Source organism: Notechis scutatus, chromosome Z, assembly GCF_049901735.1.
Source record: "Notechis scutatus isolate UNSWTSFEM ecotype Mainland chromosome Z, rNotScu1.2, whole genome shotgun sequence".
NCBI classification, from domain to species: Eukaryota; Metazoa; Chordata; class Lepidosauria; order Squamata; family Elapidae; genus Notechis; species Notechis scutatus.
This window is the reverse complement of record NC_142025.1, coordinates 131291878-131363966: the sequence shown is the minus strand read 5'-3', so window position 1 is coordinate 131363966 and position 72089 is coordinate 131291878. Positions and strand designations below refer to the sequence as shown.

The 72089-nt window shown below is 38.9% G+C and overlaps 3 protein-coding genes and 1 pseudogene across 3 annotated transcripts; all 4 read left to right on the top strand.

Annotated features, from left to right (window-relative positions):
- Positions 1 to 17919: 17919 nt before the first annotated feature.
- Positions 17920 to 21294, top strand: LOC148129294 (vomeronasal type-2 receptor 26-like). Its single transcript, XM_087947441.1, has 2 exons — positions 17920 to 18108; positions 20410 to 21294. The coding sequence occupies exons 1-2, from the start codon at positions 17920 to 17922 to the stop codon at positions 21292 to 21294; spliced, it is 1074 nt and encodes a 357-aa protein (XP_087803567.1).
- Positions 21295 to 22524: 1230 nt separating this feature from the next.
- LOC148129293 (vomeronasal type-2 receptor 26-like) lies at positions 22525 to 26186 on the top strand (annotated as a pseudogene).
- A 3047-nt stretch (positions 26187 to 29233) lies between these two features.
- Positions 29234 to 47999, top strand: LOC148129291 (vomeronasal type-2 receptor 26-like). The gene is made up of 3 exons (XM_087947440.1): positions 29234 to 29614; positions 46557 to 46683; positions 47101 to 47999. Exons 1-3 carry the CDS (start codon positions 29276 to 29278, stop codon positions 47997 to 47999), a joined length of 1365 nt encoding a protein of 454 aa, XP_087803566.1. The 5' UTR covers positions 29234 to 29275.
- LOC148129292 (vomeronasal type-2 receptor 116-like) lies at positions 31735 to 33998 on the top strand. The gene is made up of 3 exons (XM_087947274.1): positions 31735 to 31788; positions 31905 to 32762; positions 33969 to 33998. The coding sequence occupies exons 1-3, from the start codon at positions 31735 to 31737 to the stop codon at positions 33996 to 33998; spliced, it is 942 nt and encodes a 313-aa protein (XP_087803400.1).
- Positions 48000 to 72089: the final 24090 nt, after the last annotated feature.

Sequence of the window (72089 nt, the reverse complement as noted above, 5' to 3'; positions counted from 1 at the left end):
AGCCGTGGCCATGTACGGCATCCAGGCACCATATGTCAGAGGTTTCATTAACACCATCAGCACCTCCTTTTTCATGTTACCCCAAAATTTGAAAGATCTTTTCCATATGGTACTGACGGGACCGCAGTATGTTGTTTGGGAGTCAGACTTTCGCGCTGAAGCCGAGAGATTTGCCCGCGATCGTGGCGCGGCCGCGAGAGTGGATCAAATTTTCGGTACGGGCCGATTTACGGACTTAACAGCTCAGATGGCTCTCCCACAATGTACTCTTGCCCTTATCAGTAACATAGTGGTCAAAGCCCTTGACAAAGTCGATGATCCTACCTCTGGCATTGTAGGATCTTTTTCAAAAATCACTCAAGGCTCACATCAGCCTTATGCTGAGTTCATAGAGGAACTTCAGAAGGCCATTCAGAGACAAATCTCGAATGAAGAAGCCCGTAAAGAACTTCTGTTGAAACTGGCCGTTGAAAATGCAAATGAGGATTGCAAGAGGATTCTGCAGCCTCTATCTGCCCGAGCGGGGGCTTCCCTCTCGGACTATCTAAAGGCTTGCAGAATCGTGGGAACTGTCTCCTACAATATGGATCATCTGGCCATGGCCTTGCAACAAGCAAATTCTCAAAACAGGGCGGCCGGAAACTGCTTCAATTGTGGGAAGCCAGGCCACTTCAAAGCACAATGTAGGGCCAGGGACAATACACAAAACAACACCAAGCCTAAAACGATATGCCCAAGGTTCAAGAAAGGATACCACTGGGCAAACCAGTGTCTCAGCAACATTCCTCAGCCGCATGGAAACTAGAAGAGGGGCGATCAGCCAGCCCCGCTCCAAAGGCTGACTCCATATCTTTTCAACTAATTGCCTCCGAAGATATGGAAATCGACATTCCAGGCACTGTGTACTTTCTTCCCACACGCCTAAAAACGATCCCTCCTGCCACGATGCCCCTCATAATTTATCCCATCCGGGACCTCATGGCAAAGGGAATCATTGCATCTCCGTTTCTGAGAGATTCCGATGACTTTTCCTCAGTGGCCATGGCGGTAATTGGAAATACTCCCACCAAATTTAGCAAGGGAGAACTAGTAGCAACCGCTGTTCCGGTACCTGTTAAAACGGCTGATGCTTGGGCATTTACTGTCCATCAAACGGTGGAACAAGCCAGGCCTGTGTTACAATTCACAATCCGTGACAAAGTCTTTTCGGGTCTCTTAGATACTGGAGCTGACGTAAGTGTCATCCGAACGGCTGTGTGGCCGGACGATTGGCCTTTGGAAACTGCCCCAGCCGTTCGGCGAGTGTGAGGAGTTCAGCACACCCACCGTAGCAAACACTGACTACCGGTAAGTTCCTCTGATATTTCTCGCACTGCCTACCTCCAACCCTTGGTTCTTCCACTACATACTAACCTGTGGGGCCATGATCTTATGTCTCAACTTAACACAAAACTCATTATCGATTAATGGAATCTTTTGCTAGAACTCCAATGCGGCTACAATTAAAAACTGCAGAACCTGTTTGGGTAGATCAATGGCCCCTCACGATAGACAAACTAGAGGCCCTTCAATCACTTGTCCAGGACCAAATTGTCAAAGGGCACGTTGAACCATCTGTCAGCCCATATAACACCCCCATTTTTGTCATAAAGAAAAAGTCAGGAAAATGAAGGCTCTTACATGATCTAAGAGCCGTGAATGCAATAATAAAACCAATGGGGGCGCTACAATGTGGTCTTCCAAATCCCAACATCATCCCTGAAAAATTTGATCTCATGGTCATAGATTTAAAGGACTGCTTCTTTTCTATCCCCTTGCATGAACAAGATCGCGCCTTATTCGCTTTTACACTACCTCATTTAAACAACTCCTCTCCCTCCTCCCGCTTTCAGTGGAAAGTCCTACCCCAAGGTATGCTCAATAGCCCCACCATGTGTCAACACTATGTCAATAATGTCCTGCTACCCTATCGTTCTGCCTTTCCACAATTTCTGGTGTATCACTACATGGACGATATCCTTGTTGCCGCTCCTGGGCCACCGGGTACGGTGTTCACTTCATTTTCCTTCCTGAAAGCCGTTCTTGCAAAAGGAGGTTTGCATATAGCACCTGAAAAGGTACAAGTACTAACTCCATATGCATATCTGGGCTATAAAATGCTTTCAACTACTGCCTATCCTTCACTCCCCTCTCTGTCTCTACCTTCTCAACCCACCCTGGTTCAACTTCAACAATATATGGGTACCGTAAACTGGGTTCGACCTTTCCTGTCTTTAACCACTGATATTCTTTCTCCATTGTTTGAAGCCCTTACCTGGGGGGAAAAACCTGCTGACATAATATCCTTGCAGCAACCTCAGCTTCAAGCAATAACTCAAATAGAAGAGAATATCCGAAAAATATGGGTAGACAGAGCTGCTGCCAATACTCCTCTAGATATGGTCATTTTAGCCACCCCGAGGCTTATGACCGCAGCAGTAACTCAAAAGTACCAAAAACTCCACATCATAGAGTGGATCCATCTTTTCCATACGCCACGATGCTCCATCACTTCCAAATCAGCTCAATTGGCTCAATTGATCATAAAAGGCAGGAGCCCTGCAAAATTACTTATGGGAATAAATATCTCCACACTTTTTATCCTTTTTTCATTACAAATATGGGAATCTTTATTCCAAAACTCCCAGGAAATTCAGTTTGCCTTAGCCGACTGGCCTGGACTAGTTTCCTGCCACCCGCCTGCTGATCCACGTTTTCAAATCATTCGGAAAATACCCATCTCTTTCTCCTCTCCCATCAGCAAAGAACCTTTGGTCAATGCTTTGACTATATTTGCTGATGGCAGTAGGGAACGAGGGGCATGCGCTTGGCAAAGAAATGGGGTGTGGCATACTAAAACCACCCCTGTGCAAACATCACCACAAAGGGCTGAGCTTGCTGCAACCATATTAGTCCTCCAGAATTTTAACGAACCCCTCAACTTGATCTTAGACAGCCTATATGTTACCCAAATAGTCTCTACTCTTCACGATTCTTACCTCTCTCCCGCTATTGATAAAAACCTTCTCTCTTTTTTTGTTACATTGCAACACCTTGTTGCACAGCGCCAGCACCCCCTCTTTGTAGCACACATTCGCAGCCACCAACCCTTCCCCGGCATTCTCCAGGAAGGCAATGATGTGGCTGATCAAGCGGCTGCAGGTATCATGACCTCACACACATTAACTCCTTGGGGGAGCCATTCATACTTCCATCAAAACACTAAAGCTCTCATGAAACATTTCAACCTTACTATGGCCGAAGCCTCAGCCATTAGACAGCAATGCCCCACCTGCAGTCAACAAGCCCATTCCATTCCCTTAGGGGTAAATCCCCGCGGGTTGAAAGCCTGTGAAATATGGCAGATGGACGTTACTCAGTTTCCTCCGTTTGCCCCCTGGAAGTATCTGCATGTCACAATTGATACTTATTCAGGGTTTATAATGGCGACCCCGCAAAGAGGAGAAGCCTCCAAACATGTCATCAACCATTGCATTCGCACCTTTGCATCATTGGTACGCCCAAATGAAATAAAAACAGATAATGGTCCTGCATACACTAGCACAGCTATGTCAGAATTTTGCGCTAAGTGGCAAATTACCCACAAATTTGGGATCCCTTATAACAGTCAAGGACAAGCCCTGGTAGAGAGAACCAACTTAACGCTAAAAACAGCATTAGAATGACATTTGATCAAAAGGAAAAAAAACCTTAGCCTCCCGGCGATGCAAGACACCCTTAATCTTTGTCTTTATACACTCAACTTCCTCAACCTCTCCGGCACCCCTGCCATGACAGCAGCGGAGCGACATTTTTCCTCCCCCCTTCCCCTGATTCTCCCAAACCACAGGTATACTACCGCCAACTGCCAGACCCTACTTGGAAGGGCCCTGCTGGTTTCCTCACCTGGGGTCATGGCTACACAGCTATCCAGCTTCCAGATCGTGTCCTGTGGGTTCCTGGACAACACGTCAGACCATACCACCCCAAGGTAGAAAAATCACCACCTGCAGACATATCAACATGATTCGTCCCGTTGCCTTGCCGACCCTCTTCCTCCTTCTTGCCGCACATGCCTCCATTCTGTCTCAAGTGACATACTTCATGCCAGGCACCCCCTCCTGTTGACCTGCACTGCATCTGGGGACATTTCCCCCCCCTATCTGAGATGGTCGACACTCCCTCAGCCATGGCTCCATATCTCCAGCAATGCTTCTTTCCAGATCAACACCTTTGAACACCCTCCTCGGACTACACTCCTCATACTTCGTCCTACTGCCACCACCTATTATTGCTCCGGTCGACGCCTCTTTGATTCCATATGTAACATTTATGACTCCTGGACAGTCCTCAGACCCCGTTCACCTTGTCGTCATCACAGACAATTCGCGAATCAGCCTGACATTCATGTTCAGACCCCCCCTTTCTACATCAGGTTAAGAGATCGCAGAACCCCACCAGCGCGTCAGATGGCTGCGCCCCCTGCCTGATCAAAACCACACAAGCAGGCCTCACTCAACTAACTCTCATCTACCATACCCAACAACCGCAGAAGTGCCTTCCTACCAGAAAAAATTGCCAAAAAAACGGAACCATGTACCATCTATGTAAAATGAACTCAAAAACCATTTGCTACGATCCCAAGACGGCTGTACATCTCAACGTTACCTTATGGGCGGGACTTCCAACTCTGGCAGATCTGATCCTGAGGGGGAGGGAAAACTTTATTACCTAAATCACACCACCGTGCTCAACGATGGTACTAACCCAATTGTTTTAACCTTTGATGTTTGTGTTGCTTGTTCTAAACCAGGGGGATCTTCATGCGGGTCGGTTGACTGGTAAACAACGTACGCCCACAATCATAAATATTTGTGTCTTACACCCATTAACTGGGCCATAGGGAACCCCAATCAATGGATCCCTTGTGGAGGTTCCATCGAGTGCTCAGGTTGGTCTTGTGTCTGTGATTATACTGGGGGAGGGTACTCAGACTGCAATCATCTGTCACATTTCAAATGAATATCAGGGTCTACCACAGACAATAAGGTAGAAATCACCATCTCCAGACAACACCCTGCCTTGGATACTTATGGTATAGGGATTGATGGCACAGGATCGGATCCAAACACTTACATTACCATAAAAACCGAAATAATATATGAAGGTAAGGAAACATCGTTAGGCTGGTCGGTATATAATAATTTAAGGAAATTAGATAAAGCCCCTGATACCAGTGTTATTGCAAAAAACTTGTTCATGGATATGGCAGAAAAAATTGCAAAACAACTTGCAATAACCAATTGTTTCGTCTGTGGGGGAACCACCACAGGAGAACAGTGGCCGTGGTAAGCCTTAGAAGCCTCGCCATCACTGTTCAATAACATGTCTTCTATAGGAAACATAACAGCTAGAACAGTTTCCGATCCACTTATCTGGACAATTACCACCAACTTAATTGGTAGAAACTGCTTTTCCCGAAATAGGTCCACTCCAGTAGGACACCTCCTTTGCTTAGGTACATGGGATAACTCCTACCAGATTTGGACAGCACCTGACATTGCTACCACCACACCTGCTAAATTCAACACCGCCCTTCTCCCTTATCTCAATGACACAACATCTTCCCAAGACTGGACAGCCCCAAATAACATGTATTGGATTTGTGGTAACCTAGCCTATCCGTCCCTTCCAGCAGATTGGCAAGGATCATGTGTACTGGGATGGATAAGACCTTCCTTTTTTCTCCTACCGATCTCCATTAAGCAAGAACTAGGCATCCCTGTGTATGATACATTATCCCGCAAGAAAATAGACACCGATAATGCCTTTGCAGGCTTCCCCTGTCAATCAGAATATACAGGGGATACCTGGACCTCAGAAAGAATCGTCAGCACCCTAGGTATGGCCACTTGGGCCCAAGACGGGTCCTATGGGTATAGAACCCCCATATATATGATTAATAGAATTATTCTATTACAAGCTGTTTTAGATTTAGCAGGCCAACGAATAGATAAGGCTCTAAACACTCTAGCGACTGCTACAGACAAATTACGCACAGCTGTCTACCAAAATCGCTTAGCTTTAGATTACATGTGGTAGGTTCAATCTCACGAATTGTTGTCTTCAAATTGATAAAGTTGGCAAAGTAGTAGCACAATTAACAACTGAGATGCGACAATTAACCTATAATCCTAATCAAGTATGGCAAGGTATTGATCTTAAGAATATTTTTAGTTCCTGGTTCCCAAAACTACCAGGATTACAAGCCATAGTAGCTCTCATAGGTATGATTGCTGCAGGATGCGTTATTCTTCCATGTGTGTTACCAATTTTTATTCACACTATCTGCAATAGTCTATCCTTGTTAGCTGAAAAGCGCGCTATTGCACAGGTTAATGCCCTCTGGGAAAAGGAACCTCTGTACAAAGTCATACCCACAGAAGACCCTGATGTGTGCGCTCGCACAAGTTTTTGCATGGGGAGTGACGAAGATCCAGAAGAATTTCCTCCATATAAAACTAAAACAGAGGAGATGCAGTAATAAATCAGCTTCAACAGTTTCGATACATGCCAGGCCTCACGTAGGCTGAAAACATGTACCAGGAAAAAAGAACATCAATCAGCAACACGTCACCATGGGCTACTAACTGGAATGCAGGCGCTGACTGGCTACTTTGTACCTACTAAAATGACCATATAACACTGTGATTGGAAGCTACTATGTGTCCACTAATATTTCTACTCATGTAACATAATGATTGGATAGAGTTCACCACTTGTGACGTATCACTATGTGTTTTTAATAAAAGAGCTTCCCGAGCTCGTGTTCGGGGCAGCTCACCCGAGATAGAACCAGCCTGGTGTCTTTCTTGATGCATTCGACCACCCAGTGAGAAGCCTTCCTAATGCGGAGCAAAGCCGCAGGAGACAATATTCTATTGTTCCAGAAAATTCCATCTTTACAGCCACCGAATAAGCAAAATGTTTTTAATAATATTTTTTCTTTGGAATTTTTTACCGTCTAGCTCATATATAAAGCTCATATATAATTGTCAGTTATAGGCCCTTTGGTTCTGAACATTGATTTCATCATTCTATTTCTTACTCAAAGTCTCTAAGCAGCTTCACTATCAATTTCTCTTGCAATTATCAGCAGATTCTTGGTAATGCAACTTCTTCTCAGATCCTTAGGGATGTCCAAGGGGCAACCCCCCAAAGGGAGAGATGGCCAAGGAAACATTTTCTAATGATGTTGGAGCAGCATTTAAAGATTTTAGTAAAATGTACATTATTATCATGAAGAGCACTGCCAATGTCATTATCCTAAATTGTGAAAACCAAGTCGCCATCGTTTTTAGAATGTTGCCCTATTTTACAGAATTTGAAGAGATACCCATCGAGAGAAAAGATAAAGTTTGGATACTGCCAGCCCAGTTGGAGTTTACATCCCTTCCTTTTCAAAAAACTAGGGATATGGACTTTTTCCATGGTGTTATATCTTTTGAAGTTGCTTCCAAGGAGATTTCTGGATTTCATAAATTCCTTCAAATAAGAAAGCCAACTTCAGAAGTGGAAGACCATTTAATGAGAGTGTTCTGGGAACAGGCTTTTGAATGCTCTTTTCCTAAAGATAAGTTAGATGAAGACACTGGAATGCTGTGCACTGGTGGAGAGAAGTTGGAGAATCTACCTAAGTCTGTCTTTGACACCACCATGACTGGACAGAGTTACAGCATCTACAATGCAGTTTATGTTGTGGCACATGCTTTACAAGCTATATTTTCTACCAAACACAGAACAAGGGCAGAAGTTGGGAGAGGAATGTTTTTGACTCAAAAGCATGGCAAGTAATAAGGGATTGAATGAACATTTCCCATTGATCTTCTCTCTAAGGTAGTGCTGTGTCCTACTATTATGGATACACTAGAGTGTTGATTTTAAGTCTCCTGCTACTCTGTTTCCAAATCTTTTTGGGACTTAGAGAAACCTTTGTAACAGTGAATAGGTAACAAGGCTATAACAATAATACAACAATATGGAGGAAAGGATTAAGATGCAGCAAAATCTACCTGTTTGGAACAGGTTCAGAATATCTGTGGCACAGTGGTGGTATTCAAAAACTTTTACTACCAGTTCAGTGACCATGGCTTAGTGAATGCATTTGCATGTGTGCACACACTTTGCATGCATGCACACACCAAACACACACTTTGCACAGGTGGAGAGGCATTTGCTGAGACGCAGAGGCATTCCAACTCACTTCCTGCAAGCCTGCACTCTCCCAATCACTTCAGCAGCTACCGCGTGGCGCTCTTCTGTGCTGCACAAAGCAGCTGCATTTCAAAAACAAAAGATAATGGTGATTATGGGACCCCAGGCAGGTGGGTAGGCCCAACAGCAGTGTGGTGTAGAGAACCAGTTCACTCTCCACTGCTCATTACCGCTACCAGCTTGGCCGAACTGGTAGCATACCACCACTGCTGTGGCAGAGGAGAAACATGTATGAGGGGGTATAAGAACACTAATTCTATTAATGAACCCAGTTATATTAAATCAATATTCATAACTTAATACCATTGAAATTGATCTCCTTCCCTTCCTTCTTTCTCCCTCTTGTTCTCCTTCTCCCGTCCCTTCCCTTTCCCTTCCTATCCCTTCCCTTCTTTTTAATTACCAACATTTGCTTCCTTTAAGTTACATCACTATTTGAGAACCACGTCATTTAATAACACTGCAGGACAGAAAATTTCATTTAATGAAAATGGGGATTTAGACACTGGATTTGACATTATCAACTGGGTCACCTTCCCCAATGAGACATTTGTTAAATTCAAAGTTGGAAAGATCAACCCAGCAGCTTCTCCAGATAAGCTATTCACCACAAAAGACATCACCTGGCCTACCATGTTTAATCAGATATTACCTGCTCAGATGACAAACTGTGTATCCTTCCTTTCTTGTTTACAGAATTATTTATTTATTTTTATTTCATTTCTTTGTTTTGTCAAGTATGCATTTGATAATATATATAAGTGTAAACATGATAATTAATACATGAAATAGATACGAATAAAAGGGAACATTAAGACAGGGATGGTAGGTATGTTGGTGCACTTATGTACTCCCCTTCCAGACTCCTTAGGAATGGGGTGAGGTCAACAGTAGACAGTGTGAGGTTAAAGTGTTTGGGGTTAGTGGAAGAAACCACAGAGTCAGATAGAGTATTCCAGGCATTAACCACTCTGTTGCTGAAGTCGTATTTCCTGCAATTGCTGAAGTAGTCATTGACGGGTAGGACATTGTAATGGATAATTTTATGTACTACACTTAGGTCAGATAATAATCATATTATCAATAATCTTATTGATTTGAATGGATCTTACCCTTAAAATTGTCAGGCCAAAAACTGCAAAGATGAAGAAATTATGACCAGAGATTTTGAAATACAAAGACTTCAAAATAATTTACTGATATATTCTCATTAACTGTTTATGGGATTTTTTTTTATTTGATTTGTCAATTGCTTACAAGATAATAGGTATAAGTAAAAACATAGTTATGAATACATGGATACATATAATAAAAATAAAATAAACAATAGGACAGGGACAGTAGGCATGTTGGTGGTCTTATGCACACCCCCTACAGACCTCTTAGGAAAGGGGTGAGATCAATAGTAGAAAGTCTGAGGTTAAAGTATTTGTGGTTTGGGGAAGAAACCACAGAGTCAGGTAGAGTATTCAAGACATTGACCACTCTGTTGATGAAGTCATATTTCCTGCAATCAAGTTTGATGCGATTAACCTTGAGTTTGTATGTATTGTTTGCTCTTGTATTGTTATAGTTGAAGCTGAAGTATTCATTGACAGGTAAGACATTGCAACATATGATTTTATATACTATACTTAGATCGGATTGAAGACGACGTAATTCAAGGTTTTCTAGTTCTAGAATTTCAAGTCTGGTGGCATAATGTATTCTACAACAAGTAGAGGAGTGGAGAACTCTTCTTGTGAAATATTTCTGGACTTTTTCAACTGTGCGAATATCAGACATGTAATGTGGGTTCCAGACTGATGAGCTGTATTCGAGTATTGGTCTAGCAAATGTTTTGTATGCTCTAGTTAGTAATGTGATATTTCCAGAGAAAAAGCTACGTAGGATTAGGTTAACAATTCTTAATGCATTTTTGGCTATGTAGTTACAGTGGGCTCTAGCACTTAGATCATTAGAGATGAGTATTCCAAGGTCTTTTACAGAGCTTGGATCATCAACAAGGTCTTGACTATTCAGCTTGTTTTTTATTTTCTGATATATGTTTTTTGCCAATATGTAAGACAGAGCATTTATTTGTTGAGATTTGAAGTTGCCATTTGTTTGACCATTCGGATACATAGTCAAGATCTTTTTGTAGGGTAGCAGTATTGTCTGTGGTATTGAACAGCTTTACATCATCAGTGAGAGAACACAGTTGCTCTTAATATGATCACAGAGGTCATTTATATAGAGTATGAAGAGAGTTGGTCCTAGAACACTGCCTTGGGGGACACCACTATTGACAGGTACAGAATTTGATAGGACGCTCCCAATTTTGACCATTTGTTGTCTGATTGACAGGAATGCTTCTATCCAGTTATGCAGTTGTCCAGAGATACCTTAAGATTTTAATTTTAGGAGTAGTTTGTCATGTACCACTGAATCAAAGGCTTTACAGAAATCTGTGTACATTGCATCTATTGTTTTGCCCTGATCGAGTTGTGTAGTCCATATGTTTTTGCAGTGTAAGAGTTGCAGATTACAGGATAGTTTTTTTCTGAAACCAAATTTTTTATTAGAGAGTAGACTGTTTGTCTCTAAGTGGAGGATAATGTATTGGTTAATAATTGATTCCATGACTTTACAGGTTGGTCTGTAATTTTCAACTAGGCTGGGGTTTCCCTTTTTGAACATGGGAATGACCATGGCTTGTGATCATAGTTTTGGCAAGGAGCTGGTCCTTAAAGATTTTTTAAAGATTATGCTTAGAGGTTCTACTATGGCAGTGGATAGCTTTTTTAAGAAGTAGGCACATATTCCATCCGGTCCAATAGATAGAGATGGTTTTAGATTGTGTAGTACTTTTTCAACATTTTCTACTGTAAAATCGATATTTATTATATCATTGTAGTTTTCCATGATTCAGCTAGGAAATACTGGGCATGATCCATTGCTGTTTACAAATACTGAGCCAAAGAATGTGTTAAAGAGGTTGCCTTTAATGGTGTCCTTGTTGCAGTCTTTACCATTAAGTCCTATCAGGGGTGGTATGGACCTTGAGTCTTTTAGTTTGTTGTTTACAAAATTGTAAAAAGTGTGGGTGGAATTGGTGCCTAGAAGGTTTTCCTCTTGTATAATGTGATAATGAGGATCTTTATTTTTTCCAACCTGCATTCTCTGCATTGATCTTTGATCTTTCAAATACAACCTAGAAATTGAAGCATTGTCTGAGGCCTTCCCCTGATCACTTTTATGGATGCTGTTATCATTTATTCTACTAAGTCATGTTCTCTCAAAGCATCTATATAAATTTTCTTTGATTCTCAGAATGTATCTTCTCTTGCACACCAATTTACACTTGATTTCTTTCCCCTACCACATACATTTCTTGAATAATCTGAGTAATCTGAGATCTCAGTAATTTATAAAGATTGATTCAATTAAGGTTTGCTCCAGTAAATGATTATTTCCTAGAGTGCTTTAGGAAAATGATACTAATTGTTAGATAAGATATCTAAGAAACCAAAGACACAGGAAAAACTAGGCACTATAAATAAACTAGGCACTATAAAAAAATGAATGATAAACACCCCTCAAAAAAAAGATTAAGAGGATAGGACTGAAGATTATGAAACCCAAAAGGATATTTGAAACATGGCTCAATGCATCTCTCCCCGACTCCATTACCACAGTAAGAGACTATCATGTTTACCGATCAGATCGTGAAAATCGTCGAGGAGGTGGTGTTGCTATCTTCTATAAAAAATCCTTACATCTAAAAAATATCCAAGTTACCCAGGAGCTTGCTCTTCCTGAGACCATCATCTGTGAACTATCCTTAAATATCACAATTCGATTCTTACTATGTTACAGAGCACCTGATTATGACATCGAACATGTAAACAAGCTAAATACATTACTAACATGGGCTGCATCCTGCCCATACCCTTTTATCTTTCTTGGTGATTTCAATCTACCTCATATTGACTGGACCCTAAATGATTGTACAACTGAAATCATATACACAACCTTCTACAATGCTATTACAAATCTGGGACTGGAACAACTAGTAACCAACAACACTAGACTAAACAACTGCCTCGATCTCATCTTCTGCAATAGTTTGAATTTAATTTACGGAATACAAACTAAAGAACCCTTTTCCAGTAGTGACCACAATATGATTGACTTTTGTCTCAACATACGTCCACACAAAAATCACCACAATGATGTAATCCCCAATTGTAACTTCAAAAAAGGCAATTATGATCTTATACACAACGATCTCTCATCCCTTGATTGGCAATCTCTATTCACTGGATGCAATACTGTTGAAGACCATTACAACATATTTTTACTTGAAGTCAAAAGAGTCATCAAACTATATGTTCCAACAACAACTCCCAAAACAAAACAAAAAAGCAGATTACCCATATCAATAAGGAAACTTCAATCCAAAAAGAGATCACTCTGGCGGAAAAACAAATCTGGTCATGTTGCCAATTTCAAAAACTGATACAAAAATTTATGCCACCAGATAAAGACCGAATGCACCAACTATCACATTAAACAAGAGGAAAACCTTCTAAGCACCAATTCCACCCATGCTTTTTACAATTTTGTAAACAACAAACTAAAAGACTCAAAGTCCATCCCTCCCTTGATAGGACCTGATGGTAAAGACTGCAACGACGACACCATTAAAGCCAACATCTTTAACACATTCTTCGGCTCAGTATTTGTAAACAGCAATGGATCATGCCCAGTATTTCCTAGCCGTACCACAGATAACAACAATGATCTAATACATATCGATTTCACAGAAGACAATGTTGAAAAAGCACTACGCAACCTAAAACCATCTCTATCTATTGGACCGGATGGAATATGTGCCTACTTCTTAACAAAGCTATCCACTGCCATAGCCAAACCTCTAAGCATAATCTTTGAAAAATCTTTCAGGACCAGCTCCTTGCCTAACCTATGGTCACAAGCCACAGTCATCCCCATCTTCAAAAAGGGAGACCCAAGCCTAGTTGAAAATTACAGGCCAATCTCCTTATGCTGCGTCACCTGTAAAGTCATGGAATCAATTATTAACCAATCCATCATCCTCCACTTAGAGACAAATAACCTACTCTCCAATAAACAATTTGGTTTCAGAAAAAAACTATCCTGTAATCTGCAACTCTTACACTGCAAAAAGATATGGACGACACAACTCGACCAGGGCAAAGCAATAGACGCAATCTACATAGACTTCTGTAAAGCCTTTGATTCAGTGGTACACGACAAACTACTCCTAAAAATAAAATCCTATGGTATCTCTGGACAACTGAATAACTGGATAGAAGCATTCCTGTCAAACAGACAACAAATGGTCAAAATCGGGAGCGTACTATCAAATCCAGTACCTGTCAATAGTGGTGTTCCCCAAGGCAGTGTTCTAGGACCAACTCTCTTCATACTCTACATAAACGACCTCTGTGATCATATTAAGAGCAATTGCGTTCTCTTCGCTGATGATGTAAAGCTGTTCAATACCACAGACAATACTGCTACCCTACAAAAAGATCTTGACTATGTATCAGAGTGGTCAAACAAATGGCAACTTCAAATCTCAACAAATAAATGCTCTGTCTTACATATTGGCAAAAAAATCAGAAAATAAAATACAAGCTGAATAGTCAAGATCTTGTTGATGACCCAAGCTCTGTAAAGGACCTTGGAATACTCACCTCTAATGATCTAAGTGCTAGAGCCCACTGCAACTACATAGCCAAAAAGGCATTAAGAGTTGTTAACCTAATCCTACGTAGCTTTTCTCTGGTAATATCACACTACTAACCAGAGCATACAAAACATTTGCTAGACCAATACTCGAATACAGTTCATCAGTCTGGAACCCACATTACGTATCTGATATTAGCATAATTGAGAAAGTCCAGAAATATTTCACAAGAAGAGTTCTCCACTCCTCTACTCGTTGTAGAATACCTTATGCCACCAGACTTGAAATTCTAGAACTAGAAAACCTTGAATTACGCCGTCTTCGGTCTGACTTAAGCATGGTATATAAAATCATACATTGCAATGTCCTACCTGTCAATGAATACTTCAGCTTCAACCATAACAACACAAGAGCACACAATAGATACAAACTCAAAGTAAACCGCACCAAACTTGATTGCAGGAAATACGACTTCAGCAATAGAGTGGTCAATGTCTGGAATACTCTACCCGACTCTGTAGTTTCTTCCCCAAACCCCAAAAACTTTAACCTTAGACTGTCTACTATTGACCTCACCCCTTTCCTAAGAGGCCTGTAGGGGGCGTGCATAAGCGCACCAACGTGCCTACCATCCCTGTCCTATTGTTTCTCTTATTCTTTTATTTTTCTTATATGTACCCATTTCATGTATTCACAACTATGTATACATTTATACTTATTATCTTGTAAACAATTGGCAAATCAAATAAATAAATAAATAAATAAATAAATAAATAAATATTATAGTTTAGGTCTAACTGGGTACAAGTGTTTCATCAATATGCCAGTTTGAATCACAACTATAAGTAGGTTGTGGGAAAATGTACTTTTATAAAAACATAGAAAACTATGGGTGAAAAAGACCTAGTAATACATCAAGTTTATCCTTTAAGTTTATTTCTTTTTTCTTCACATATTCTTTTTTCTTGACATATTGATATTCTGAAATAATAATAGCTACCAAATGGCCAATCAAGTAATATTCCTGGAATCTCTGCAGCATCAGTTTTGTGGCCTGTCCTACTTGAAAACATTGATACATCATTTGGAAGTCAACACATTTGATTATAATATTTCTTTCCATTGTTTAAGGTTAAAACTCACAATATGTAAGAATATAATGTATAATGGGCAAAGAACACTCCCTCTCAGAGTCTGGGGAGGTGAGAAGAAAATTGATTATTGGCTGGATGGAGCCTGCTGACTGGGGAATACTGGGAGTTGAAGGCCACGCATCATAATTGCTGAAGTTGAGAAACACTGGGCTCAAAATTTTCAGAGTTGACTCCTTCATGTGAAGCCATAGTAAGCTAACCAATCTCAATCTTATTTCTTGGCCAACCTGCTTCACAAAGTAAGGCATCAAAAAAAAAATTATGAAAATGATAATGGCTAATTTATTTATACCTAAAATGGAAACTATTTGTAACTGGAGACCCCATGTCTGCCCCACCCATCCATATATTCTTAAATACTTCAGAGATAATGTTGTGGTTCTTTTGGGTCATAAGAATGAGTACAAGATATTTAATGGATAATGTCAAAGGACTATTCACTCCATCATATTATTTCCTCAATGGAGCAAAGGGATGCCTACAGGAAGCTTAAACATAGATATGATCATGCCCTTAAGAACCAACTTATTTCTTGTCCTGGAAATATGAGACCAACTTATGCCCAGTAGCCACTGATAAACTTATCTTCAGTGGTCTGCAATGATTTCTAAGGTGCTGGACAAGATCATATGGAAGCAAATTATTTAGCTGGATATGTTATTTAGCAGTACTCTGTTCCTTGGGCAGAATTCTCCTTAACAGACCTTCTTATTTCAGTTTAATCAGTGGAACGATTTCTTCCAGAAGTCACTGGTGCTTCATCACTGAAGGTCTTTAGGAATCACCATTTGTCCAGAATGATATAGTCTCCTACTTGAATACAGAGTGTACTAGAAGATCAATTCTTCCTTCTCTGCTTTTTTTTTTCTGTTATACCATAACAAGATAGAAAAAACATGTTTTCTTCATCATTTCTGATGCCACCTGATTCCCTGGAGATTACAGTATTGAGAAGCACAGCATATTTTCTACAAAATTATTCTTCTAGTTGACACTGACTTGAAGTCATACATGTAGACAGAGATATCCCCAGGGGTGCTGGGTGGGCATGGCCATGGTGGGCATGGCTTAGTTGGCCTCCTGCACCACCCTGGGAGTGAAAATGGGCTGTGGGAGGGTTCAACTTCCCCAGGCTGAAGAGGCTTTCTTCAAGCCCAGGGAAGGCAAAAATGGCCTCCCTGAGCTTTGGGGTAATGAAATATCATTACTCTCAAGGCAGAAAAAATATTTTTCCACTCTTATTGCATAAAGGTATATAACATCCATCCATCCATCCATAGATTCAGCAGACCAATGCATATGCATTTAGTGGTAGGATCCAGAATCGTAAAGACCATGGCATAATAAACAGCTGGATGATGACAATCAAAGTAGGAGTAGGAGATCTTAAATTAAAGGACAATCATTGTGACTGTTGCATGAGAGGGTCCTTCTTGTCCCTGAGAATTCTTGTGTGTTTGTTGCTGCTGCCACCAACTGATTGTATGATATCTCCTGCAGTGTGTGCCATTCCTGAGTACCTAAAAGTGCAATACCAATATTTTCAGCCAGGTGATGTGATAATTGGTGGGATAATTTCACAGCTTTTCTCACTTTCTGAAGGAACAGACTTCAGCTCACACCCTACACTCAAGTGTGATTTTGAACCTCTGTAAGAAAAACCTCACTGATTTCTGGAATACTTGGATATTTTCATTGATATGCTTTCAGCAACTTGACATAGATTCTAAAAATCAGATAATTTTACTCCTTCATCCATTCATTATGGTCTTCTGGCAATGGAATATAGGAGATTTTGAAATGATGGTCAGACCCAAAATACACAAGTGGCAGCCATGTTAGTTTTCATCCCAGCAACTGTTATCTTATTGCTCTTGGTTTTAACCCAACTATTTGGCTTAAACTTAAAGCTCCAACACTCAGCAAGCAGTTGGATATTATGATCTAAACTTCTCTTCTAGCTATGTGATTCTATGATATTCATTATATCTCCTGGTATGCTCTGAGTTTATTCTGATCTTTAACATTTTGTAGTAAGTAAGATATGCTAGATTTGATTGTGTGAAGTGGGAAAACCTGCTTTTGCTTAAATCCTTGTATACAGAGGCTTCCTACTCAAAAATGATTTGAAGGAAATATCTTCATATTTCTTTGACTTGTGAGAGGCCAGAAGCAAGTGATGGTTTAGTATGTTGGGTTACATGTAATTTGGTCTGGTCTAGAAGAAAAACAATCCATCATTGAATAGTTTCACTGCATAAGTTAATGAAGCAACATTTAGTATAATATCTTTTGCAATGTAAAACATTGCATTTGTTTCTAAGCACACATTAGGTTAGTTGAAATATTGGAGAAGGGCAGCTCCGTTACAGGCAAACAAGCTAGTTAAAAGTAACTTCATTCCAAGTATCACATTTCCCATTCTATTTTATTTATTTATTTATTTGGTTTGTCAATTGCTTACAAGATAATAGGCATAAGTAAAAACATAGTTATGAATACATGGATACATATAAGAAAAATAAAAAATAAAAGAAACAATAGGACAGGGACTGTAGGCACTTTGGTGTGTTTATGCACGCCCCCTATTCTCCAATGTTCTCTACTAGTAAATATAGGGTACCACTTGCAGGATTAGTATGCAAATGCTCACAACACTGAACTTCAGGGCTTACTCAAGATGTGTCTTTTACTTTAGTGTAATGCTGAAAAAAATATCAGCACACCCTAGCCTTGATGTTTGCTGTGAATGAAATCAATGGAAACAGCATGATCTTACCCAATAGGACACTGGGATTTCATATCTATGATAGCCACTTTGATGCCCAGCTAACTTATCAGAACACGCTGAACCTGCTTTTTAATCAGAAGCAAACTATTCTGAACTACAAGTGCAGCAAGAAGACACCAGCAGCTGTCATTGGGGTATCCTCTCTTCATCTTCTCTTCATATAGCTACTATCTTAGGGATTTACAAGATTCCTCAGGTAAAGTGGATTACACATGTATTGTTTAGGAATTTATTGTCTATTACAGTGTGTCTCAAACTTGACAATATTAAGATGGATGGATTCCCAATTGACGTGCTTAAAAAAGTTATTAAGAAATTTATTATCCACACTTATTAAGAAAATATTTGCATTTTAAAAGAAACTTATTATCTACATCTTATTGTTAAGATTTTTTCTATAATGATGTATGAAAAGAAGTTTGATCTGAGCAGAAATAATATGACTTCTAATTTTAGTGTGAGAATATGAAGTTTTAAGATCTCATTGCTAGCACCACAAAATTATGTGTAACCATTTTTTTCTCCTTGTCTTATATTAAAGTAATACTATTTCTTTCTCCTTCGCTGGTACTGTGATATTTCAGGAAGGGAGAGAGATATTGTACTTTTTTCTTCTCATTTGCTCCATGGTAAATTTGTATATACAAGTTTTAGTGAACCATTTAGAATTAGAATTCTTTATTAGCCAAGTGTGATTGGACACACAAGGAATGTGTCTTGGTGTAAATGCTCTCAGTATACATAAAAGAAAAGTTACATTCGTTAAGAATCAAGAATCATAAGGTACAACACTTAATAATACTCATACGGTACAATAAACCATCAAATCATACTAGGAGGCAGTCAGTATAGATCATAAAGGTACAAGCAACAAAGTTACAGTCATACAGTCACAAGTGGGAGGGGATGGGTGATAAGGAGTGATGAGAAGATTAATAATAATGCAAACTTTTTAAATAGTTGGATAGTGTTGAGGGAATTATTTGTTTAGCAGAGTGATGGCATTCAAGAACAAAATGGTCTTATGTCTAGTGTTCTGAGTGCAGTGCTCTATAGCATCGTTTTGAGGGAAGGCAGTGAAACAGTTTATGTCCAGGATGTGAGGGGTCTATAAATATTTTCACAGCCCTCTTTTTGACTCATGCAGTGTACAGGTCTTCGATTGAAGGCAGGTTGGTACTAATTGTTTTTCTGCAGTCCTAATTATCTTCTGAAGTCTGCGTTTGTCCTGAATAAAAGGGGTTCCTCGTTGGAAGGACAAAAATTTGTCCTCAACCGGATTCATGTTTTATATTCTCACAATGCTCACTGGTGTTTATCTTTAATATGGTGATTATCTTCTTTCTCTTTTCTCTATTTATCCTGGCCTTAACTGTTCCCCCTATTATTTTTTCTCTTAGTTCCTTTTCTGTACTTTATTAATTATTATTGCATTAGAGAAGGAGATCAAAAGTAATCTGATACATGAATAACCACTGATGCATGAATAACAACTTTAAAAAAAACCTTTTAAACTTACAAAAAAAGATAAACATGATAAAAGGAATATTTCATATTAAGTGATATGTTCGGTGATAGCATTTAGTTGGCACTGTCTGAACTTAGGCTGTAACCAGGGAAATAAAAGGAATAATAATGAATCAAAAATAAATAGTGAAAAATTAGAGCAAGGAAAGGGACATTTGTACTCCCTGTGTTGTTAACTAGAGATGGGAAATGGATGACAAAAGAAATAATATGTCTAAATGCACATAAAAGAAGTCATGATGATATGGAATCACTTATGCAGAACAAATGGTGTATTTTATTATTTATTGATTCATTTATTTATTTGGTTTGGTTTAAGACATGTTAAGGTGGGGGAAAATTATTATGCTACATTGAGTCTGTTTGTGATTGGAGCAGCCTGTGGGTAGTGGAAACTAATTAAATATGGTTCTTGTTTTTTAAGAAAGTAAGAACTACTGTGTTCTTCTCCATACCTTGCTATGGAAGTGAGAATTGGGTATCTCAGGAGAAACGTAAAATTAGTTGAATGCAGTGAAAATTGAATACTTCAGAAGTATGTGCTTAATAACATGAGATATAAGGTCAAGAATGGATAGGTGAGAAATGAATTGGAAAAAACACAAAAGTGAATAGAAAATAGTGCAAGCTGATGAGTTTCTATTGTACATAGAAGGCATGAGAACAATAGGTTGTAAATAAAGGAAGCAAGATTTGAATCAATCATGAATTATATTGACTGAGCTTCAGCATGGGTGGATTGCAAGACTTTTTATAACACTACAGCTTTCTGAAGTTAAAATGGTGAGGATAAGAGGATTTAAGGTTACAATGTGAGGGGGACAAAACCCTAGTATTATAGAAAAGTACTTGACCCTGTGGATATTTTTATATTTCCCTAATATGAATGTAATTGTGTTGGCCTTTAGGTCTCCTATTGTTTATATACTCCACCAGTGAACGATATAAGCCACCCGTCTTTTTTATACCACATGGTACCTAATGAAGCACATCAATATACTGGGATTATCGAGCTATTGCTGTATTTTCATTGGAAGTGGATTGGGATAATGGCCATGGATGATGATAAAGGAGAAATATTTGTGCAGACCTTGGAGAAAAGCTTTTCTGATAATGGGATCTGTATTGCCTTCTCTAAACGAATGCCCCTCCAAAGCAACATTTTAGACATGGTTCTTAATTTCGATGAAATCTTAAAAGGGATGTCCCTGTTGCTTAGTAAACCGAGCATCAATGTCTGTGTTGTAAGTGCTGATGCTCACATGATGTTAGATTTGCAGATGGTGCTCAGTTGTGCTGAATCAGATATGATGCTGCCTGTGCAGAAGGTATGGGTGATGACAGCCCATTGGGATTTTTCAGTGGAACCATTTTTAAATAATTTAAATATGCAAATCTTTCACGGCGCCCTGTCCTTTGCAAGTCACACCTCGAAGATGTCAATGTTTCAGAACTTCCTTCTCTTCCAAGACCTCCATTCTCTTACTGATCATTTTATCAGAGTCTTCTGGGAACAAGCATTTAAATGTTCATTTCCAGCTTCTGCAACAGACAAGGAGAACCATGGAGGCTGTACTGGCAATGAGAAACTAGAAAGCCTTCTACAGCCTTTTTTTGAAATGAGAATGACCAGTCAAAGCTACAGTGTTTATAATGCTGTCTATGCTGTGGCACATGCTTTGCATGCCTTTTATTCATGCAGAAGGAAATATGGAGCTGTGTTGGATAGAGATAACTCAGGGACTTCAAAATTACAGTATTTTCAGGTAATATGTCACCTAGGAGGCAGATAATTTTTGATGCATCAATGTTATTGTTAACATTAGTGTCTTCATTTATATAAGAATTCTCGTTCTATATATAATGCCTTACTGAGCATTCCTAGAGGAGGTACAAAGAAGGCAAGTATATGAGTATATGAGTAGTCCTTGACTTATGTCCACAAGCAGGACCAACATTTCTATTTCTATGCAAATCAGTTGTTTAATGAGACCTGCCCATTTTTTGTCATGGTTATTAAGTAAGTCATTTTAGTTGTTGAGCAAATTACACAATAATTGTGTGAATCCAGCTTCTCCCATTGACTTTGCTATCAAAAGCTAGATGGGAAGATCACAAATGGTGATCACAAGACCCCAGGACACTGCAACTATTGTAACTACATACCAGTTGCCAAGTGCTCAAATTTGATCACAGGACTGTAAGGATGCAGCAATAGTTATAAGTATAAGGTCTAATTGTAACTTATTTTTTCAGTGCCATTGTAACTTTTAATGATCACTGAATGAACGGTTATAAGTCTAGGACTACCTGCAAACAATGGAGATAAATACATGTAATAGCAATAGCATTTAGACTTATATACCACTTCACCCCTCTCTAAGTGGTTTACAGAGTCAGCCTATTGCCCCCAAGAATCTCAGTCCTCATTTTGCTGACCTTAGAAGGATGGAAGGCTGAGTCAATCTTGAGCCTGGTGAGATTTGAACTGCCAAATTGCAGGCAGCCGACAGTCAGCAGAAGTAGCCTGCAATACTGCTGTCAGGTGAGGCTCCATTCAAAATCCAAGAAAGAAAACCTTAGACTCCATTGTTTTAGAGAAAAGGACTTTTACTGAAAATTGATATGATAGCATCAGAGAAATACAAATCAGAGGTAATAGGTGTGAAAATCACATATAGAAAGTTATGCCAATGTTCCCACCCCCAATAGTTCAAATTGCCCATCCACTCTGAGATGTGCATAAGGTCATGTGGGGCATCTTCATGTGGTGTTTCAGACATCTGGCTCACCATGGCAGTTGATCTTGGCCTGCATAGATAAGGAGCTGTGCAGTAAGCAAGTAAGCATAGTCAAGAAAGTTTTCCCAAGTTTTACAGTCACCCTCTCAAGCCTCCAGCACTCTTCCCCCACACACCTAGCCCAATTAATCTTCCCTCCACCCCATTTCTATGGCAGCCAGAAGGACAAGCAGAAGAAGGATTCTTAAAGGCTGACAACTGCACTTTAACCATTGCGCCACCATGGCAAATAGACTCCATAATAGCAATAAAAGAATGAAAGTTTTTTCTGAGACTATCATTTTTGTAAGTTTTGAAAGAAATGAGAGATGTATTCTTGCAGATGCAGGATGCTACCAAATCCAGTATTTAGGATTTTATCCATCTTTTTGCAAAATATTCTAATTTAAGTAAATAATAAAAATTGCACAGTAAGTTAAAGCAGAAAAAATATATAACTGCGTAATAACCACTTGGAAACTGCCCAGAGATACTGGAAAGTAGACAATATATAAATTTAATTTGGTAGTAGTAGTAATAGTAGTGGTAGTAGAGTAGTAGTAGTAGTAGTAGCAGTAGTAGTAGTATTCCCTTGGCAGGTAGTAAGTCTTAACTTGGAAATACTTGGATTCCCAATAGTGACATAGGTATACCAAGATATTTCTATGCCAAAAGAAATTTTAGTCTATTTGTTTGAAATACATTATCTGCTATTTCTTAATATCCTTTTAAAACTGAGCTGAATAGAAATATCTTATTGGGGAAGGAAAGAATGGGACTAAGAATAACTGAGTGATAAAATAATTAAGTAACTGAGTACAGCAAAATTCTATTCCAAGCCAAACAATTGTCACTGTTTTCACCACTTTGGTAATAATACTTGCCAAAACTTCATTTCTTCCAGCTTTACCATTTCCCAAGTCAAGACTCCTTTAACAACTGTGCCGGAGACAAAGTGTCTTTTGACAAGAAGGGTGAATTGCTAGATGGATTTGACATTAGCAACTGGGTTACTTTCCCTAATAAATCCTTCATGAAAGTAAAAGTGGGACAAACAGATCCTCAAGCACCATCAGGCAGAAGGTTCTCCATCAATGAAAGAAAAATCACATGGCCAGCCCATTTTAACCAGGTAGGACCAAAATGAAGTTTCAAGTTTGAAAATCAAAATAGATGGCCTTCTTTTCAGCAATTAATGATTGCCAGTATTGTTATAATAAGTGTCTGGAAGACGACAAACTTGACATTTTTGATCCAGTGTGTGGAATTTTAACAAAGCTAGTTTGCAAAGGGAAGAGGACTGAAAGAAATTGATGGCTTCCATTCTCTTTTTCCTCAAGGAAATGGAAAACTTTCAAATGACAAAATGCTCAGGTGCCTGAAGGATCTACTCAGTATCTTTAATACCTCTGATTGAGGAGATCCATTTTTATTATTGAGTTTTGTCTGTCTAGCCTTTAGGCCATCCTTACCACCTAACCCATGGTAAATTTTCAAGTTATATTAGCCCCAGTCTACAGAGTGATAGTTGTTTTTTTCCTTTATATAATTAGTTTTGGGAGATTATTTTAGATTTCCTACAAGAGCAGCATGATGGCCTTGTGGTGAAGACTGCAACCTCCTACTTGAAAGGTTGAGAGTTCAATCCTAAATAGCACTAGATATCTTTCTTTCAGGGCACAAAGAAAACATATATATCTGCTGTGAACACCATGTTGCATCAGGAAGGGCAGCTGGACAGTAAACACTCATTCTTGTAGAGGAATTTAGATTCCACATAGGTCCCCATAATTGAAATGGGGTAATAATAATAATATAATAGTAATAATATAATGTATGTATTGACTTCTGATGCTACTTGATGCTCAACATTGAGCAGCTCTGACGTCAAATACAAGCAACTCAGAATGATCACAAGAGATGAATCACATATAGTAGATTATTTCAACATATTAGTGATGAAAAAAGTCTATTCCGAAAAAGAATAAGGTTCATCAATAATACATACTATTTTGGATCAGTTCTTTCTTATTTGTGTACATATCTGCACAAACACACATACACTCACACACAAAACTAATGAATATTTCTCCAAAGTTAATGACACATGTACTGATTTCTGAAAATTGAAATTGAAAAATGAAAAGATTCAAGGGACTCCCCCCTCTCTCTCCCTCCCTCCCTCTCTCTCTCTTTCTCTTCCTTTAATGAATAGACTATACCTCTTGCTCTGTGCAATGATCATTGCCCACCAAGCTCCAGAATGAAAAGGAAGGAAGAGGAGCCATTTTGTTGCTATGATTGTAATACTTGTCCATCAGGAAAATTTTCAAATGAAAGAGGTGGGAAATGTTGTATTTTATTATTATGTATGTGCAAATGTGTGTCTCCATAAAGACACACAGAGATATCATACAAAGATATCACACACATAGCAATAGCATTTAGACTTATATACTGCTTCACAGTGCTTTACAGTTCTCTCTAAGCAGTTTACAGGGTCAGCATCTTGCCTCCAACAATCTGGATCCTCATTTTATTGACCTCGGTAGGATGGAAGGCTGAGTCAACCTTGAGCCGAGTCAACCTTGAGACTGCTTGCCAAATTGCAAGCAGTCAGCAGAAGTAGACTGCAGTATGGCACTCAAACTACTGCCCCACCATGACTCTTCAGGTCATCCTCATTATTCATGAGAGTTCTATTCTAGTTGAGGTATATATATATATCTCCAAATATATCTTTTAACAAAGAGATATGATCAGATGTTAGTGTTGCTGGACTATATCTGCCAGCATGTCTGACTTGGAGGATTGAAAGCAATGAATGATGAGAATTGTTGCACATTTCAGTTTCAAAATCCATAGTTGTCCACTGAAGTTTGATGACATAGGATGTTTTCAATTAGTAAATACTTCTCAGTAAACAAGAGTATGCAAAATTTGAAATACTGCTATGAATTCTGAAATACTGTACATATTTTCACAGATATGGATGATTGCTTAGTCTGTCCAGAAGAACAGTATCCAAACAAGGAAAAAAACTTGTGCATTCCAAAGGATCTAAATTTCTTGCCTTATAATGAAACTTTGGGCATCACTTTGGCTGTTCTGGCTTTATCATTTTCTATGACCACAATGGTGGTACTTGGAATTTTCATAAAACATTGGAATACTCCCATTGTCAAAGCTAACAACCAGAACCTCACTTATCCTCTCCTTGCCTCCCTTTTCCTCTGCTTCTCCTGTTCCTTGCTATTCATTGGTCAGCCCCAATTGTCTTCTTCATCAAATTGCTTTTGGGATCATCTTCTCAGTTGCTGTCTCTTCAGTTTTGGCCAAAACCATCACAGTGGCTCTAGCTTTTATGGCTACTAAGCTAGGATCAAAAATGAGAAAAGGGGTGCGGAATAGATTTTCAAATTCTCTTATTCTTTGTTGTTCTTGCATTCAAGCAAGTATTTGCATATTGTGGCTATGCATTGGCCCTCGTTCTCAAATCTGGACATGCATTCTCTTCCAGAAGAAATTTGGACATTCATTATCTTCCAGAAGAGATTGTAGTTGAATGCAATGAAGGATCAGGCAACATGTTCTATTATATTTTAGGATATATGGGATTTCTTGCTCTCATCAGCTACATTTTGACTTTCTTTGCTCGAAAACTGCCAGACTCTTTTAATGAAGCCAAATTTATTGCTTTTAGCATGCTGGTGTTTTGAAGTGTATGGGTGACTTTTGTCCCAAGTTATCTGAGCACTAAAGGAAAATACATGGTAGCTGGGGAGATCTTCTCCATCTTGGCTTCCAATATAGGAATATTGGGATCTATCTTTCCCCCTAAATGCTACATAATTTTACTGAGACCAGAACTCAACACAAAGGAGCACCTAAAAATGAAAAATTAACAATTACTAACAATTACTATCCATTGATTTGAAGAAGTTAGTACTGGCTTTGAGAAGAAAGTTGGAGAGATAAAATGTTGCTCAGTTGTGAGAAGAAAGAAAGTGTATGAAAAGAATATAGCTCCAACTTGATCACACTGCTCTTAAAATGGGGAAAGCGGATCTTTTGGAGTAGTTATCAAATGTCTGTAAATATAACATATAACAATAAAGTAATATTCTTGTAATCCCTGCAGCATCAGTTTTGCGGCCTGGACTACTTGAAAATATTGATATGTCACTTGGTAGTAAACATATTTGATTATAATATTACTTTTTCAGCTCTTAAAGCAATGCATCTTGTGAGCTGAACAAGGGCAAGATATTGTATTTATCTCACTGTACATAATTGTACTGAGAATCCTTGCACCACCAGATTTGTGACCTATCCTACTTGAAAAGGTTGATGCAATTACATAAAGTTTCAGTTATATAAAAGGCATACTACTAGGATACTATTAGATACCAATAAACAGTACCTAGAGCATGTTACTCCTGGTGGAACTGGCAGAGACAATTGGAGAAAGTTGGTCCCACAAATATTCTGCTCTTATATAATGTAGTACTTTGTAGATTGCATGAGTTACATCAGCAAGCTATTAACATTTATCAATAAATACATTAAGCAGCCAGAGGCATGTTACTATTTACTACATTTTGAACTGTTCTCAGAATGTCCAATAAATTCTAAGATATGTTTTACTTTTGTCATATCAATATACCTTGGTGCATTCAGCAGCCAAGTTTCAATGTCATATTCAAGCACAACATATACTAACATGATTTAGTTATCATGCAATTTCTCTAAATCAAATATTGCACTATTTTGTTGGATTGATGTTTCTAGAAATTATTCTTAGTTTAATTATTTAATAAAATATAACAGTTGCTACAAAATCAATCATATCATTTACTCACATTTGCAGCAAATATATTTTTACATATTTACAAGGTTTTCATGTATGGAAGAGGAAAATATGTGGAAAACATTTAAAGTATAAAACATAAAATGTAGAGGAAGGAAAGCAAATTCTTGGTTTCAAATCTCTGCAGGAATTTGGAAACGTGTCTTTTATCAGATATACTTTCCACCACAAAAGGCAAGATACTGTATTTATCTCAAGCATAGCATATTTCCTGCAAAATTATCCTTCTCATTGACACTAAGTTGAACACACACACAAACAAATTGTGTGTGTGTGTGTGTGTGTGTGTATTCCTAATAAATCCACTCTAAAAAAATCTAATAAAAAATAGATGAAACAAAAATTTATTAGATTATATCCCTAATAAATCTATTCCCAGTAAATCAAATCTAACAATTAGATCTAGGGATAATTTATGACATGTATATTCCTAAAAATATTTCCAATAATTATAATTAATACATTTAATATATACCTATTTATTATATTCCTAAAAAATATAATCTGTAGCTCTCCTCTTATTCAGCAGCTCCAGTACTTTATAATCTACAAAAGAATCATCATAAGGCTCAAACCAACAATGGAGACAGAGGAGGAAGAGAAGGAGGAGGGGTAAATGTGACTGCATACCTTATGATTATCTAAGATTGTAATTATGAAATCATCATTACTCTAAGGCAGAAAAAAAAATTCCATTCTAATCGCATATTGGTATATAACTCCTGAACTGATGAAAGGGAAAGTTGGCGTATGTATGTATGAATGTATGTATGTATGTATGTATGTATGTATGTATGTATGTATGTATCCATCCATCCATCCATCCATCCATCCATCCATCCATCCATCCATCCATCTATAGATTCAGCAGACCAATGCATATTCACTTAGTGGTAGGATCCAGAATCGTAAAGACCATGGCATACTAAACAGCTGCATGATGACAATTAAAATAGGAGTAAGAGATCTTAAATTAAGGGACAATCATTGTGCCTGTTGCATGAGAGAGTCCTTCATGTCCCTGACACTTCTTGTGTGTTTGCTGCTGCTTCCACCAACTCATTGTGTGATATCTCCTGCAGTGTGTGCCATTCCTGAGTCTCTGAAAGTGCAATACCAATATTTTCAGCCAGGTGATGTGATAATTGGTGGGATCATTTCACAGCTTTTCTCCGTTTCTGAAGGGATAGACTTCAGCTCACACCCTACACCCAAGTGTGATGTTGAACCTGTGTAAGAAAATCCTCACTGATTTCTGTAATACTTGGCTATTTTATGGCAGTGCCATTGATATGCTTTCAGCAACTTGACGTAGATTCTAGAAATCAGATAATTTTTATTCCTTCATCCATTTATTCTGACCTTCTGGTAATAGAAAATAGAGATTTTGAAATGGTGTTCAGACCCAAAACACTCATGTGGCAGCCATGTTAGTTTTCATCCCAGCAACTGTTATCTTATTGCTCCTGGTTTTAACCCAACTATTTGGCTTAAACTTAAAGCTCCAGCACTCAGCAAGTAGTTTGGATATTTTGATCTAAACTTCTCTTCTAGCTCTGTGATTCTATGATATTTGCCACATCTCCTGGTATGCTCTGAGTACATTCTTTAACATTTGATAGGATCAAATCAGTCAGTAAGACATGTTAGATTTGATTGTGTGAAGTGGGAAAACCTGCCTTAGTTTTGGATCAATCTTTTTTTGCTTAAATCCTTGGTATTATATACATAGCACTATTTGTATCCAGAGATGTTCTACTCAAAAATCATTGGAGTGAAATATCTTCATATTTCTCTGACCTTATGAGAGGCGAGAAGCAAGTGATGGTTTAGCATGTTGGGTTACATGTAATTTGGTCTGGTCTAGAAGAAAAACTATCCATCATTGAATAGTTTCACTGCATAAGTTAATGAAGGAACATTTAACATTTTTTCAATAAAAACATGCATTTGTTTCTAAGCACACATTAGGATGGTTGAAATATTGGAGAAAAGCAGCTCCATTACAAGCAAACAAACTAGTCTTCTAGTTAAAGGTAATTTCATTCCAAGTGTCAGGTTTCTCATTTTCCAATGTTCTCCAATAATAAATATAGGGTACCTATTGCAGGAGTAGCATTGAAAATGACAACACTGAACATCAGGGCTTACCCAAGTTGTGTCTTTTACTTTAGTATAATGCTGAAAAAATATCAGCACACCCTAGCCTTGGTGTTTGCGGTGAATGAAATAAATGGAAACAGCATGATCTTACCCAATAGGACGCTGGGATTTCATATCTATGATAGCCACTTTGATGCCCAGCTAACTTACCAGAACACGCTGAACCTACTTTTTAATCAGAAGCCAACTATTCTGAACTACAAGTGCAGCAAGAAGATACCAGCAGCTGTCATTGGGGGTACTGACTCAGAAACCTCTGTTCACATAGCTACTATCTTAGGGATTTACAAGATTCCTCAGGTAAGGTGGATTACACATGTATTGTTTAGGAATTTATTATCTATTACAGTATTTCTCAATCTTGACAATATTAAGATTGGTGGACTTCAACTCCCAATGATGTACTTAAAAGGTTATTAAAAATTTTATTATCCACACTTATTAAGAAAGTATTTGCATTTGTTAAGAAACTTATTATGTACAGAATATTGTTTAGATTTTCTCTATAGTGATGTACCAAAAGCAGGTTGATCTGAGCAGAAATAAGCTTCTTCTAAGTTTAGTGTGAGAATACAAAGACTTTTTAGATCTCATTGCCAGCACCACAAAATCATTTTCCTCCTTAATGTGATGCAATTTCCTTCTCCTTTGCTGGTAATGTGATATTTCAGGAAGGGAGAGATGTTGCATTTTTTCCCCTCTCATTTTGCTCTGCGGTAAATTTGTTTATAAAAGTGTTAGTGAAATTTAAAACTTGATTTAATTATACAAGTTATGAATGAATAGTATGCATAAAAGGGCTTTCTTGTTGGAAGGACATTCTCACAATGCTCACTGGTGTTTATCTTTAATACGTGATTATCTTCTTTCCGTTTTCATTCTTTACCCTGGTCTTATCTATTCCCTCTATATTTCTTTCTCTTAGTTCCTTTTGCACTCTTTATTCCTTATCATTGCATTAGAGAAGGAGATCCAAAGTAATCTGATACATGAATAACCACTGACATTTTAAAAACTCTTTTAAACTTATATAAAAGATAAACATGATAAAAGGAATGTTTCATATTAATTGTTAATTTAGGTGCAGTGGTGGGATTCATATAATTTAATACCAGAGGTGCTATTCCACTGATTCAGCCCAGTTCTGGCATACTGGTAGTGCTGAAGATCAGCAGAGACCAAACTGGTTCCCTGTGACAAGGTGCTATTGGGCCCATCCACCCAACTGGGTTCCCATACTGATCTTTATTCCCTGCTTTTGAAGTGCAGCTGCTTTGCGCAGCATAGCAGAATGCTGCATGTCAGCTGCTGAAGCTACAGGGAGAGTGCAAAATTGCAGGAAGTGAGTACAAAAGCCTCTGTATGTGTGCAAAGGCTGATGGCGGGAAAGAGAGATCTTCGAAACCTGCAATGCTTGGCTGAACAGGGTGACATGGCGAGGCTTGTCTGCCTTTCAGGCACAGTTCTCAGCTTCTGCAGGGCTTCCATGGGTCTGCAGCCCACTAACCCTCCCTTCTGCCACCAGCCCTGCATCCAGTCTGCAACAGGGGGATACACTGCTACTGGGGGTAGGCAAGTGGGGGGGAAAGCAGCCCTCGTGGGAGAATGCCATGCTGGGACCAGGTCATCTACCTGCCTACCAGGAGTGCCGCTGCCAGGCATTGGCCCCATTGGGATCTGAAGGACAGGACACTCAGGCTGGCAGAGGTGTGTGAAAACTCTGGAGCCCCTTAAGGCCTATGGGATGGATCAGGTCATCCAAGACTTCCTGGAAAGGGCTTTGTCATAGAGGGCTGTGTTCCGGGACCAGGTGCTTTCTCTTAAGCCTTTCATCTGGAGGCACTGCAGAAGCTGAGAGCCTGGCCCAAAAGATGGACGAGCTTCATCATGTTCCCCCCAGGCACCCCTTCAGCCAAGCACAGAAAGCCAAGAGTTAGTCTCCTTCCTCTGCCATTGGCCTCACCCTCTCACCCAGGCAGCCAGTAGGCCAGGCAAGGTGTAGCTGGGAGGGGATGGTTGAGTGGCTGGGCATGGCGATCAGTAGTGGGATTCAGCAGTTCACCGAACTGCAAAAAAAATAGCTACTGGTTCAACTGAACTGGTGTGAACCAGCTGAATCCCACCTCTGGTTAGGTGGTAGCATTTAGTTGGCACTGACTTCTCTTAGATTGTAAACAGGGAAATAAAAGGAATAATAATGAATCAAAAATAAATAATGAAAAATTAGGACACATAGAGGAACATTTCATGCATTATTCATACTTCATGAATTATTAACTAGAGATGGGAAATGGATGACAAAAGAAATAATATGTCTAAATGCACATAAAAGAAGTCATGATGATATGGAATTTGTTATGCAGAACAAATAGTGTGTTTTATTATTTATTTATTTTGGTTTGGTTTAGCTCGTGTTAAGGATGGAGAAAACTAAATATTACATAGAGTCAGTTTGTGATTGGAGCAGCCTTTGGGTATGCTGTACACTAATTAAATGTTGTTTTAAAAAAGAAAGTGAAAACTACTGTGTTTTTGTGCTTGACCCTTTTTATATTTCCCTATTATATAATGTAATTATGTTGGCCTTTAGGTCTCCTATTGTTTATATTCTCCACCAGTGAATGATATAAGCCATCCATCTTTCTTATACCGTATGGTACCTAATGAAGCACATCAGTACACAGGAATAGTCAACCTATTGCTGCATTTTCAATGGAAGTGGATTGGGATCATGGCTATGGATGATGATAAAGGAGAAATATTTGTGCAGACCTTGGAGAAAAGCTTTTCTGATAATGGAATCTGCACTGCCTTCTCTAAACGAATGCCCCTCCAAAGCAATATTTTAGACATGGTTGTTAATTTCAGTGATATGTTTAGGGAAATGGCCCTGTTGCTGAGTAAAGCAAATGTCAATGTCTGTGTTATCAGTGCTGATGCTCACATGATGTTAGATTTGCAGATGGTGCTCAGTTGTGCTGAATCAGATATGATGCTGCCTGTGCAGAAGGTATGGGTGATGACAGCCCATTGGGATTTTTCAGTGGAGCCCTTTTTAAATAGTTTTAATATGCAGATCTTCCACGGTGCCCTGTCCTTTGCAAGTCACACCTCAGAGATGTCAACATTTCAGAATTTCCTTCTCTTCCAGGACCCCCATTCTCTTACCAATCATTTTATCAGAGTCTTCTGGGAACAAGCATTTAAATGTTCATTTCCAGCTTCTGCAACAGACAAGGAGAACCTTGGAAGCTGTACTGGCAATGAGAGACTAGAAAGCCTTCCGCAGTCTTTTTTTGAAATGAGAATGACCAGTCAAAGCTACAGTGTTTACAATGCTGTCTATGCTGTGGTGCATGCTTTGCATGCCTTTTATTCATGCAGAAGGAAATACAGAGCAGTGCTGGTTAGAGATCACCCAAGAACTTCAAAATTACAGTATTTTCAGGTAATATCTCACCTGGGAGGCAGATTATTTTTGATGCATCAATGATGTTGATAATATTAGTGTCTTCATTTATATAAGGATTCTCATTCTGAATATAATGCATTACTGAGCATTCCCAGAGGAGATACAAAGAAGGCAAGACAGTGACTTTATGACCACAAGCGGGACCAACATTTCCATTTCTATGCAAGTCAGTTGTTAAGTGAAACCTGTCCATTTTTTTGTCATGATTGGTAAGTAAGTTGTTATAGTTGTTGAGTGAATTATATGATCATTAAGTGAATCCAGCTTCTCCCATTGACTTTGCTGTGAAAAACTGGATGGGAAGATTACAAATGGTGAACAAAAGACTCCAGGACACAGCAACTATTGTAACTACATACCAGTTGCCAAGTGCTCAAATTTGATCACATGACTGTAAAGATGCATCAGTAGTTATAAGAACAAGGTGTGGTTGTAAGTTATTCTTTCAGGGCCATTATAACTTTTAATGATCACTAAATGAATGGTTGTAAGTCTAGGACGACCTGCAAACAATGGAGATAAATACATGTAAATAACAATAGCATTTAGACTTATACACCACTTCACAGTGCTTTAGAGCCATCTCTAAGTGGTTTACAGAGTCAGCCTATTACCCCCAACAATCTTGGTCCTCATTTTGCTGACCTTGGAAGGATGGAAGGCTGAGTCAACCTTGTGCCAGGTGAGATTTGAACTGCCAAATTGCAGGCAGCCAGCAGTCAGCAGAGGTAGACTGCAGTACTGCACTCTAACCACTGTGCCACCATGGCAAATAGACTCCATAATGGCAATAAAAGGACGAAAGTTTTTCTGAGACTATCATTTTTGTATGTTTTGAAAGAAATGAGAGATGTATTCTTGCAGATGAAGGATGCTACCAAATCCAGAATTTAGGATTTTATCCATCCTTTTGCAAAATATTCTAATTTAAGTAAATAATAAAAATTGCACAATAAGTTGTAGCAGAAAAAAATACATAACTGCTAAATAAAGACTTATAAACTGCCCAGAAGGTAGACAACATATCAATTTAATTTAGTAGAAGTGCCATATTTCCCCGGAAATAAGACCTGGTCGTGTGTGTGTGTGTGTGTGTGTGTGTGTGTGTGTGTGTGTGTGTGTGTGGTATTTAGGTTTCTTCAGGTATTTTCCCACGTCTTAATATTTGTGCTTTTATTATAGCGATGTTTCAGCAGTCTTTGTCCATTTTGAAGGCAGTCTTGATGTGATGCCTGCGTAGTATCTTGCTGATTTTGTCTGTTGTTCCTCTTATGTAGGGCAGGTGTTTGGTTCTGGTAATTAGTGTTTTGGCTACGGATTTTATTTATGCTGGATGGTGGTGGGATTGAGCATTTAGGTAGTGGTTGGTTTGTATTTTCTTCTAGTATATGGTGTGTCCTAGTGTGCCATCTGTTTTTTTGTAGATTAGTACATCTAGGAATGGTAGTTGTTTGTTTCCGTTTCCATGGTGAATTTGATTTTGGGGTGTGTATTGTTTAGTTGTGTTAGGAAATTGTTTAGGTTTTCTTCTCCATGGGGCCAAATCACAAATGTATCATCGATGTATCTTAGCCATAGTTTGGGTTTGTGGGTGGCATTTGCCAGGGCTCTAGATTCAAATTCTTCCATGAACAGATTTGCAATAACGGGTGACCCTGGTGATCCCATGGGGGCTCCTTTGATCTGCTTGTATCTTTGTCCTTTGTATATGAAATATGTGTTGGTTAAGCAGTGTTCCATAAGGTGCTTGGGTGGTTTGGATTTGTTTTTGATGATTTGTAGGATTTCTTTCACTGGGACTTGGGTGAATAGTGAAACCACATCGAAACTTATTCATATATGTATTGCCACAAAAAAATCACCAGATCTTCCATTGACTCACCTCACTTGCATGTGTTGCTCATGGCCTCCTTTTCACTATCAGAGGCCTTCAGGAACTTCCTTTGAGGCCAGCAAGGGTTTCCTGAAGGCCTCTGTAGCTGATAACAGAGCTCCAAAGCTCTGCCTTTGCCTTCAGCAAAATCTTGCTGGCCTTGTCAGGTGCAGAAGAAGTGGCCTGGCAAGGCTAGAAAGGAATTGACCTTTGTGATCACCTTATTAGCAACTGCGTCCTCTTCGCTGAAGATGTTAAACTATTCAACACCACAGTCAATGCCACCATCCTTCACAAAGACCTTGATTATGTGTCTGAATGGTCTAACAGTTGGCAACTCCAAATCTTGACCAAAAAATGCTCTGTCCTACACACTGGCAATATAAATATATAAGTATGGTATTCAGCTTTGTTCGGGTATTTTCCCACATCATTATAGTTGTGCTTTTAAAGTTGTAGCAACGTTTCAGCAGAATTTCATCTGCCATCATCAAGCTTCTGTATAGTGTTTGTCTGTGAGTCAGACTTTCACAGACGTTTCTGTTTTAAATTCACAATGAAGGCATACCTCTCAGATCAATAGTCAGCTCCAGAGGAGCACCACTACAAAACCTAGCCAAATACCTAGCAAAGCAGCTACAGCCCCATGCTGAAGAAGCAGCTTCACATGCACAAAACTCATTCCACCTCTTGGAAATGATCAAAGATCTACACTTGGAACAAAAAGATCTGCTTGTAAGTTCCGACGTGGTTTCACTATTCACTCAAGTCCCGATAAAAGAAACCCTAGAAATCATCAAAAATAAATACCAACCAGCTAAACACCTCATGGAACTAACAGAACAGGGCTAAACCAACACATATTTCATATACAAAAGACAAAGATACAAGCAAATTGAAAGAGCCCCATGGGATCACCACTGTCACCCGTCATTGCAAACCTGTTCATTGAAGAATTCGAATCCAGAGCCCTGGCTAATGCCACCCACAAACCCAAACTATGGTTAAGATACATCGATGACACATTTGTGATTTGGCCCCATGGAAAAGAAAACCTAAACAATTTCCTAACACATCTAAACAGCATACACCCCAAAATCAAATTCACCATGGAAACAGAAACAAACAAACAACTACCATTCCTAGATATATTAATCTACAAAACAACAGATGGCACACTAGGAGAAGAAATATACCAGAAGAAAACATACACCAACCTCTACCTCAATGCCCAATCCCACCACTACCCAGCACAGATAAACTCCGTGGCCAAAACACTAATCGCCAGAACCAAACACCTGGCAGACAAGACACACATAAAGACTGAACTATGTACCCTGACTAAAGTACTGGCAGCCAACAGCTTCCACAAAAGCAAGATCACTGGCTTGATCCACAAAAACACACTGAGACATAATGGAGACCTAGAAGATGAACAGACCTATGGAACAGCTGTTCTGCCCTACATAAGAGGTACTACAGACAAAATCAGTCCCTCACTCTGTCAAGGACCTTGGAGTTCTCATATTGAATGACCTAAGCACCAAAGCTCACTACAACAGTATTGCCAAAAAGGTTTTAAGAGTTGTAAATTTAATTTTATGAAGCTTCTCCTCTGGTAATACTGTTTTGCTAACTAGGGCATTCAAAACCTTTGCTAGACCAATACTTGAGTTCAGCTCTGCTGTCTGGAATCCACACTATATATCAGACATAAATACAATTGAGCAAGAAGTATTTTACCAGAAGAGTACTACATTCCTCTGTTCGCAACAGAATAGACTACTCCAACCAGACTTCAGGTTCTAGGCTTAGACAACCTTGAACTACACTGGCTAAGATTGGACTTAAGCATAGTACATAAAATCATATGTTACAATGTCTTGCCAGTTAATATTTCAGCTTTAACCGCAACAACACAAGAGCACACAACCGATATAAACTTAATGTAAACCACTCCAAAGTTATAGCAGAAAAAATATATAACTGCTTAATAATAACTTGGAAATTGCCCAGAGATACTGGAAGGTAGACAATACATAAATTTAATTTAGTAGAAGCAGTAATAGTAGTGGTAGTAGAGGTAGCAGTATAGTAGCAGCAGCAGCAGCAGCAGTAGTAGTAGTATTCCCTTGGCAGGTAGTAAACCTTATCTTTGAAATACCTGTGACATAAGTATACCAAAATATTTCTATGCCAAAGGAAAATTTAGTCTGTTTGTTTGAAATACATTATCTGCTAGTTCTTAGTATCCTTTTAAAACTGAGCTGACTGAAATATTTGATTGGGGAAGGAAATAATGGGACGACCATTAATGAGTGATAAAATAATTAAATAGCTTCTGAGTATAGCAAAACTCTATTCCCAGCCAAACAATTTTCACTGTTTCGGCCACTTTGGTAATAATCCTTGCCAAAACTTCATTTCCTCCAGCTTTACCATTTCCTAAGTCAAGTCTCCTTTAACAACTGTGTCGGAGACATGGTATCTTTTGACAAGAAGGGTGAATTGCTAGCTGGATTTGACATTATCAACTGGGTAACTTTCCCTAACAAATCCTTCACGAAAGTAAAATTGGGACAAATGGATCCTGAAGCACTATCAGACAGAAGGTTCTCCATAAATGAAAGAAAAATCACATGGCCAGCCCATTTTAACCAGGTAGGACCAAAATAAAGTTTCCAGTTTGAAAATCAAAATAAATAGCTCTTTTTTCAGCAATTAACATTTGCCAGTATTGTTATAATAAGTGTCTGGAAGAGGACAAACTTGACATTTTTGATGCAGTGTGTGAAATTTTAGCAAAGCTAATTTGCAAAGGGAATAGAATAGAATAGAATTCTTTATTGGCCAAGTGTGATTGGACACACCAGAAATTTGTCTTGGTGCATATACTCTCACATAAAAGAAAAAATTACATTCATCAAGAATCATAAGGTACGACACTTAATAATAGTCATAGGGTACAATAAGCAATCAAATCATACTAGGAAACAGTCATAAGTAAACAGTCATAAGGATATAAGCAACAAAGTTACAGTCATACAGTCATAAGTGGGAGAAGATTGGTGAAAGTAGGGATGGGAAGATTAATCGTAATAGTAATACAGACTTAGTGCATAGTTTGACAGTGTTGAGGGAATTATTTCTTTAGCAGAGTGATAGTGTTTGGGATAAACTATCCTTGTGTCTATTTGTTTTGATGTGCAGTGCTCTATAGCATCATTTTGAGGGTAGGAGTTGGAACAGCTTATGACCAGGATCTGAGGGTTCTGTAAATATTTTCACAGCCCTCTTTTTGACTCGTGCAGTACACAGGTCCTCGATGGAAGGCAGGTTGGTAATAATTGTTTTTTCTACAGTCCTAATTATTTTTGTGAAGTCTGTGTCTGTCTTGTTTCGTTACAGAACCAAACCAGACAGTTATAGAGATGCAGATGACAGACTCAATAATTCCTCTGTAGGACTGTATCAGCAGCTCCTTGGGCAGTTTGAGCTTTCTGAGTTGGCACAAAAAGAACATTCTTTGTTGTGCTTTTTGATGATGTTTTTCATGTTGTGTCCATTTTAGGGTTGTTTTTTTTAATAAAAGTTTTTATTGATTTTAACAACAAACAAAAACACAAAAAACATAAAACATAACATAAAAAACATCATCATTCTTCATAAATTTACAGACAGTGTATCGGTTGGTTTACCACTCCTTTTTGTGCATCCATTGCATAGTCATCATAATAATTATGTTACATAATAACTCATATTATCGATCAACAATTATAAATCCTAATATCATTATTAAACAATCATTTGACTATAATTTTACTAATTCATACTTAAGCGAGATAACTGTAATTTAGTTACTTTATTTTATAACAAATCATAAAATCATACCAAATCTATCTTAATAAAATATTCTAGAAGTGTTATCAAGACCAAGAAAAAATGTATATTCGTTATTTCCTAAATTTCTAACTATTCTATTATTATATTGTATTATCTAACCATTGATAAAAAAGATCCCAAACTTCATAAAATTGTTTATCTTCTTGTTCTCTAATTTCAAATGTCAATCTACTCATTTCAGCACATTCCAATATTTTCTTAATAATTTCTTCCTCTAATGGTATTTTCTCACTCTTCCAATTTTTAGCAAATACAATCCTAGCCGCTGTTAATACATTTACAATAAAATACTTTAAGTTTTTATTATATGTATCAGGTAAGATTCCCAATAAAAAAAAATCTCTGGCTTCAAATCTATATGTTTCTTTGTCATTTTTTCCAACCATATGCGAATTCTAGTCCAGTATTTCCTGGCCTCCTCACAAGTCCACCACATATGGTAATATGAACCAGGAATCTGATGACATTTCCAGCACTTTTCAGATTTGTTCTTGAACATTCTTGCTATTCTTGTCGGGGGAAAATGCCACCTGTAAAACATCTTATACAAATTTTCTTTATATGCTGTTGACATTGTCATTTTATAATTTTGAGACCACAACTTTTGCCATTTCTCTAAGTCAATCCCATATCCAAAATTCTTCCCCCAAGCAATCATTGTTTCTTTAACTTGTTCATCCTCCAATTTAATTTCCAACAAATAATTATATAATTTTTAATCACTTTTTCATCAGTACCTGTCAAAATCCTATCTAAATCAGTCATTTTGTCATAAAATCCTTCCATTTTGGAATCTTTAAGATACCTTGAATGTATTTGCGCATATGAAAACCAATTCATTTTTATACCTTATTTTTCTAAATTTTGCATCGTTTTAAGTTCACCCTTTTCATCTAGTAATTCCCCATATCTAACTGTTTGTTCCTTCTTATAAATTATAGGATAAGAAAAGGCTTCAATAGTTGATAACCAAACTGGAATTTTCAAATAACATTGTTTCTTAATTTTCTCCCAATTCAACCATAACGATTCCCGCATATAATGCCTTCTAAAATAACCCTGTGATTTAGTTCCCTTATACCATAAAAAAGCATGCCAACCCAATAGTAAATCATGTCCTTCTAATGCCAACAATCTAGTCTTTCTTAACATTATCCATTCTTTAGCCCACATTAAATTTGCAGCTTGATAATACAACTCCCAATTAGGAAGGCCAAATCCTCCTCTAATTCTAGCATCCTGTAAAAGTTTTAATTTTATTCTCGCTTTCTTACCTTGCCATATATACTTCAACACAATTTTATTTAATTCTTCAAAATAGTCTTTACCTAACCTAATTGGTATTGTTTGAAGCAAATATAACATTCTAGGTAAAATATTCATCTTAATTGTTGAAATTCTACCTCTCAGTGACAATTGTAAGTTTTCCCATTTTTTCAGATCAGATGCTATCTGCTGCTTAAGTTTAATATAGTTATTCTCTTTCAGTGTAGTACATCTTGACGTCAAATATATCCCCAAATATTTAACTTTATTCGTAACTTGAATTTTCAATAGGTCTGTCATCTCTTCTCTTTGTCTTAATAACATGTTCTTTGTCAAAATCTTTGTTTTGTCTTTATTTATTTTCAAGCCAGCCATCTCACCATACATCTCTATCTTTTCGAATAGTTTTAAAGCTTTCTCAAGAGGATCTTCCAAAATAAAGACCAAGTCGTCTGCAAAGGCTTGCAATTTGAATTCCTCCTTTTTAACTTTCATTCCTTTTATATTTGTATCCTCTCTAATATTTCTATTTAACACTTCCAAAGTCAATACAAATAACAAAGGAGATAATGGACATCCTTGTCTTGTACCTTTTTTAATATTAATAGAGTCTGTAAGTTCTCCATCTATCATTACTTTTGCCATTTGCTTATAATATATGGCTTCTATTGCTTGAATAAATTTTCTAGCAAAGCCCATCTGTTCCAATAATAATAGCATAAATCTCCAATTCACGTTATCAAATGCCTTTTGGGCATCTAAGAATATCAAAGCCATTTGTTTTTCAGGATGCGCCTCGTAATATTCCAATGTATCCAGGATTATCCTCATGTTGTCTTTAATTTGTCTCTTTGGTAAAAATCCATTCTGATCAGGGTGAATAAAATTATTTAAATATTTTTTAAGCCTCTCTGCCAAGATTGAAGCAAAGATTTTGTAGTCTGCATTCAATAAGGAAATAGGTCTATAGTTCTTAATTTGTAATGGGTCAACCCCTTCTTTTGGGATAAGTGTAATATAAGCTTCTGACCATGTTTTAGGTATTTTCTTATTTACCATAACTTCATTCATGACTTCTAATAGTGGAATGCTCAGTGATTCTTGTAGTGTTCTATAAAATTCTGCCTGGAGACCATCTGGTCCTGGTGCTTTTCCATTGTTCTGTCTCTTGAGTGCTTCAGTTAATTCCATCATTGTTATAGCACTTTCTAACATTTCCCCAGTTTCATCAGGTATCTTAGGTAGGTTAGCATTTTGTAAATACTGTTTGATTTTTTCCTCATCAAGATCCTCCTGTTTATATAATTGTCCATAAAAATCTCGAATGATTGCTTTTTTCTCTTTATTACCATAGCATACTTGGCCTTAATTGTCTATTAACTGTAATATTTTCCTTGATTCTTTCTCTTTTCTCAATTTATATGCTAACCATCTACCTGGCCTATTTGCATCTTCAAAATAATTCTGTTTAGCACTTCTAATTTTTGTGCCAGTTCTTCTTTCTCTGCTTGATCCATTTTATGTTTAATTATGTCCATTTTAAGTCTAACATCTTTTTTTTGTGGCGCTTTTTGTAATTCTTTTTCCATTTTTTTATGGTCATCTTCTAGAGCAGGGGTCCCCAACCGCCGGTCCGCGGACCGGTACGGGCTCGCGAACAACCCTTACCGGGCCGCTGGTTGCTGGGCGCCGCCATCTTTTTGGTAAAAAGCGCTTCTGGTGAGCTTTTCCGGTAGAAAGCTCACCGGGCGCTGTTTCGTCATAAAAGATGGCGGTGCCAGCGCTTCGGTGAGCTTTTCCGGGTACAAAGCCATTTCTACCCGAAAAAGCTCACCAGAAGCGCTGGCGCCGCCATCTTTTATGGCGAACAGCTGCGCTTCGATGACGTCACCGGAAGCGCCTTTTCGTCATAAAAGATGGCGGCGCCCAGTTGACGCGCCGGTACCGGGCGCGGCGCCCAGCTGATGTCGGAACCGGGCGCGGCGTCGAAAGGTTGGGGATCCCTGTTCTAGAGCTTTAATCATTTGCCTCTTCCTAATGTTCTTTTTCTTTGAATAGTCTATTATTAATCCTCTTGCATATGCCTTCAGTGTATCCCAAACATTCTGTATTGAAGTGTCCTCTTTTTTGTTTACATTGAAGAAGAAGGCCAATTCTTTTTCCATCCATTGTGTAAAAATTTTTCCCTTTAAAATAGTATTGTTTAATGTCCATCTAGATCTTCTTTTTTGTCCTTTCCATTTAATTGTCATTGGATTATGGTCTGCCCATGTACTTGTTTCAATATTTATTTCTTGAATATTAGATAATAATTCTGTTGATGTCCAAATCATATCTATTCTGGACCATGATAAATGTCTATTGGAATAAAAAGTGTATTGCTGAGTTTTAGCATTTCTTTCTCTCCATATGTCTTTAAGATTTAATTCATCTGTCATTTTAAAAAAAGATTTAGGGAGAGTCTTCCTATTTTGTCGTGTTGCTTTTGCTGTATAATCCAATTTATTGTCTACAATTCCATTGAAATCTCCCATCATAAGTATATTAGCATAGTCCAGTTCAATTATTTTCATGTGTAATTTTTTATAAAATTCTTCTTGTTTATCATTCGGGGCATAAATTGCAACCAAGTGTTTTTGTATTATTGTCCACTATTTCAACCATTAATACTCTTCCGTCTTCATCAGTAAAAGTCAGTTTTGCTGGAATAGTTTCCTTAATATACAAAACCACTCCTCTTTTCTTACAGTAAGTCAGAGAAGTAAATATTTTCCCTAATTTTGATCGTGCCAGTAGTTGTTCGTGTTGTTTTTTAATGTGTACTTCTTATAGGCAAATTATATCAAATTTTAGCTTCTCTAATTTGTGAAAGGGTTTTCTTCTTTTAATAGCTGAATTCAGTCCATTTGTATTGATAGAAATCAATTTTTTTCCCTCCATGATTATATTTTGTATTTAGGTCTAACAGCTCTCGTAGATCTTACTTCACGTTGCTCTTTGGTCTCCACTTGTCCACCTATTGCACCTTCCTCTTTTCTCATTTCCATTTGATCCTCTTCAGATTCAGTTGAAATGTTCTCTTTTTCTATCTCCATTTCTCTTCTTTCAAAGAATTCCTTGTAGAATGTTTCTGCTTTCAATTCTGTATCTCTGTTCTTGCCATGTAACCATTAATCCTTCTGGAATCAGCCATCTATAGTTCACCTCTTTTTCCAATAGCCTTTTAGTCAAAAATCGATATTCTCTTCTAATCTCTCTCACTTTTCTAGGTACTTGTTTTAAGACCACAATCTCTTTGTCTTTATACTTCAACACCCTCTCTCTTGCCACTTGTAATATTTGGGTTTTAATAGTTTTTTTGGTGAATCTAACATGAACCTCTCTTGGTAATTGATTCCTCGTCGCATATCTTGTGAAAACTCGATATATCTCATCTACTCCATCCATCATCTTTTCTTCTGTTATTTCCAAGGCTCCAGCCAAGATTTCAATCATTACTGCAGCCAAATTTTGTCCTTTTTCTTCCTCAATATTTTGAAATCTAAGATAAAATTCTGACCTGTCCATCTCCCACTTCAACATCCCACTTTTTTCTTGTTCAACCGTTGTTAATCTGCTATCGATATTTCCAATTATGTCATCTCTTTGCTTGTCTTTCTCTTCTATTTTTTGGATTCTCTCATCATGATTCACCATCATTTGTTGAAAATTTTCAAATTTTTCATCAATCTTCCCAATTCTTTTATCAATACTCTCCATTCTTTGTTCCATGCTCATTTTAAGATCTTGTATTCCTTGCATAACCGTCGTTAAATCCATTTGTGCTTTATCTTGCTTTGCCATTATTGAAAGTCGTCCTCCATATAATGGGGAAACAGGAGCAGAAGTTGAAATGCCCGAAGGTAAAATTCTCTTACTCATTCCATGATTCAGAGTCTTCCGGTTCTTTTAATCCAGTTAATAAGGTGACCAGTTATAATCCAATTAGAAAAAGGGAAAGCACCCAAAAAAAAAGGCCAATAAGAAGTAAAAAGCCCAAAATTAAAAAAGAAAAATTCTTCAGGTTCTTCAAGACCTTAATCCAATTGTGAAATGCTCAATTATAATTCAAAAGTAAAAATTAAAAATGAAGAGAAAAAAGAGACAAAATAAAGCCAACAATGTAAAATAATAATAATAATAATAATAATAATAATAATAATAATAATAATAATAATAATAATAATAATAATAATAATAATAATAATAATAATAATAATAATAATAATAATAATAATAATAATAATAATAATAATAATAATAATAAGCAAAAAGAAGAAGTTCTTCAGGTTCTTCCCACCTTAATCCAATTGAGAGATCTCAAAAATAAAAAATAACCATAAAAATAAGTCAGAAGTAGAGATAAAAAGGCAAAAATCCCAATAAAAAAAGAATAAAAAGGAAAAAATAAATATTCTGAGGCTTCCCCTTTAAAAATAAAATAAAAATGAGGTAAAATAAAAAATAAAAATAAGTATACCAATATTACAAAATGCTGTGGGGTTGGGGGAGGGATAGAACAGTTAATAAAGAATAAAAAGCACCCACTGCCTTTTATTTATCCAAGGCTCTTATTTGGCTTCTCCACACATTTCAAAGCCAAGCTTCAAATATTCAATTAATAATAGAAGTCCCGAAGTGCACCTGTATAAACATCCTCCAGTGCTCTTCCCTCTATCTTATCACTTCCAGTGGTCTTGAGAAAAAAGTTTTTTCCCAGCTCTCAACTTCAAATAAGATATTTTCAAGCCTCTAGTTGGCAGTGTTGCAAAATTTCTTAAAACCACTCCCCCTTCTTCCCCCCTAAAAAAAGCCTAAAAAGAACGAAAATATATGTATATATCTTTAATTTAGAGGAAAAAAAAATACTAAAGGGGGCCTCTATTTTATAAAATATAAACAGTCAAAAAGGAGAAAAAAGAACTAGTAAATATAAAAGAAAAAACCAGTCTGCTTAACTAGATCACCATAGAAGTTCAATGAAAGGGGGAAAAAAGGGTAAAAGTAAAAAGCCAAGCCTCACTTTGACATTTCTCTTTAAAAATCGCCGCTAAGTCATTTTTTGTCAAGAATCTTACAGATTTCTTCTCATTCTTAGAGTGTCCTTTAGTCCCAAATATTAATATTAGAAAAAAAAAAGTCCTCACCAAGCCGATACACTTTCTCTTGCGATCTCTTCCTTCCGGAGCTGTCCCAGCTTCAGCAGCTTAATGGCTGCCTCCCCGCCGATGGTAAAAGGGCTTCTTCTGGATCAACCAGGGACTTGCGATGTCCCTGGGATCTACAGAACGCGCCCCTTACTATCACCATCTCTACGGGACGGTTTAGGTCCGTTGGGACCGACCAGGAGTGGGGATATCAGCTGCGATCTCAGAGCCCCGAGATTGCAGCTGTATCGCAGCGACGAGGCTCCGCCTTCTCCCCTTGTCCATTTTAGGTTTTGAGATATGATAGTGTATAGTAATCCTAGTGTTAATACACATGTTTGTATTAAGATGGTTATTCAATGTTTCAATTTTCCATTCTAATGCCAATCACAAGAATAAATCAAAAACAGAGAAAAATAAAGTGGATAACAATGAAATAAATGCAGTAGTGTAAGGCATGTGACAAGGCAATCAGCACCCCTTGTCCTTTAGAAGGACATCATTTTCACAAATGATTTATTTATTTTGTTAGACATTTATTCTGTCTTTATTACTTTATAGAGAATTCAAGATGGAGAACTTATCTAATATTACTTCCTCCTCTTGATTTCCCCACAACCACAATCTAAGAAGTGGTTTGGGCTGGGAGAGAGTGTCTTGGTCACTCAGCCATTTTTTCAAGCCGAAAATGGGACTAAAACTCAGAGTCTCTTGGTTTCTAGGCCAGCACCTGAACTACTACTTTGTTTAAAAAGGAGGAAGAAATGTCAAAATAACTTGCAAGAATTGCATGCAAAAACAGGATTGAAGGAAACAAATTTGTAAAGTTGCAAACACCACAGATAACATTTCAGAATAATCTCCCATAGAATGATGCAAAAGACAAGAGAGGTTATAGCAAATTGCAATCTGAGCTGGACCTGTTAGTAGGAAAAGAGACTAGAATGAGCAGCAATACTTTGCAAGATGCATCAAACCTGCAGTCAAGATGTTTGTTATTTATTTGCAAAAGGCGAGTATTCTTTTTATTTGAAAACTACTTGCTCCGAGAGGTGAGCAGATGGATGTGACAAGGAGTGGCTGGCGGGGTGGTGGTGGCAAGGCAGAGCCAGACATGGCAAGGAGAGGATGGGCAAGATGAGGTGCCCTTTGACGTGAATTACATTGAGTTGGCCATGCCCATTCAGCCATGCCTACCCAGCCAGTCATTAGGGCAGAGAATCAGTTGTTAAATTATTTGAATCCCACCACCAACATTGAACAGGCCTGAAGTCAAATACTAGCAGAACGTATCACAAAACACTGATCACATAGGTTATTTTCAGATATTAGTGATGAAAAAGGCCTACTCAGAGTGATGGTAAGTTTCATCAACAATACATGCTATTTTTGACCATTTGTTATATGTGTACATATCTCCACAAACACATGAAACTACTGAATATTTCTCAGAAGTTTATGATGCATGTACTGATTTCTGAAAATGGTTGGATTCAAGGGAATAAAATATGTTTTTTTTTCTCTCACTCTCTTTAATGATAGACCATACCTCTTGCTCTGTGCAATGATCATTGCCCACCAGGCTCCAGAAAGAAAATGAAGGAAAGTGAGCCTTTTTGTTGCTATGATTGTAATATTTGTCCATCAAGAAAATTTTCAAATATAAGAGGTAGGAAATATTGAATTGTTATATTTATCCATGTGCATAAATAAATTATGCATCCATAAAGACAGCCACAGAGATTTCACACAGAGATATCACACACTTAGAGGTCATCTCTCATTATTTGTGAGAATCCCATTCTAGATGAGCTCTCCAAAAGAAAGTTTTAACAAATATCTATTTAACAGAGATGTGAATAGTTGTTAATGTTGCTGAAGTACATCTGCCAGCACTTCTGGCTTGGAGGATTGAAAGCAATGAATGATGAGAATTGTTGCACATTTCAGTTTCAAAATCCATAGTTGTCCACTGAAGTTTAATGACATAGGATGTTTTCAATTAGTAAATATTTCTCAATAAGCAAAAGTATGCAAAATTTGAAATACTGCTATGAATTCTGAAATACTACACATATTTTCACAGACATGGATGACTGCTTAGACTGTCCAGAAGAACAGTATCCAAACAAGGAAAAAAACTTGTGCATTCCAAAGGATCTAAATTTCTTGTCTTACAATGAAACTTTGGGCATCACTTTGGCTGTTCTGGCTTTATCATTTTCTGTGACCACAATGGTGGTACTTGGAATTTTCATAAAACATCGGAATACTCCCATTGTCAAAGCTAACAACCAGAATCTCACTTATCTTCTCCTTGTCTCCCTCTTCCTCTGCTTCCTCTGTTCCTTGCTATTCATTGGTCAGCCCCAATTGCTGACCTGTCTTCTTCGTCAAATTGCTTTTGGGATCATCTTCTCAGTTGCTGTCTCTTCAGTTTTGGCCAAAACCCTCACAGTGGTTCTAGCTTTTATGGCTACTAAGCCAGGATCAAAAATGAGAAAATGGGTGGGGAAAAGATTTTCAAATTCTCTGATTCTCTGTTGTTTCTGCATTCAAGCAAGTATTTGCATATTGTGGTTGTGCACTGGCCCCCCATTCCCAAATTTGGACATGCATTCTCTTCCAGAAGAGATTGTAGTTGAATGCAATGAAGGATCAGGCAACATGTTCTATTATATTTTAGGATATATGGGATTTCTTGCTCTCATCAGCTATATTGTGGCTTTCTTTGCTCGAAAACTGCCAGACTCTTTTAATGAAGCCAAATTTATTGCTTTTAGCATGCTGGTGTTTTGTAGTGTGTGGGTGACTTTTGTGCCAACTTATCTGAGCACGAAAGGAAAATACATGGTAGCTGTGGAGATCTTCTCCATCTTGGCTTCGAGTATAGGAATATTGGGATCTATCTTTTTCCCTAAATGTTACATAATCATACTGAGACCAGAACTCAACACAAAGGAGCACCTAAAAATGAAAAATTAACAATTACTGCTATCCATTGATTTGAAGAAGTTAGCACTGGCTTTAAGAAGAAAGTTTGGGGGATAGAATGTTGCTCAGATAGAATGTAAGAAAAAAATAGAGCTCCAACTTGATCTCACTGTCCTTAAAATGGAGAAAGGGGATCCTTTGAAGTAGCTATCAAAAGTCTGTAAATATAACATATAACAATAAAGTAATATTCCTGTAATCCCTGCAGCATCAGTTTTGTAGCCTGGCCTACTTGAAAATATTGACATGTTATTTGGAAGTAAACATATTTGATTATAATATTTCTTTTTCAGCCCTTAGAGCAATGCATCTTGTCAGCTAAACAAAGGCAATATACTATATTTATCTCACTGTATAAACTGTATATTTAGGTTCACTTTTATCCTCCATTTCATATTTATTTCATATTACATATCCTCTCATTAAAATATTTTAATTATGACTGCTCTATGACAAGTACAGTGAAAGGCAGATTGCTAACCATTGTTAAAGATAAAACCCACAATAGATGAAAATATAATGTACAATGGGCAAAGAACATGCCTTCTCAGAGTCTGTGGAGGTGAGAAAAAAAGGATTGGCTGGTTAGATCATAGAGGATGGGGAATTCTGAGTGTTGAAGGCCACACATCATAAAATTGCTGAGGTTGAGAAACACTGAGCTCAAAATTTTCAGTGTCAACTCCTTTATTTGAAGCCACAGTAAGCTAACCCATCTCAACCGGTCTGATTTCTTGGCCAACCTGCTTCACAAAGTGAGGCATAAAAAAGTATGAAGGTGATAATGGCTAATTTATTTATACCTAAAAAGGGAAACTATTTGTAACTGGGGACCCCATTTATGCTCTCCCATCCATGTACAGTGAAACCTTGGGTCGGAAATGTTTCTATTCATGACCAAATCAGGTGACGACCAGAATTTTCAGCAAATATTTGTTTCTAGTCAGAAACACATCTTCACGTGGAGACGAGACACAGCTGCAGCAAATTTTCCCTGCTGTGATGATTTTCCTTTCGGTGCCATTTTTTTATCTGCGCATGCACAGACAGTCATGCTTTTGGTCACAACCAAATTGGGTTGTGACTGTAGTCCTGGAATGAATTATGGTCACAACCCAAGGTTCCACTGTATTCTTAGATACTTCAGAGATAATTGTATGGTACTTTTGGTCATAAGAATGCAGTACAAGATATTTAATGGATAAAGTCAATGGACTATTCACTCCATCATATTATTTCCTCAATGGAGCAAAGGGATGCCTACAGGAAGCTTAAACATGGATACGATCATGCCCTTAAGAACCAACTTATTTCTTGTCCTGGAAGTATGAGACCAATTTATGCCTCGTAGCCAGTGATAAATTTATCTTCAGTGGTCTATAATGCTTTCTAAGATACTGGACATCACAAGATCATATGGAAGCAAATTATTTAGCTGGATATGTTATTTAGCAGTACTCTGTTGCTTGGGCAGAATTCTCCTTAACAGACCTTCTTACTTCAGTTTGTTTAAATGTTGGTTCAAAAGACCTTTGTTGGCCATGTAAACATATATTTACTGTGAATTATGTATCCTCTTAGCATATTGGAAAAGAATTATTGATAGCAATCTTCCAATATCAAGGAGACTGTCACAAACAAAATGGGGTCAACCTATTCTCCAAAGGCCCTAAGAACAGGACAAGAAGTCATGGATAGAAACTAATCACAGAGAGAATGAGCCTAGAACTAAGAGAAAAAAAATCCTAAAAGAACAATTAATCAGTGGAAAGGTTTATTCCAGAAGTCACAGGTACTCCATCACTGAAGATTTTTAAGAACAGCCATTTGGGAAGTGGAGCCAGATGCTAGAGAGAGTGGAAGTGTGAATGGAGATCTTTGCTTCATCAGTCCACTTTTTCCCTGTGTTCATGGGACTTGTTGGAGTCAAGGAGATCCTGGAGTGATAGCCGGAAGAGTGGGCATCTTGTGGAATATTGATATGTCACTTGGTAGTAAACATATTTGATTATAATATTACTTTTTCAGCTCTTAAAGCAATGTATCTTTTGAGCTGAACGAGGGAAAGATATTGTATTTATCTCACTGTACATAATTGTACTGAGAATCCTTGCACCACCAGATTTTTGACCTATCCCACTTGAAAAGGTTTATGCAATTACATAAAGGTTCAGTTATATAAAGGCATACTACTAGGATCCTATTAGATACCAGTAAACAGTACCTAGAGCATGTTACTCCTGGTGGAACTGGCAGAGACAATTGGAGAAAGTTGGTCCCACAAATATTCTGCTCTTATATAATGTAGAACTTTGTAGATTGCATGAGTTACATCAGCAAGCTATTAACATTTATCAATAAATACATTAAGCAGCCAGAGGCCTGTTACTATTTACTACATTTTGAACTGTTCTCAGAATGTCCAATAAACTCTAAGATATGTTTTACTTTTGTCATATCGATATACCTTGGTGCATTCAGCAGCCAAGTTTCAATGTCATATTCAAGCACAACATATACTAACATGATTTAGTTATCATGCAATTTCTCTAAATCAAATATGGTACTGAAGCAGTTGAAAAATAACACATACAGCACTTTTCATATTTAGAACAAGTCAGCAAGTCATATTTAGCAAAAGTCCCCAATTTCCCCGAAGCTTTGCTTAACATAACATTGTGAATAAGTTATCTCGTGAGGCTGCCCAAAAGGTACTCACTTCTAAGTAACAATGCTTTGCCATTCGGGCGCCAGCCGATCACCATTGACCTCACTACTCCAAGGAGAACATGATCCAAATTGAGGCACTTGAGGCACACCTAGAGGGAGATTGGTGGGTCCTACCAGATGACCGAGTTTTTATACCAGCACATATGGCTTGGGATATCGTGCAGCAACTGCACCAACAGCTGCACCTAGGGAAAATGGCTTTAACTAACTAAGGCTCTGAAAAGGGAACTTTATATTAACAAAATATGTAGTATAGCGGCTAATGTTTGTGCAAGGTGTGAGGTCTGTGCAGCTAATAATCCCAGACAGGGGCCACAACCACCCCCAGGTCATCAACCCAAAGGCTGTTACCCATTTGATTCCTTAATGATCGATTTCACCGACATGCCCCGCTGTGGCCCCTACAATGAACTATTGGTCATTGTATGCACATATACTGGATGGCCCGAGTGCATTCCAACCCGCACTAAGAAGGCCACCGAAGTCGCTAGGGCACTACTCCACATTATAATCTCCAGGTACGGGCTGCCCTCTAGAATCTCATCAGACAATGGGCCCGAGTTTATTCACAAGGCTACTCGGCAGTTAGCCAAAGTATTAGGTATCACTTGGAAACTCCACTGTAGTTTTCATGCTCCTTCTGGAGGCAGGGTAGAGAGAGTTAATAGAACCGTTAAGGAGAAACTTTCCAAAATATGCCAGGAAACCCATATTAAATGGACAGATGCCCTGAGTTTGGCTCTGGTTGCTGTTAGGTGTGCCCCCCAAAAAGAGATCTCGCTTTCTCCATTTGAATTGTTATATGGTCGAGTCCCCAACCTGGTTCGCTTAGATATTCAAAATACTATGCAAATCTCTGATACTATAAGATTGCAACAACTCCAAACCCTTAACAGGATAGTCCATAAATTACAGCGATATGTATTAACTTGTAAACCTCATGTCTTGGTGACCTCTCCACATAACATACACCGGGACAAGAGGTCTGGGTTAAAGATTGGAAACAGGAAACATTGAGTCCGAAGTGGAAAGGGCCCTACACTGTTATTATGTGTTCTCCCCTTGCTGTTAAGGTGGCTGAGATAAAACCGTGGATTCACTGGTCCCGAGTTAAATTAGCTGCACCTACACACTGGAGAATAGAATCCCGCTTGCATTACCCATTAAAAGTAACTCTGCGGAAGGTCTCGAGGAAAATCTCCCCTTGTGGTGACACACTGGAAGCTGTCCCTCTACCAATGGGAGATGAAGAGGAAACTATCTCCCCTTGTGGTGACGCCCCGGAAGCTGTCCCTCTACCAATGGGAGACGAGGAGCAAAAGACCCCTGCAGGCGTTACTCCGGAAGCTAAGTTACTCCATTACTCCACACGGGTTTCCCCTGGAAACTTAGGTCGCGAGTCAGGAAAACCTAGGACCTAAGAGTCTTTGGAAAGGGGGGAATTGGTGATAGTAGGAGGTGTATCCAGTTACAATATGGAGGCTAATCAGAGGCTGAGGGAAACTGCGTGCATTCGCAGAGGTGTTATGCCTTCCATCTGGATTGTAACCATCTTGCTAGTAGTTAGTGTTGCCCTTAACTCTCTGTACCTATACGAACTACTAGTGGATAAGGATAGTGACACAAATAAGGAAATACCCCTTGATGAGGATGCAGTTGATGAATGGTACTCACCAGACCCGTCTGAGGATACGGAACCCCCACCTATAGATGATGGGACAGAGATTAGGCCATGTGACATGTGTTTTACAGTACTGCCTACAGGAAGACATTTTACTTATAGTGTAACCAGGTTTCCTAATTGTTCTACTACTAATCCCCCTCAGTGTGAACATGAAGGGACTAGATATTGGCAATGTGTGCATAACAATACCATAAAATGCCATCTCCTGCGTACCCCCTGGGTACCGATTAGACATCTTCACATACCTCGCAATACAAAAGTAGGGGAAGGGGGGCAAAAGGCAATCAATGCTATCAATGCATAGATAGTGGGGGATCATTTTATGCTAGAATTGGAAAGCCACCCTCATGTAAGAAATTTGACTTACCAACATGTCAACACAGCAAAAGCACATATACGGGATCTTCCACGCTAGATTGTGTAGGTAAAAGAAGACTCTCTACATATAAAAGGTGCAATGGGACGGTGGGTGTATTATGCTATAAGGAAAAGCAGTTTCTGCCTACCCCCTCCACAAGACAAAGTTCAATTCCGCCTAACCTCTGCCCTAAAATACAGTCTGGGAGATCAAATGGTCTGGTTACTAACACAAAAATAAGAATGCAACCAGGGAAATCAAATGTCCCAGTTGTCAAGGATCCCTCATGTCCAAACAATTGTACGGTATGTCTTAAAACTGTGTTAAAAGGGAGGACGATAAGTACAACTTTGGTGTATCATACCCAGTATAGCTGTCTGAAAAAGGCAACTTCTTGTAGCTATAAAGGAATCTGGTATTCTATCTGTCCCCAAAAGAATGGATGTTATGATCCCAGGGTTAATCCAGCCCAAACATGGTTAATTGCCAGAAGTGAAGGCACTTCTAATGGACCTGTCATCTCTCAGACACAAATATTGTCACCCTCAAGTCCAGGGACCATCTCATTTGACATATGCAAACTGGCCCAGCAGTCAGGTTCTTCTTGTGGTAATTCCTTGTCCTGGCATAGGATATATGCACAGAGTAACATCTATATCTGCCCCTACTTTCACCCCGGAGATAACTTCTTGACTGCCTCTTGCCAGAGCCCCAATGGTAGTCCTTTCTGCTACTACTGGAGTTGTGAGAAGTGGGCCACCTTCCACAAGGATAAAGGAAAAGGGAAAGATCTCCAGATAATAAGAGTGCTTAAAACAAAGCAGTGTAATGTACCCTATGAGTGTAATTGGGTCAACATTACTATACCAAACCCCCAGAGTTGGATTAACAAGTATGGCTCGACAATGGGTATTAGGATAAACGCAAAAGGTATTGATCCCGGGGGTATCATCCACTTGTCTATTGAAACTAGGAAACACCCCATTAAAACCAATTACAGATATTACTCTGAATTTTGGCAGGAAGTAGATATCGAGTTTCAACCATCACAGGAGGTACAAAATCTTTTCTTAGAGTTGGCATCTACCATAGCCCATACGCTTAATGTTAGCAACTGTTACATCTGCGGGGGTACTAAAATAGGGGATCAATGGCCATGGGCGGCACAGGAATGGAATTATTCAGTCACTTACAACCTATCAGCAATGCCAAAACACCAGCTGTTCTCTAGGTGGGAGTTGACTAACCCCATTGTGGCTCAGTGGTGTTTAGCTAACACACAGGGAACAGGGCCTTCTGTAGGGGAAACAGAGTGCCTGGAAGTTCACAAATGGAACCAGTCTACCAAAGCTTGGAAATACTGGCCCAATAATACAAACAAATTCTGGGCCGACTATTCTCTGGAAAACATTACTGATGCCCCTCCTGGGGTGCACTGGATTTGTGGTGATGTAGCTTATAGTGCCCTCCCTCCAAACTGGAGAGGAGCATGTACCTTGGGAATTATAAACCCCTCCTTCTTCATGTTACCCTTAAATATACCCCAGGTGGCGAGTGTAGATCAATGGCACAGCAGAAAATTAAAAGCAGACTATAAAATAGGGGATTGGAAGGATGATGAGTGGCTCTCAAAATGTATTATTCATTACTGTGGCCTGGCTACTTGGGCGGCTGATGGCACCTGGGGGTACCATACCCCAATTTACATGCTGAATCGTACTATCAGACTCCAAGCCGTTGTGGAACTAATTGCCAATGAAACGGGTCAATCTCTGCGTACCCTGGCAGCCCAACAGAAGAAGTTTAGGAATGCAATCTATCAAAACCGTCTAGCCTTAGACTACCGCTTGGCAGCTGAGGGAGGTGTATGTGGTAAGTTTAATTTCACCAATTGTTGCTTGGAATTTGATGATGTGGGTGAAATCATCGAGCAGCGTGCCAGACGCATAGAAAATCTCGCACATGTCCAGAAGTGGAATGGGTTTGACCTTGGAGATATTTTTGGGACCTGGTTTCCTAAATTACCTGGCTTGCAGGCTATAGTTGCACTTGTTGGTATGATTGCTGCAGGATGTGTAATCTTACCATGTATCCTCCCTTTCTTTGTTAAGACAATCTCAAATAGTCTTTCTATGTTAGTAGAGAAGAGCCCCACTGATAAGGCTATGGCCTTATGGGTAAATGATCAAGTCAATACCTATGAAGAACTTGTCCCCTTGTGTGAAACTGCAAGGTAATCAATTGCTTTGGGTGTAGTTTCAAAGGGGGGGAATGAAGCATTTGAAAAATAACACATACAGCACTTTTCATATTTAGAACAAGTCAGCAAGTCATATTTAGCAAAAGTCCCCAATTTCCCCGAAGCTTTGCTTAGCATAACATTGTGAAAGCCCATAAGGCTGCTGAACTCAGGAACTGGAAGTAACCACGTTACTGTAAACAAGGGTGGACATGGAAAATAACTGATGGTGTAAGGTAACTGAGTAATCAAAAATGTACTTTTTATTTCCTTTTATACTTCCTTAATAGAAATGTATACAATTTTGTCCTTTTTTGGTAAAATGTAACAGAAGGAATGCCCCGGCCTAGTCTGAGGTCATGAGATGTATAAAAGTGATGTCTCAGGAAGAGCTGGGGGTTCAGAATTTGCCATATTAATACTCTGAACACTTTGCGCAAATAAAAACCTGTATTCTCCAACCTTTCGTGGTCTTCTGTCCTGATTTGGAAACAAGAATTGCTGCCACAATACTATTTTGTTGGATTGATGTTTCTAGAAATTATTCTTAGTTTAATTATTTAATAAAATATAACAGTTGCTACAAAATCAGTCATATCATTTACTCACATTTGCAGCAAATATATTTTTATACATTTACAAGGTTTTCATGTAAGGAAGAGGAAAATATGTGGAAAACACTTAAAGTATAAAACATAAATGTAGAGGAAGGAAAGTAAATTCTTGGTTTCAAATCTCTGTAGGAATTTGGAAATGTGTCTTTTATCAGATATACTTTCCACCACAAATGGCAAGATACTGTATTTATCTCAAGCATAGCATATTTCCTGCAAAATTATCCTTCTCATTGACACTAAGTTGAACACACACACACAAATTATATATGTGTGTGTGTGTGTGTGTGTGTGTGTGTGTGTGTATTCCTAATAAATCCAATCTAAGAAATCTAATAAAAAAATACATAAAACAAAAATTTATTAGATTATATCCCTAATAAATCTATTCCCAGTAAATCAAATCTAACAATTAGATCTAGGGATAATTTATGACGTGTATTCCTAAAAATATTCCCAATAATTATAATTAATACATTTAATATATACCTATTTATTATATTCCTAAAAAATATAATCTGTAGCTCTCCTTTTATTCAGCAGCTCCAGTACTTTATAATCTACGAAAGAATCATCATAAGGCTCAAACCAACAATGGAGACAGAGGAGGAAAAGAAGGAGGAGGAGTAAATGTGACTGCATACCTTATGATTATCTAAGGTTGTAATTATGAAATCATCGTTACTCTAAGGCTGAAAAAAATTCTAATCGCATATTGGTATATAACTCCTGAACTGATGAAAGGGAAAGTTGGCGTATGTATGTATGTATGAATGTATGTATGTATCCATCCATCCATCAATCCATCCATCCATCCATCTATAGATTCAGCAGACCAATGCATATGCATTTAGTGGTAGGATCCAGAATCGTAAAGACCATGGCATACTAAACAGCTGCATGATGACAATTAAAATAGGAGTAAGAGATCTTAAATTAAGGGACAATCATTGTGCCTGTTGCATGAGAGAGTCCTTCATGTCCCTGACACTTCTTGTGTGTTTGCTGCTGCCTCCACCAACTCATTGTGTGATATCTCCTGCAGCGTGTGCCATTCCTGAGTCTCTGAAAGTGCAATACTAATATTTTCAGCCAGGTAATGTGATAATTGGTGGGATCATTTCGCAGCATTTCTCCTTTTCTGAAGGGATAGATTTCAGCTCACACCCTACACCCAAGTGTGATGTTGAACCTGTGTAAGAAAATCCTCACTGATTTCTGTAATACTTGGCTATTTTATGGCAGTGCCATTGATATGCTTTCAGTAACTTGACGTAGATTCTAGAAATCAGATAATTTTTATTCCTTTATCCATTTATTCTGACCTTCTGGAAATAGAAAATAGGAGATTTTGAAATGGTGGTCAGATTCAAAACACTCATGTGGCAGCCATGTTAGTTTTCATCCCAGCAACTGTTATCTGATTGCTCTTGGTTTTAACCCAACTATTTGGCTTAAACTTAAAGCTCCAGCACTCAGCAAGTAGTTGGATATTATGATCTAAACTTCTCTTCTAGCTCTGTGATTCTATGATATTTGCCACATCTCCTGGTATGTTCTGAGTTCATTCTTTAACATTTGATAGGATCAAAGCAGTCAGTAAGACATGTTAGATTTGATTGTGTGAAATGGGAAAACCTGCCTTAGTTTTGGATCAATCTTTTTTTGCTTAAATCCTTGGTATTATATACATAGCACTATTTGTATCCCGAGATGTTCTACTCAAAAATCATTGGAGTGAAATACCTTCATATTTCTCTGACCTTATGAGAGGCGAGAAGCAAGTGATGGTTTAGCATGTTGGGTTACATGTAATTTTGTCTGGTCACTGCATAAGTTAATGAAGCAACATTTGTTTCTAAGCACACATTAGGAGGGTTGAAATATTGGAGAAAAGCAGCTCCATTACAAGCAAACAAACTAGTCTTCTAGTTAAAGGCAATTTCATTCCAAGTGTCAGGTTTCTCATTTTCCAATGTTCTCCAATAATAAATATAGGGTACCTATTGCAGGAGTAGCATTGAAAATGACAACACTGAACATCAGGGCTTACCCAAGTTGTGTCTTTTATTTTAGTATAATGCTGAAAAAATATCAGCACACCTTAGCCTTGGTGTTTGCGGTGAATGAAATAAATGGAAACAGCATGATCTTACCCAATAGGACGCTGGGATTTCATATCTATGATAGCCACTTTGATGCCCAGCTAACTTACCAGACCACGCTGAACCTACTTTTTAATCAGAAGCCAACTATTCTGAACTACAAGTGCAGCAAGAAGATACCAGCAGCTGTCATTGGGGGTACTGACTCAGAAACCTCTGTTCACATAGCTACTATCTTAGGGATTTACAAGATTCCTCGGGTAAGGTGGATTACACATGTATTGTTTAGGAATTTATTATCTATTACAATATTTCTCAATCTTGACAATATTAAGATTGGTAAACTTCACCTCCCAATGATGTACTTAAAAGGTTATTAAGAAATTTATTATCCACACTTATTAAGAAAGCATTTGCATTTGTTAAGAAACTTATTATGTACAGAATACTGTTTAGATTTTCTCTATAAATTTGATCACATGATGTACCAAAAGCAGGTTGATCTGAGCAGAAATAAGCTTCTTCTAAGTTTAGTGTGAGAATACAAAGACTTTTTAGATCTCATTGCCAGCACCACAAAATCATTTTCCTCCTTAATGTGATGCAATTTCCTTCTCCTTTGCTGGTAATGTGATATTTCAGGAAGGGAGAGATGTTGCATTTTTTCCCTCTCATTTGCTCTGCGGTAAATTTGTTTATAAAAGTGTTAGTGAAATTTAAAACTTGATTTAATTATACAAGTTATGAATGGATAATATGCATAAAAGGGCTTCCTTGTTGGAAAGACATTCTCACAATGCTCACTGGTGTTTATCTTTAATATGTGATTATCTTCTTTCCGTTTCCATTCTTTACCCTGGTCTTAACTATTCCCTCTATTTTTCTTTCTCTTAGTTCCTTTTGCGCTCTTTATTCCTTATCATTAAATTAGAGAAGGAGATCCAAAGTAATCTGATACATGAATAACCACTGACGTTTTAAAAACTCTTTTAAACTTATATAAAAGATAAACATGATAAAAGGAATGTTTCATATTAATTGTTAATTTAGGTGCAGTGGTGGGATTCATATAATTTAATACCAGTGGTTCTATTCTACTGATTCAGCCCAGTTCTAGCATACTGGTAGTGCTGAAGATCAGCAGAGACCAAACTGGTTCCCTGTGACAAGGTGCTATTGGGCCCATCCACCCATCTGGGTTTGCATACTGATCTTTATTCCCTGCTTTTGAAGTGCAGCTGCTTTGCGCAGCATAGCAGAATGCTGCATGTCAGCTGCTGAAGCTACAGGGAGAGTGCAAAATTCCAGGAAGTGAGTACAAAAGCCTCTGTATGTGTGCAAAGGCTGATGGCGGGAAAGAGAGATCTTCGAAACCTGCAATGCTTGGCTGAACAGCGTGACATGGTGAGGCTTGTCTGCCTTTCAGGCACAGTTCTCAGCTTCTGCAGGACCTCCATGGGACTGCCGCCCACTAACCCTCCCTTCTGCCACCAGCCCTGAATCCAGTCTGCAACAGGGGGATACACTGCTACTGGGGGTAGGCAAGTGGGGGGAAAAGCAGCCCTCGTGGGAGAATGCCATGCTGGGACCAGGTCATCTACCTGCCTAGCAGGAGTGCCGCTGCCAGGCATTGGCCCCATTGGGATCTGAAGGACAGGACACTCAGGCTGGCAGAGGTGTGTGAAAACTCTGGAGCCCCTTAAGGCCTATGGGATGGATCAGGTCATCCAAGACTTCCTGGAAAGGGCTTTGTTATAGAGGGCTGTGTTCCGGGACCAGGTGCTTTCTCTTAAGCCTTTCATCTGGAGGCACTGCAGAAGCTGAGAGGCTGGCCCAAAAGATGGATGAGCTTCATCGTGTTCCCCCCAGGCACCCCTTCAGCCAAGCACAGCAGGCCTAGAGTTAGTCTCCTTCCTCTGCCATTGGCCTCATCCTCTCACCCAGGCAGCCAGTAGGCCAGGCAAGGTGTAGCTGGGAGGGGATGGTTGAGTGGCTGGGCATGGCGATCAGTAGTGGGATTCAGCAGTTCACTGAAGTGCAAAAAAAAAAAAAAAAAAAGCTACTGGTTCAACTGAACTGGTGTAAACCAGCTGAATCCCACCTCTGGTTAGGTGGTAGCATTTAGTTGCTACTGACTTCTCTTAGATTGTAAACAGGGAAATAAAAGGAATAATAATGAATCAAAAATAAATAATGAAAAATTAGGACACATAGAGGAACATTTCATGCATTATTCATACTTCGTGAATTATTAACTAGAGATGGGAAATGGATGACAAGAGAAATAATCTGTCTAAATGCACATAAAAGAAGTCATGATGATATGGAATTTGTTATGCAGAACAAATAGTGTGTTTTATTATTTATTTATTTTGGTTTGGTTTAGCTCATGTTAAGGATGGAGATAACTAAATGTTACATAGAGTCAAGTTTGTGATTAGAGCAGCCTTTGGGTATGCTGTACACTAATTAAATGTTGTTTTAAAAAAGAAAGTGAAAACTACTGTGTTTTTGTGCTTGACCCTTTTTATATTTCCCTATAATATAATGTAATTATGTTGGCCTTTAGGTCTCCTATTGTTTATATTCTCCACCAGTGAATGATATAAGACATCCATCTTTCTTATAACGTATGGTACCTAATGAAGCACATCAGTACACAGGAATAGTCAACCTATTGCTGCATTTTCAATGGAAGTGGATTGGGATCATGGCTATGGATGATGATAAAGGAGAAATATTTGTGCAGACCTTGAAGAAAAGCTTTTCTGACAATGGAATATGCATTGCCTTCTCTAAACGAATGCCCCTCCAAAGCAATATTTTAGACATGGTTGTTAATTTGAATGATATGTTTAGGGAAATGGCCCTGTTGCTGAGTAAAGCAAATGTCAATGTCTGTGTTATCAGTGCTGATGCTCATATGATGTTAAAATTGCAGATGGCGCTCAGTTGTGCTGAATCAGATATGATGCTGCCTGTGCAGAAGGTATGGGTGATGACAGCCCATTGGGATTTTTCACTGGAGCCCTTTTTAAATAGTTTAAATATGCAGATCTTCCACGGTACCCTGTCCTTTGCAAGTCACACCTCAGAGATGTCAACATTTCAGAATTTCCTTCTCTTCCAGGACCCCCATTCTCTTACCAATCATTTTATCAGAGTGTTCTGGGAACAAGCATTTAAATGTTCATTTCCAGCTTCTGCAACAGACAAGGAGAACCTTGGAAGCTGTACTGGCAATGAGAGACTAGAAAGCCTTCCGCAGCCTTTTTTTGAAATGAGAATGACCAGTCAAAGCTACAGTGTTTACAATGCTGTCTATGCTTTGGTGCATGCTTTGCATGCCTTTTATTCATGCAGAAGGAAATATGGAGCTGTGTTGGATAGAGATAACACAGGGACTTCAAAATTGCAGGATTTTCAGGTAATATGTCACCTAGGAGGCAGATTATTTTTGATGCATCAATGTTATTGTTAACATTAGTGTCTTCATTTATATAAGAAGAATTCTCATTCTATATATAATGCCTTACTGAGCATTCCTAGAGGAGGTACAAAGAAGGCAAGTATAGGAGTATATGAGTAGTCCTTGACTTATGTCCACAAGCAGGACCAACATTTCTATTTCTATGCAAGTCAGTTGTTTAATGAGACCTGCCCATTTTTTTGTCATGGTTGTTAAGTAAGTCATTGTAGTTGTTGAGCAAATTAAACAATAATTGTGTGAATCCAGCTTCTCCCATTGACTTTGCTATCAAAAGCTAGATGGGAAGATCACAAATGGTGATCACAAGACCTCAAGACACTGCAACTATTGTAACTACATACCAGTTGCCAAGTGCTCAAATTTGATCACATGACTGTAAAGATGCACCAGTAGTTATAAGTGCAAGGTGTAGTTGTAAGTTATTCTTTCAGGGCCATTATAACTTTTAATGATCACTAAATGAATGGTTGTAAGTCTAGGATGACCTGCAAACAATGGAGATAAATACATGTAAATAACAATAGCATTTAGACTTATACACCACTTCACAGTGCTTTAGAGCCATCTCTAAGTGGTTTACAGAGTCAGCCTATTACCCCCAACAATCTTGGTCCTCATTTTGCTGACCTTGGAAGGATGGAAGGCTGAGTCGACCTTGAGCCAGGTGAGATTTGAACTGACAAATTGCAAGCAGCCAGCAGTCAGCAGAAGTAGCCTGCAGTACTGCACTCTAATCACTGCGCCACCATGGCAAATAGACTCCATAATGGCAATAAAAGGACAAAAGTTTTTCTGAGACTATCATTTTTGTATGTTTTGAAAGAAATGACAGATGCAGGATGCTACAAAATCCAGAATTTAGGATTTTATCCATCCTTTTGCAAAATATTCCAATTTAAGTAAATAATAAAAAATGCACAATAAGTTGTAGCAGAAAAAAATACATAACTGCTAAATAAAGACTTGAAAACTGCCCAGAAGGTAGACAACATATAAATTTAATTTAGTAGAAGTGCCATATTTCCCCGGAAATAAGACCCGGTCGTGTGTGTGTGTGTGTGTGTGTGTGTGTGTGTGTGGTATTTAGGTTTCTTCAGGTATTTTCCCACGTCTTAATATTTGTGCTTTTATTATAGCGATGTTATAGCGATGTTTCGGCAGTCTTTGTCCATTTTGAAGGCAGTCTTGATGTGATGCCTGCGTAGTATCTTGCTGATTTTGTCTGTTGTTCCTCTTATGTAGGGCAGGTGTTTGGTTCTGGTAATTAGTGTTTTGAGTATGGATTTTATTTATGCTGGGTGGTGTTGGGATTGAGCATTTAGGTAGTGGTTGGTGTGTGTTTTCTTCTGGTGCATGGTGTGTCCTAGTGTGCCATCTGTTTTTTTGTAGATTAGTACATCTAGGAATGGTAGTTGTTTGTTTCCGTTTCCATGGTGAATTTGATTTTGGGGTGTGTATTCACTTCCTCACTAGTCAGTTCCTCACTAGTCCAACAAATGAAAGCTACAGGTCATAGCATAAACTTCAATGGCACCAAAACCCTAGCCACTATAGAAAACCCCAACTACAGAATTATCAGAGAAGCCATAGAGATTGAAAAAAGACCTGAAAGCATGAATAGAAGTGATGACGCCACCAGACTGTCAATTATCTGGAAGCCTGCACTCTCAAACAAAAAAATCTCCACACCACAAGCCACACAAACACCTGGGCACAAAAAGACCCCCGATACCTGCAGCTCAAACACACCCCATCCAGGCACTCAGATGAAACCTAGCTTCCTAATAAATGATAGCTGTCCGTTTACTCGGAGCCAAGCTGCACTAAAAGCCTCCAATACAGGAAACACAATGTTGCCAGCCAATCAAGACAAAAAAAGCCAAAGTTTGTCATTTTTGTAAGTGGTTTCAGTTTCAGCTCTCCAAGTTGTAAGTTGTTTTATCTTGTCCCAAAATAAAGGGTGGATTTTGCTGCTCAATTCCAGGTGTCGTGCTAGCAAATCTTTGTTTAACTGATCCAATCTCTTTCTGTGGAGCTCGTTCCTGAGTAGAGCCATTTCAGTTCTTTTCAGGATACGTTTAGTAGCTGCTGTGATGAAATGTTAATTTGAAGCAGGTTGGTGTTGCATTGTTGTCTCTGCAGCTGCGTAGGAATTTGAGGTCACATAGTATTCCTGCTCTTTTAACTTCTAGCTTCTCATAGGTTTTGGTATGGCTGTTTATTTCCTCCCCATAGAGGTCTGATATTTATTTTCTTTAGTTTTCATGGGTACTTACATGTATGGTATTCAGCTTTGTTCGGGTATTTTCCCACGTCATTATACTTGTGCTTTTAAAGTTGTAGCAATGTTTCGGCAGAATCTCATCTGCCATCATCAGGCTTCTGTATTGTGTTCGTCTGTGAGTCAGACTTTTACAGTTGTTTCAGTTTTAAATTTGGGGCTAGCCTACTGCTGTGCCAGAATGGTTTTTTCTTCATCCTGATTGGTTGGGAGTCTTGGTCTGTGTTTATTAGTCTTGGAGTTTGCTGTGTTCTACTTGATTGGTGTTTCTAATATCTTCTGTCTGTTTTGTGGCTTTTTTGTGTGCCTTGATTGGCTACAACTTTAAAAGCACAACCATAATGACGTGGGAAAATACCCAAACAAAGCTGAATACCATTCATATAAGTACCTGAAAAAACTTAAGAATATATGTATGTATGTATGTATGTATGTATGTATGTATGTATGTATGTATGTATGGCATTCAGCTTTGTTCGGGTATTTTCCCACGTCATTGTAGTTGTGCTTTTAAAGTTGTAGCAACGTTTCAGCAGAATCTCATCTGCCATCATCAGGCTTCTGTATTGTGTCCGTCTCTGAGTCAGGCCCCCACAGTTGTTTCAGTTTTAAATTTGGGGCAGCCTATTGCTGTGCCAGAATGGTTTTTTCTTCATCCTGATTGGATGGGAATCCTGGTCTGTGTTTATTGGTCTTGGAGTTTGCTGTGTTCTGCTTGATTGGTGTTTCTAATATCTTCTGTCTGTTTTGTGGCTCTTTTCGTGTCTTGATTGGCTGGCAACATTGTGTTCCTTTATTGGAGGCCTTTTGTGCAGCTTGGCTCTGGGTAAATGGACGGCTATCATTTGTTAGGAAGCTAGGTTTCATCTGGGTGCCTGGTTGGGGTGTGTTTGAGCTGGAGGTATCAGGGGGGATCGTTTTGTGTCTATGTGTTTGCCTGGCTAGTGGTGGGGAGATTTTTTTTTTTGTTTGTGAGTGCAGGCATCCAAATGATTGACAGTCTGGTGGAATCATCTCTTCTATTCATGCTTTCAGGTCTTTTTTCAATCTCTATGGCTTCTCTGATGATTCTGTGGCTGGGGTTTTCTATAGTGACTAGGGTTTTGGTGCCACTGAAGTTGATGCTATGGCCTGTGGCTTCCATGTGTTGGACTAGTGAGGAAGTGTGTTCCAGCTTTTTGACTGCATTTTTGTGTTCATCCAGGCGGGTACTTATTCTTCTATTGGTCTGTCCAATGTATGTGGCCGGGCATGATGCACAGGGGACTTCGTATATGCCTTGGTTTTCCAGGTCAATTTTATCTTTGGGGTTTCTAAGGATGGCTGCCATTTTTCTGTCTGTTTTGAAGGCAGTCTTGATGTGATGTCCGTGTAGTATCTTGCTGATTTTGTCTGTAGTACCTCTTAGTTGGGCAGGACAGCTGCTCCATAGGTCTGTTCATCTTCTGGGTCTCCATTATGTCTCAGTGTGTTTTTGTGGATCAAGCCGGTGATTTTGCTTTTGTGGAAACCATTGGCTGTTAGCACAGTCAGGGTGCATATTTCATCTTTATGTGTGTCTTGTCTGCCAGGTGTTTGGTTCTGGCGATTAATGTTTTGGCCACGGAGTTTATCTGTGCTGGGTGGTGGTGGGATTGGGCATTGAGGTAGCGGTTAGTGTGTGTTTTCTTCTGGTATATGGTGTGTCCTAGTGTGCCATCTGTTTTTTTGTAGATTAGTACATCTAGGAATGGTAGTTGTTTGTTTGCTTCCATTTCCATGGTGAACTTGATTTTGGGGTATGTGCTCTTTAGGTGTGTTAGAAAATTGTTTAGGTTTTCTTTTCCATCGGGCCAAATCACAACTGTATCATCGATGTATCTTAGCCATAGTTTGGGTTTTTGGGTGGCATTTGCCATGGCTCTGGATTCAAATTCTTCCATGAACAGATTTGCAATAACGGGTGACCCTGGTGATCCCAAGGGGGCTCCTTTGATCTTCTTGTATCTTTGTCCTTTGTATATGAAATATGTGTTGGTTAAGCAGTGTTCCATGAGGTGCTTGGGTGGTTTGGATTTTGTTTTTGATGATTTGTAGGGTTTCTTTCACTGGGACTTGGGTGAATAGTGAAACCACATCGAAACTTATTCATATATGTATTGCCACAAAAAAATCACCAGATCTTCCATTGCCTCACCTCACTTGCATGTGTTGCTCATGGCATCCTTTTCACTATCAGAGGCCTTCAGGAACTTCTTTTGAGGCCAGCAAGGCCAGCAAGGGTTTCCTGAAGGCCTCTGTAGCTGATAACAGAGCTCCAAAGCTCTGTAATCAACTGCAGAGGCCTTCAGCAAAATCTTGCTGGCCTTGCCAGGTGCAGAAGAAGTGGGCTGGCAAGGCTAGAAAGGAATTGACCTTTGTGATCACCTTATTAGCAACTGCATCCTCTTCGGTGAAGATGTCAAATTATTCAACACCACAGTCAATGCTATCATCCCTCACAAAGATCTTGATTATGTGTCTGAATGGTCTAACAGTTGGCAACTCCAAATCTTGACCAACAAATGCTCTGTCCTACACATTGGCAATGTGTGTGTGTGTGTGTGTGTGTGTGTGTGTGTGTGTGTGTGTGTGTGGTATTCAGCTTTGTTCGGGTATTTTCCCAAGTCATTATAGTTGTGCTTTTAAAGTTGTAGCAATGTTTCAGCAGAATTTCATCTGCCATCATCAGGCTTCTGTATAGTGTTCGACTGTGAGTCAGACTTTCACAGATTTTTCTGTTTTAAATACACAAAGAAGGCATACTTCTCAGATCCATAGTCAGCTCCAGAGGAGCACCATTACAAAACCTAACCAAATATCTACCAAAGCAGCTACAGCCCCATACTGAAGAAGCAGCTTCACATGTACCAACTCATGCCACCTCTTGGAAATGATCAAAGATATACACTTGGAACAAAAAGATCTGCTTGTAAGTTTTGACGTGGTTTCACTATTCACTCAAGTCCCGATGAAAGAAACCCTAGAAATCATCAAAAATAAATACTAACCACCCAAACACCTCATGGAACTAACAGAACACTGCTTAACCAACACATATTTCACATACAAAGGAAAAAGATACAAGCAAATTGAAAGAGCCCCTATAGGATCACCACTGTCACCCGTCATTGCAAACTTGTTCAGGGAAGAATTCAAATCCAGAATCCTAGCCAATGCCACACACAAACCCAAACTATGGTTAAGATACATCGATGACACATTTGTTATTTGGCCCCATGACAAAGAAAACCTAAACAATTTCCTAACACACCTAAATAGCACACACCCCAAAATCAAATTCACCAAGGAAATGGAAACAAACAAACAACTACCATTCCTAGATGTATTAATCTACAAAACAACAGATGGCACACTAGGACACATCACATACCAGAAGAAAACACACACCAACCTCTACCTCAATGCCCAATCCCACCACTACCCAGATAAAGTCTGTGGCCAAAACACTAATCGCCAGAACCAAACACCTGGCAGACAAGACACACATAAAGACTGAACTATGCACCCTGACTAAAGTACTGACAGCCAACAGATTCAACAAAAGCAAGATCACTGGCTTGATCCACAAAAACACACTGAGACATAATGAAGACTTAGAAGATGAACAGACCTATGGAATAGCTGTCCTGCCCTACATAAGAGGTACTACAGACAAAATCAGTAAGATATACACAGACATCATATCAAAACTGCCTTCAAAACAGACAGAAAAATAGCAGCCATCCTAAGAAACCCCAAAGATAACATTGACCTGGGAAACCAAGGCATATATGAATCGTGCCCGGGCACATACATTGGACAGACCAATAGAAGAATAAGTACCCCCCTGGATGAACACAAAAATGCAGTCAAAAGGGGGCCAAATCACGAATGTGTCATCGATGTATCTTAACCATAGTTTGGGTTTGTGGATGGCATTGGCCAGGGCTCTGGATTCGAATTCTTCAATGAACAGGTTTGCATGACGGGTGACAGTGGTGATCCCATAGGGGCTCCTTCAATTTGTTTGTATCCTTGTCCTTTGTATATGAAATATATGTTGGTTAAGCAGTGTTCTGTTAGTTCCATGAGGTGTTTAGCTGGTTGGTATTTATTTTTGATGATTTCAAGGGTCTCTTTTATCGGGACTTGAGTGAATAGTGAAACCACGTCGAAACTTATAAGCAGATCTTCTTGCTCCACGTCTAGATCTTTGATCATTTCCAAGAAGTGGTATGAGTTTTGTACATGTGAAGCTGTTGTTTCAGCATGGGGCTGTAGCTGTTTTGCTAAGTGTTTGGCTAGGTTTTGTAGTGGTGCTCCTCTGGAGCTGACTTTGGGTCTGAGAGGTATGCCTTCTTTGTGTATTTTTGGGAGGCCATATAGTTTGGGGCATCTGGAAGATTTTTCTCTTGGGATGATCATCTGTTGGATCTCTTTGCTCATGTGGCTGGTTATAATTTTCTTCTTGGTTAATTTTTTGAGATATGTGGTTGGATCTGTGTTTATGGGTTTGTATGTGGGGTCTTGGAGTAGGTCTGTCAATTTTGTTTCATAGTCTTTTCTGTCCATTACTACAGTGGCATTCCCTTTGTCTGCTGGGAGTATGATTATGCTGCTATCTATTTTCAGGGTTTGTAGCGCTTTAATTTCTTCTTTCTGCAAGTTGCTTTTGGGTGGTTTGCTTGTGCATAGGATGTTGGTAACTTGATGTCTTATTCTATCAGCTTCATCTGTATTTAATTTGGTTAGGCTGGATTCTACTGCACATATGATGGATTCTGTGGGGATTTTTTGGGGTGCTATAGCATAATTGAATTTTTTGGTTAGGACATCTGTTTCGGTTTTGATGAGTTCTCTGTTGGAAATGTTGTATACTAATTGTTTCAGGTGTTGTTGTGAGTTGTTGGGGGCTTTCTTGTCATGTTCTAATTTCTTTAGTTTCTTCAAGAGTTTATCATTTTTGTAAGTGGTTTCAGTTTCAGCTCTCCAAGTTTTAAGTTGTTTTATCTTGTCCCAAAGTAGAGGGTGGATTTTGCTGCTCAATTCCAGGTGTAGTGCTAGCAAATCTTTGTTTAACTGATCCAATTGGAATCTTTTACTGTGGAGCTCTTTCCTGAGTAGAGCCATTTCAGTTCTTTTCAGGATACGTTTAGTGGCTGCTGTGCTGTGATGAAATGTTAATTTGAAGTAGGTGGGTGTTGTATTGTTGTCTCTGCAGCTGTGTAGGAATTTGAGGTCGCATAGTATTCCTGCTCTTTTAATTTCCAGCTTCTTATAGGTTTTGATCTGGCTGTTTATTTTCTCCCCGTAGAAGTTTGATATTTGTTTTCTCAAGTTTTCGCGGGTACTTACATGTATGGCATTCAGCTTTGTTTGGGTATTTTCCCACGTCATTGTAGTTGTGCTTTTATTATTCGGGTTTTCTCCCGCGTGAGATTGGAAGTATCTAGGCAACGTTTCGATGAAGTCTCATTCATCATCTTCAGGCTTCTGTCTTCAGCTCTGTGCTTCTCAGAGTGATGTGAGCTTGCAGCTGCTTCTTCCTTTTAACTGCTAGTGGGGTGTGACTTGATTGGGTGGGGGCTTGGCTGTGTTCTGATTGGGTGGGGTGTGTTCTCATTGGTTGGGGTTTGGCTGTGTTCTGATTGGTTGGGGGTTGGCCATGTTCTGATTGGCTGGAGGTGTGTTCTGTTCAGGTGGGGGCTTGGTTGTGCTCAGGTTGTTCTTAGTTATTGGGGGATTTGAGCTGGTGAGCTGTGATCTTGCTGTTTGGCTTCGAGTTCGTGGTCGTGCTGCATCTTCATGGTGGGGGTCAGTTCGCTTCATGTATGGCTCAGAGGGGTTTGAAGTGGGTAGTGATGCAGCAGCTTCTGGTCTGTGGTCGTGTCTCATCTTCTGTGTGAATCCTTTAGAAAAGACCTTGGTTTCGGCTTCGGTGAGGATCTTGTCTGAGATGTTGTGCACTGTTTGTTTCATGTGTGGCTGTGAGGGGGGAGGAGTTGGTTTCTGGCGTTGTTGTAGTTTTCTGAGTTTGTTGGTGTGTGTGTCTGTCTTGAGGGTGGTCTGTGTTCGGCTCTCCAGACAGCGAGTTGTTTGGATTTGTCCCAAAGTAAGGGGTGAATCTTGTTGCTGAGTCTGAGGTGAAGTGTAAGAAGATCTTTGTTGATTTGGTCTAGGAGAAATCTTTTTGTGTGAAGTTCATTTCTAATTAGTGCCAATTCTGTTCTTTTTAGGATGCATTTGGTGGCTGCTGTGTTGGTGTGGAATTTCAATTGGAAGCTTGTGGGAATTAAATTTTGATCTCGGCAGTTGCATAGGAATCCGAGGTCACATAAAATGGAAGCTCTTTGGACTTCAAGTTTTTCATAAGTCCTGGTCAGATGGTGGGTTTCCTCCCGTAGAGGTGCAATATTTGTTTTCTGAGGTTCTGCGGGTATTTGTATGTGGATCTTTGGTTATTCGGGTTTTCTCCCGCGTAAGATTGGAAGTATCTAGGCAACGTTTCGATGAAGTCTCATTCATCATCTTCAGGCTTCTGTCTTCAGCTCTGTGCTTCTCAGAGTGATGTGAGCTTGCAGCTGCTTCTTCCTTTTAACTGCTAGTGGGGGTGTGACTTGATTGGGTGGGGGCTTGGCTGTGTTCTGAATGGGTGGGGGTGTGTTCTCATTGGTTGGGGGTTTGGCTGTGTTCTGATTGGTTGGGGGGTTGGCCATGTTCTGATTGGCTGGAGGTGTGTTCTGTTCAGGTGGGGGCTTGGTTGTGCTCAGGTTGGTCTTAGTTACAAGATGCCACCACCACACTTCCACGTAAAAAGCAGACTCACACCCACACAGAAGATGAGACACGACCACAGACCAGAAGCCGCACTGCAGCTGCATCACTACCCACTTAAAACCCCTCTGAGCCATACATGAAGCGAACTGACCCCCACCATGAAGATGCAGCACGACCACGAACTCGAAGCCAAACAGCAAGATCACAGCTCACCAGCTCAAATCCCCCAGTAACTAAGACCAACCTGAGCACAACAAGCCCCCACCTGAACAGAACACACCTCCAGCCAATCAGAACATGGCCAACCCCCAACCAATGAGAACACACCCCCACCCAATCAGAACACAGCCAAGCCCCCACCCAATCAAGTCACACCCCCACTAGCAGTTAAAAGGAAGAAGCAGCTGCAAGCTCACATCACTCTGAGAAGCACAGTGCTGAAGACAGAAGCCTGAAGATGATGAATGAGACTTCATCAAACGTTGCCTAGATACTTCCAATCTTACGTGGGAGAAAACCCGAATAACCAAAGATCCACATGTGTGTGTGTGTGTGTGTGTGTGTGTGTGTGTGTGTGTGTGTGTGTGTGTATATATATATATATATATATATATATATATATATATATATATATATATATATATATATATATATATATATATATATATATATATAATGTCTCACCTATATTCACAAGTGAGAATACAAAGTTCCACAGTTCCAAACATTCAAACAAAACAGAAGCAGACTACAAAAGGGTTAATAATGCTATATTCCAGTCCTTGGCAGACTTCCCGGAATCTGTCTGGTAATTCAGAATGTCCATAAATTACAAAGGCCGCTCCCCACATATCCTTTCGACACATCAAACACTTTGCTTCCAAGCAAAGTTTGAGAATCATCACGCCTCCTTAAATCACCTGGATTGGCGTGTCAATCTCCCTAATCAATGTCTGGCTTGACGCCTCCCCTCAGCTTGACGTTTCAGTCTCCTCCTAGTTCTGGCGTCAAGCCACGATTTGTCAGCTTCCCCACTCCAAGCCTCTGACTCATTTTGTGGATCAGTTGCTGGCATGAATGAGTTCGAAGGTTCTGGGGAGGACTGTCTCTGTGACAAACTCTCATCCCCCTGGCTCACATCTCTGTCTTCTAATAATTCAGACTCTACATTCACAGCAGGCTCCAGCCTTCCATCTTCAGAGTCATCAGAGTCAAAACTCCCAGCAGGATTGATCCTTCCAGTCACAACACTATCCCTCACCGCAGGGCCCTTCCCCCGAGTCTGATGATCAGGATGTGGTTTTGACGGAAATTGTGCATGATATATGCGAATAAGATCTGGGGCATGCACTTTGGATACATCCTGCCAAGAGCGAATCTCCGTTTCATTTTCCAGTCTTCCCACAAAGTACTGGAATCATCCCTTCAGCCATCGTGAATCATAAATTCCGACCACTGTAGTATCCGTAACAGGTTCAGTGCTGAGTCTGGATGGAGAACCTGTATCTTCTGGAGAGCGGAGAGTACACGATGGAGTGTCAGCTACTAATAGGGAGTGATGAAAAACAGGGTGAATGCGCATGGAGCATGGTAAAGTGAGTCGATAAGCCACCGGATTAATAACTGCCTCAATAGGGAAGGGACCAATAAAGCGATGATCCAACTTTCTAATCGGACGATCGACCCGAAGATGTTTCGTTGACAACCACACCTTGTCTCCCACAGCCAACGGAGGCGTCGCTCGACGCGAACGATCTGCGAAAAGCTTATAATCTGCTTTCG

Coding starts and splice junctions, on each gene's coding strand:
- LOC148129291 (XM_087947440.1), top strand. CDS start 29,276: ATGACAACACTGAACATCAGGGCTTACCCAAGTTGTGTCTTTTACTTT. Junction 29,615..46,556: donor GGATTTACAAGATTCCTCAG/GTAAGGTGGATT, acceptor CTTTAATGATAG/ACCATACCTCTTGCTCTGTG. Junction 46,684..47,100: donor AAAATTTTCAAATATAAGAG/GTAGGAAATATT, acceptor ATATTTTCACAG/ACATGGATGACTGCTTAGAC.
- LOC148129292 (XM_087947274.1), top strand. CDS start 31,735: ATGGAGAAAACTAAATATTACATAGAGTCAGTTTGTGATTGGAGCAGC. Junction 31,789..31,904: donor GTGATTGGAGCAGCCTTTGG/GTATGCTGTACA, acceptor GTTGGCCTTTAG/GTCTCCTATTGTTTATATTC. Junction 32,763..33,968: donor CAAAATTACAGTATTTTCAG/GTAATATCTCAC, acceptor CTTTTATTATAG/CGATGTTTCAGCAGTCTTTG.
- LOC148129294 (XM_087947441.1), top strand. CDS start 17,920: ATGTTTGCTGTGAATGAAATCAATGGAAACAGCATGATCTTACCCAAT. Junction 18,109..20,409: donor CACCAGCAGCTGTCATTGGG/GTATCCTCTCTT, acceptor GTTGGCCTTTAG/GTCTCCTATTGTTTATATAC.